Source organism: Caretta caretta, chromosome 2 (genome assembly GCF_965140235.1).
Source record: "Caretta caretta isolate rCarCar2 chromosome 2, rCarCar1.hap1, whole genome shotgun sequence".
NCBI classification, from domain to species: domain Eukaryota; kingdom Metazoa; phylum Chordata; order Testudines; family Cheloniidae; genus Caretta; species Caretta caretta.
The window spans coordinates 137,184,193-137,245,140 of record NC_134207.1 but is presented as its reverse complement, the minus strand read 5'-3'; the positions used below and the strand labels follow the sequence as shown (position 1 = coordinate 137,245,140).

Genomic DNA, 60,948 nt, shown 5'->3' with positions numbered 1-60,948 from the left:
TTGTGGAAATGTTATCTGTACAGGAAAAGATTGTATTTCCTTCCCTACCAATCAGTCACCACATTTAAAAAGTTATACTCGTGTTTTGTGTTAGACTGGCACATGAGGTGCCGTGGAGCCAAGACTGATTCTAAGAGCCCAATAACAGCTCCTGTGTCTTATCTAGACAAACATATGTACACCAGCACAAGAAACAAAATTCTGCTACTGCGGCTACAGCTACACTACAGCCAGGATCGACGCTCTGAGATCAATCCACCGGCGGTCGACTTAGCGGGTCTCGTGAAGACCCACCAAATCAACAGCAGATCGCTCTCCAGTCGATCCCTGTACTCTACCCCCAACAAGAAGAGTAAGGTAAGTCAACGGGAGAGTTTCTCCTGTCAACCCCCCGGGGTAACTTAACCTAAGGGAGGTTGACTCCAGCTACTTTATTCATGCAGCTGGAGTTGCGTAGCATATGTCGACTTACCGTGGTAGTGTAGACATAGCCTCAGTGTTTCAGCTGTCAGGGGCAGTTCATGGCACAGTGACCCCAGTAGCAACAACATCAGCAGTGCACAGAGCAGTAGCCACATGTGCAGCAACAAATCCAGCAGTGCTGCGAAGGAAGTTCCAACATATTTGGGAATAACTGGTGGTATCTGTGGCTGTAGTCTATGATAATTTATACTAAAGGGAGTGGTTGGCAGGAACTCCTTGCAGCCCCAACTTTTTGAATGTTTAAGAATGTGAAGCGTATTTAGCATTTCAGCAACAGGAGAGACCCTACCATGAATCTTCATCACTGTTTTAAAGCTGAGCATCTAAATTTCACAGATGTGATAGTTGTCACTCAGTTCCTCATTCGTTTCCTGCTGTGTCTCCAACGTGTGTCGAAGACTTCCTTCCCCCACAAAAAAGTAGGCTGCAACGGACAGTCTCTTGTCGGTTTCTCCTACATCTTTTCTCCACCGATTCCTACCATGCAGTTGCGTCGTCAATACTAAAAGCTGCAGAACATTGAAATCTGCAAATGTGGGGATTGTGTCATTTTTAAAAATGTCAAAAACAAACAGCACAAGGCGTAGCTGACTGATTGCATCATTCATTTTCAAAATTATTTTAATAAATGCCTCCATAATGGGATTTACTTGAAGCAGTTGTTGAATCTCCAGGTGCTGCACTGGAGTGCCACAGAGACCAGGTATCTTGCAGAATCAATCCCACTTGCTTGGAGTGCACAGGGCCTTGATTATGACTCTTAAGGGTCTTGAGTAGGATACCCCTTGTGAAGTCTCAGAAGTGTAGTATAGCGATAGTGAAAGCAGAGATGGCCCCAGACTGGATTCCCCCCTTCTCCTGAACTTTGGGGAAAGCTTTGATCTGCCCTAAAAATTCACAGCTTGGGTCTCAGACTAAAAGGGGCTGAAGAACACCAAAGGGTGCTGAGGGTACTCTTCAGTACACCATAGGAGATGATTGGCGTTTTGGCCCTATTTATTATTACCCCCCTTTGTTTGCCTGTGGTAAAGTGTGAATCATCAAGGTCACACAGGAAATATGTTGCAGAGCCCGGAACATAGAACCTAGCTCTGCTGAGTCCCATTACAGTGCCTTAATCACAGAATCATTCTTCCTATCTCTGTTCCTACATACACAGACAGTTCATAGCTTAGCTCATCTTGCTGAGCTAGTAGAGGATTTTAATTTCGACCTGCAGAGTAGACAGCAAAGTCTGCTAAGAGATGGGAAAAAATGATTAAAAAGGCCTAAAACACTTACCTCTGCAACTCAGAATAAGAGACCACTAATTGTACATGAGGAGACTTACAGGGAGAAAAATATTCCTACAGACTTGCTAATTAACTTCTCTGATCAGTCATTCAGCTGGACTTCCAGTGAATTCTTAAGTGGGGCATATGCATTCTGGGGCACATGGCTATTTGCTGACTCATTCTCTCAATGCTGCTTCTTTCAGTGCTGTCCGATACTAATATTTTCTTCTGGCCAAGTGTTCATCGTTTATGTCTTCCCCGTGGCCCCCAGTTCTTAGCATAAAGACATCCATTTTCATTCGTATATTTCTTTTGTGGTTGTTGTTCATGTGAGTCCCTCATCTGAGACGCATGAAACCATTTCTTGCTGAATGAGATTTGCTCTTCTAATGGAAAAGCAGCTGCTTTTTATTTCTCTATGTACTGTCATTATTGCTGACAGCAGAAGTGTGCATCGTTCTGGGGAGTGTTTCTTGAAGAGGTGAGAGAAAGGGATTTTCTCTTTTTGCCTGACTAGGAAACAGAGATCCAGAAACTCCTGCATTCTAAACTTTGATTTGACACTGTGGCTCACAGCAAATCAGCTGGAGCTACTCTCTCTGCTTCATCAGGTGTTTTTGATGATTCATGTTAAACAGTTCTAAATATTTAACTGTAGCTGCCAACAGTCAAGCATTCACATTGTTTCTCTAGTGTCTCTCACCATGTTGGCTAATGGGATTCTTTTAAAAAATCCCTTAGTGATAGCATAAGTTGCTGATTGTGCGTTTTGGTCTCCTGAGTAAATTTCTCACTAGTTTCTAAGATTATTAAAATGTGCTAGATATTGGCACTGCATGGGTTAACTCTTGCCCATTTAAAGGGACAAAAATTGCAAGAACTTGCCAAAGCAAAGAGAGAGATGAGCTCATTCCTGCTTTCACTGAAATCCATGGCAAACCTTGTATCGGGGCAGGAGCAGACACTTATATACATAAAATTGCTATTTAATGCTATTTAATGCACTACTGCTACCCTTGCCCCTCTTTGTTAGCTTAATACCGTACAAGCTGGCACATGTACTAGGAAGTGCCCAAATCACAGGAAATAGTGCTTCATATTGTTGCCCCTTCTTCCAACACCAGTGTCCCACTGCTGACACTGGGACCAGCCCTTTGTGAGCAATAGCAAGGCTTTGATGACCACTTCGCAGTGGTGGAGAAATCAATTACTTGAAGTTTGGGTCTATTCTAAATGTAAATTGCTTCATTTACACTCCACAGCCACCCCTCCCCCCGACACACACACACACCAACCCTACCACACAGCCAGTCACAAACAGCCTGGGTACAATTTCCTCTTTCAGTAATCTCAGGGCTTGTCTACACTTAATATGCTACAGCTGCACAACTGTAGCACTTCCTGGTAGACACTACCTCTGCTGATGGGAGGGATTTTCCCATTACTGTCATTAATCCACTTCCCTGAGAGGCAGTAGCTAGGTTTACGGAAGTATTCTTCTGTCAACATATTCTCTATATGGGAACTTAGGCTGGCTTAACTACTCCACTTGGGTGTGGATTTCTCACACCCTTGAGCAACATAGTTATGCCAACCTAATTTTCCATTGTAGACCAGGCCACACACCAATGCTAAATTCCCAGGAAACTACCCTTCACTAAGAACTTTCCTACTGTGTGCAACAGTTTCCTCTCCACAGAACTTTCTTGCAATAATACAACCTTTCTTCAGAGACTAAAAACTTGCTGGCCCACACAGAAAGAGTTTGTAAGACTATGTATAACTGCACCATCTGGTGACTCCTACCATAACAGTATCATTGCAAAAAACAAACACACAAAAATACTGCAACCCTATCAAATGCCCCAAACAATTATCCTGTTTTACATTGTACCTGTGCCTGAGTGTTGGAAGTTTTGTAAACTGAATGAATTATGCTCATCCTACAATTCTGTTCACCCATATCAAGCAGTTCACAACATTGTGCAAAGCTCAAGTCAGCTTTGGAATTAAAAAAATAGGAAACTTGTCAAAGCAAAGATTCGAAAATACTTTGTAACAAGTACAGTTAAGGAGTACTTTCACGGTTTATTAACTGGTTTGGAATGTAGTATCCAAAACAGAGATAAGAATAGTACAGAATAAAACAAGTCAAAGAATTCAGAGTAGTCAAAGAATTGTTACAAACTGTTAGGTTGGATTTTAGTGATATGTAAAGAGTTTTGTAACTTGTGTGACAAAGCTCTGTCCTTGCCTCTGTGGATCCCGCGTTTCCTGGCGGATTTCACTAGCCTCAGAGGCTCACTGTGACCCTCCACGTAACCCTTCTTTCTCTAGAGACAAGGGTCACAGTCTACTGAGGCATTTTCATCATAAGCCAGCGAGGGAGGTGAGGAGACTTTATCCTTCCTTGCACAGTTTCTGTTGTCTCCCAGTCTCAGTGATTAATCAGGGGGCAAAGGTGGAGAGGGGGGGAGCCCGGGCCCGCCCTCTACTCCGGGCTCCAGCCCAGGGACCCTAATAGTATCAGCTATGGTAGCTGACCTTTTAGAAACATGACATGTGCAATTCCCTGGGCTACTTCCCCCACAGCAGCCCTCACTTCCTCAAGCTTCACTTCACCCTTACCTCAGGGCCTCCTTCCTTGTGCCTGATATGGTGTGTACTACTCAGCCTCTCCAACAGCGCAACTTCCTCCCACAGCTCCTGACATGCACACCCACCTGACTAACTGGGAGGCTTTTAACTAGTTTCAGCCAGCCCCTGATTGGCTTCAGGTGTCCCAATCAACCTAGCATTCTCCCGGCCTTCTGGAAAATTAATTGGCCCCAGGTGTCTTAACTGACCTGGAGCAGCTTCCATTTCACTTAACCTGGTACCAGGGATTTGTTTAGCCTGGAGCTAATATATCTATCTCCCACTACTTTTCCATAGCCATCTGGCCTTGCCCCGTCACACTTGTAAAATCATACTATAAATGCTACTAGCTGAAATGCATATCTTTGAAACAAATGATCCGTTTAAGGTGAGCACACTGTAAATTTCTTTCCCAGAAGTAGGGTATGTATGTCTCCTTTTCATATTGTACTTTTTTTGCCTTTAGACAATAAATTTAGCTCTTTGGTCTCTTGAACATTTTTAAGAACAAGCCACATGTGTACTCAAACAATTGGCTACACGTTTTAGCATATGTTTAAATGCCAAAAGAAGGGAGTGGGGAAAAACACCACTGTAGTGAATCTCAGAGCCGGCATTTTCTGCCCTTTTTTTCCAGTTCAACCAGTCTTCAGTTCTGCATAGTCAACTGCCAAGAGCTAACTTCTAAATATAGTTTTGTCAACTATTCCAAGTTTGTGAAATTCATGGACAAATTCCCGCAGGAGTACAGAGCATAATTCCAGACTGACTGAGAAAGATAAACTTATAGCGAGATTATCCCTACAAGCCTCAGCTGATGCAGCGGACACAGCCTCTCATTTGACGTTGACAGCTGTTGTCATTAGCTGAGCATCGTGGCTTCATTCTTTAGAATTCCCTAGGGAAATTCATTCCACAATGGAGAATGTGCCCTTTGAAGTGAATAATCTTTTCGGTGAGAAAACAAATGAATCATTACACCAATTGAAAAATTCTAAGGCATCCCTCCACTCACTGGAGAGCTACACTCCAGTACTGAGAAAGAAGTTTGATAGACCAAAGAGGCTACGAACCACTGTGGAAGCAACAGAAGCTGCAATGGAGCAAGCATATAATGCTCCTCCTCCTTCCAACCTCAACCTCCCGCTAAGAATTCTTTTTGACAGGACTTTGGAGAGCTATGAACCACAGTAGATGCCACATCCATCAACCCTGAGACCCAAAAGCCAATCTGGAGGCTATCTAGCGTGCTTTGCCCCAAGCCTGGCAGATAACAACAGAAAGATGAGGTCTTAACATAATTCATTCTGGCTACACTATAGAATTAATCTCCCCACAACCTCTGGAACCCTCTTCCCATCCCTCTTCAGGGACCACTCTGTTAAGAGTTAGCTCATTCAAGAGGTGAATTCCCTCCTTCTTGAGAGAGCCATAGAGCTGGTACTTCCTCAACTGTGGGGCGGGGAGGGATTTTACTCAAATTAGTTCATCACACCCAAGAGAAGAGAAGGTGGAGACTCTCTTGGACCTCAGACAACTCAATGCCTTTATCAACAAATTGTGTTTCAGAATGGTCACCCTGGCATCAATAATTCCATCGCTGAACAGAAACCAGTAGTTCACAGCTCACAATATGAAGGATGCCTACTTCCATCTAGATGTCCAACCCCCTCACACACAGAAGGTTCTTCAGGTTCACTGTGGGCCTGAAACACTATCAATACAAGGTGCTCCCCTTCAGCCTTGCAGTAATACCAAGGGTATTACAAAGATACTCTCAGAAGTGGTAGCTCACTTCTGGTGCTACCAGTCATAGGTTTTCCACTACCTCGATAACTGGCTGCTGACAATGAAGTCTTATCATGAGGTATTGGTTGGGGACATAATTGATGCTGATCCTCTACAATTGTTGGGGATCTGCATAAACACAGAAAAATCTGTTTAGATTCCAACACAATACATAGAGCTTATCAGGGTGACTCTGGACTTCATCAGGGCCAAGCATATCTTCACCAGGACAAATTCCAGTCCAGGAAGGAATTTGTCACTCAACTCAGACTGAGCCCACAAACGTTGACCCATTCATGTCTCATCCTTCTAGGTCAGAGGTGGGCAAACTACGGCCCGGGGGCCACATCTGGCCCTTCAGAGGTTTTAATCCAGCCCTTGAGCTCCAGCTGGGAAGCGGGGTCCGGGGCTTGCCCCACTCCATGTGTGCCATGGCTCTGCATGGCTCCCGGCAGAAGAGGCATGTCCCCAGTCCGGCTCCTACATGTAGGGCCAGCCAGGGGGCTCTACATATTGCCTCCGCCCCAAGTGCTGCCCCCAAAGCTCCCATTGGCCAGGAACAGCAGCCAATGGGAGATGCAGGGGCAGCACCTGTGGACAGGGCAGCATGCAGAGCTGCCTGGCTGCGCCTCCACACAGGAGCCAGAAGGGGGGACATGCCACTGCTTCTGGGAGCGCTTGAGGTAAGCACTGCCCAGAGCTTGCACCCCGACCCTCTCCTGCACCCCAACCCGCAGCCCTGATTCTCCTCTGAACCCTCGGTCCCAGCACAGAGCACCCTCCTGCACCCCCACCCCCTCATCCCCAAAGTCCACACCACCAGCTGGAGCCCCCACATGCCCCAACCTGCTGTCCCAGCCCAAAACCCCCCCTGCACCCTGAACTCCTCATTTCTGGCCCCACCCTAGAGCCTGCAACCCCAGCTGGAGCCCTCACCCCCTTCTGCACCCCAACCCCCAATTTCATAAGCGTTCATGGCCCACCATACAATTTCCATATCCAGATGTGACCCTCGGGCCAAAAAGCTTGCCTACCCCTGTTCTAGGTCATATGGATTCCTGCATGTATGTGACCTCCTTCGTGAGGTTTCAGCTTTGCTTCCTGCAGACTTGACTTCAGACAGTAGGAGCAAGCCAGTCTCTGGGGGGTGGGGGTAGGGTGGAGTCAAGGCTCAAGAGGAGATGCTCTTCTAGTTCATTGGTCGGGACATCTGATGTATGCCTTCACACCAATTCCTCTCTTACCTCAGCTTCTGAGGAATATCAGACAGGATGGAGCAGCAACAATTCTGATTGCTCCCAGATGGTCCAGGTAATTCTGGTTCACCTACTACAGGAGTGGGCAAACTTTTTGCTGCAAGGGCCACATCTGGGTATGGAAATTGTATGGTGGGCCATGAATGCTCATAAGATTGGGGTGTGGAAGGGGGTGCGGGCTGTGGGGTAGGGTTAGAAATGAGGAGTTCAAGGCTCAGGAGGGGGCTCCGGGCTGGGGGTGTGTGGGGACTCCAGCTGGGGGTGTGGGCTTGGGGCTGCAGGAGGGTGCTCTGTGCTGGGACCAAGGAGTTCAGGGGGGGATCAGGGCTGGGGATTGAGGTGCAGGCTCTGGTTGGCACTTATCTCAAGCAGCTCCTAGAAGCAGCGGAATGTCCCCCCTCTGGCTCCTATGCGGAGGCGCAGCCAGGCAGCTCTGCATGATGTCCCATCCACAGGCACTGCCCCTGCATTTCCCATTGGCTGCAGTTCCCAGCCCTTGGGAACTGCAGGGGTGGCACTTGGGGCAGAGGCAACATGTGGAGCCCCCTGGCTATCCCTACATGTAAGAGCTGGAGCGGGGACATGCCTCTGCTTCCGGGAGCCATGCCACATGTGGAGTGGGGCAAGCCCCGGACCCAGCTCCCCAGCGGGAGCTCGAGGGCCGGATTAAAACATCTGAAGGGTCAGATGTGGCCCCCAGGCCATAGTTTGCCCACCCCTGCCCTACCACCTTCATTTGTCACCATGACCAGTTGTCATCAGTTTACAGACCTTCCCAGACCTATTGATAAAGGCAGAGTCAAGCATTCCAATCCAGTTTCCTTCTACCTGTCAGCCTGGGTTTTAGAGGAGCATCGAACCTAGAAAATTCATGTTCAAAAGCAGTTTAGGCCATCCTTAACAATAGTAAGAAGGAGACCACTAGGAAATGCTATGTAGCTAAGTAGAAAGGGTGTCAGCCTGGTTGCATGGTCCTCAGCTAGAGGACTCCAATATCCCTACTATTTTGGAATATCTTCTCCCTTTAAGTACATCAGGTCTTTCCCTCAGCTTCCTATGGGTTCACTTCATGGCTGTGAGTGCCTACCACCCTCTGACGATATCCACTTAGTTTTCACCCATCCTGTGACAATATGTTTTCTAAAGAGAGTAGTTAGAACTTTTCCTCCTGTGGATAAGCCTCCCTGACATGGAACCTCATTCTTGTCTTCTCAGAATTAACAAGGACTCTGTCTGAGCTCAGGGATTCATGTTCATTAGCCTGCTTATCCACGAAAGTCACCTTTCTAATTGCCATCATCTCAGCAAGAAAGGTGGGTGAACTGTGATTTTATCCCTAAGGATACAATTTCTGAGGCTACACCCTAAATTTACCCCCAAAGTGAGCTTGGATTTCCTTCTGAATCAGACAATCCATCTGCACACCTTCTTCCTGAAATCCCACACCACCAGTGAAAACAAAAGGTTTCATGCCCTGGACATCTCTTGAGCCATGGTGTTCTACTTCCAAAGAACAAAGCTATTTAGGAAATCACTTAGATTTAGATCATTTGTAGAATGGAGGAGAGGGAAAGCAATCTTCTCCTAAAGGCTTTCAAAGTGGATTTCAGGATGCATTATGCTGTGATACAAGCTGATGAATATTACTCACCCCAGGGTGTTATAGATCAGTGTGCATGTGCTTTGTCTCTGAGATGTTCTTGTCAAAATCTGACAAGCAGCAATATGGGATGTGGTACATATCTTTTTAAGACATAATGCCTTCGTACAGGCTTCTGCACCTAATACATCTCTCGCTACCACTGACAGGAGCACTGCTGTATCTCAGAGGTCTTCACACATCCCTCCTTAATGAGTGCCTCTTGTCAATCAATCAACTACAGGGAAATACGTATAGGGACTATGTGATGTTCCCCTCTGGTGCTATCTGGACGGGTGATCTGCTAGGTCACTCCAATCCTTGACTCTGGGAGCCAGCCTTACCCTGCTCTGCTGTGAAAACCCCCCCTCTTGGGCTGTTTACACACAGCCTCTGGCATTAAGCTGCTCCTTGGACTGTGCCACTGAATGACACTAAACCAATATCTTCAGTCCCAGACACAACCCTAGGAACCTCCATCTTGCGCTGTCCAGTTATGCCTGCTGGATGCTGCAAGCTTATAGGAGTTTTTCAGTTTAACAGAGAAATTGAAATGTACCAGGCTTGTTATCCCAAGGGGTGCCTCTGATGTGTTTCAAACCAAATGCACTGCTTCAGGTAGAACAAACAAATTTATTAACTATAAAGATATGTTTTGACTTTTAATCACTCAAATAGTCAGACAGATTTGGTCAAATGAAATAAAAGCAAAACGCATTCTAATCTGATCTTAACACTTTCAGTGCCCTTACAAACTTAGATGCTTCTCACCACAGGCTGGCTGGCTGCCCTTCAGCCAGGCTCTCCCCTTTGATCAGTGCTTCAGTTGCTTGGTGTGGTGTCTGTAAATGGAGGTGGAAGAGCATGGCAAATGTCTGTCCCTTTTCTCATGTTGTTTCTTCCCGCTTGGCTTTGCGCCCCCCCCCCTTCAGAGTCAGGTGAGCATTATCTCATCACAGTCCCAAACTGACCAAAGTAAGTGGGGGGGGGGGGGAGGGACTCACTCAAGAGTCCAACAGATCCTTTTGTTGCTGCCTAGGCCAGCACCCTTTGTTCCTGTGAGGCTGGGCTGGGTTGTCCCATACATGCCCTGGTGAGGTGTGAAGTGCCTCTCTGCTCTTAGAGTTCTTGCCTATTTTGAGCCATGAAGACACATTTTCAGCCTAATAACTATATACATGAAATAACATTACTGTAACAACCATGCTCAGTGCATCATGAGCCTTCTGAAGACACCCGACATGACAAACTTTGATACCACACAATCATTTTACAAGGATGAACATGGGGGTGTTGGGTGTTCCCCTGAGCTATAGAGCATTACAGACTATCATTCAAAGAAGAAAGAAAAAGTTAATTACCTACTACAGTAATTGGAGTTCAAGATGTGTGGTCTCTAGCTATGTTCCACTGCATGGCCTCCTTGCCCTCTGCTTTGGATCTTGGATATATGATTTGCAATAGAGAAGGAACTGGAGAAGTGGTTGATCTACACTGCCCGTTATTGTCCTCTGTTTAGAGGATGAGGAGGAGAAGAGCACAGGCACAGACCAACAGCTACTGCTAGAAAAAAATATTCCTGTCAGTTGCATGGAGCACATGTGGAATACAGATAGACTATGCATCTTGAATAACTCCAGTTCTTGTACTAAGTAACTTCTCTTTCCACTGATTACAGTAATAACTTGGTCTACAGAATGTACTCTCTCCCAGATTGCAGGTTCAAGGATATGATAATAATGATGAGAAATGGACATGTTCTGATTAGTTTGCATCTGGATCCAAAGCTTGCATGTTCAGTTCCAGAGTTTTGGTCAATCCATGACAGACAGGGGGGCTCAACAGTAAAATTCAGAAATGGATTTGAACTCCCCTAAAGCTCAGGACTGTTAAGACTTGGGTCAGTTCCAGTCTAAGGCGTATGTGTGAAAGTATCAAGTTAAGCCTTCTTGATCCTGCTCTTTTGCATCCCAATAGGGATTCAAAGTTGTTGCTCTGTAGGATCAAAGGCAACTAGTTCCAATATCCTCTTTCAAAAGGACAACAAGGAAAGAAAGTTTCACTATCACGTGGTCAAACTCAGACCCCAACTGATGTAGCTTGTGGAACCGCAAGGGAATTGTCACGGGCGGCAGAAACATGCAGATAACAGCAGCCACAGGAGTGTGTGGGTGGACAGAGGATATTTCCTTTTTGGCTTGTGAATGAGATAAGAAGCTGGAGAACAAAATGAGCAAATATACAAATTCTGGCTGATCAGCAAGACAGACCTTTTTTTATTTTGTGCACCATAATAGCCCATCTCACCTGACAAGACAGGACTGAAGTGCCAGGTCTAGACAGCACAAACCTGTAAATTGTTCTGAAGGCCCCAGCCTTCTCTTTCACCAGCTCCCCAGGCCATCACCCAGGGGTCCTAACAGTGTTACTTCCCTTCTCCACCCTCAGGGAGAGGAGGAAGAGAGGTGAGTGAATCCAAGGACCAGTGGCTGAGAGGGAGTCCAACGAATCCATGAGAGTGTAGCTGAGAGAATGGGGAGGTATGAAGGGGTTGCAGCTAGAGAGGAAGGAAGAAAGGAGGTGGAAATTGAAGGAGAAAAGAGAGAAGAGGAATGTAGGGAGTGCAAAGTGAGAAACAGGAGAATGAGGGAATGAAGCAGCAAAAACAAGTGCTCAGGAAGGATGTAGAAATGAGGTAGGAGTCAAAAACAGAGGGAGACAGATATAATGAAATGTTTCTCAAAGAAGCCAAGAATGGGGTAAGAAATCCAATACAAGAGCTGTCGAAGACAGTATCGGGGAATGTAGCACAGTAAAGATGGCTTACTCCTACCTTGCCCTTTCATGTAATATCCAGATTTTTCTTTCAGAAAAGGGAGGTGGAAGAAAGGAAAGAAGATGATTGATCGAAAAAAAGAGGGTGAGTGCACTCTTTTCTCCCCTTTTCCCAGATATCAAATCCTTCCTACACGAACTTCCTGGACTTTCACCAGTGCCTCCCCCCCAATATAGGTATCCCAATTTCCCCCTTTGAGAAGCTGGTCATCTGACCCATTGGAATCAGAATACAGACAACAGATCTGAAAACAAAAAACACTGCAGCAGATAAGTGTTCAAAGCCAGCAGGTGAGCTTTGAAGGATACACAACTCTTTAGTGAAGGGGCACTGCTACCTTGTTAGATGAGACAGGAAGAAGCCTCAGTGGGCTTGCAGCCATAAGGCACAGCCTTATGATCAGGGCTGAGCGAGCAGATCTTTACCTTGGGTTCCTGAGGTGCAGAATCACAGGAAGAACAAAGTGTCATAAGTAAAAATTCTTTTTTATTAATTTCCATGCATGAAGCATTTCTTTAAAGGTAACAAACAAGCACAACTGATCCAAGCACATTGAAAGAAAAAGGAAGGTGCTCCTTTAAAAACAACTGCTTAACTTTATTAAAATCGTTAGTAGTTATAGAAGTATAATCAAATCTCACAGGAAAGGAGGGTGTAAGATGGTAACTGCAAGAGCCAGCATGATCCTGCTTATAGCACTGCTCAATTGGCCCCTGTATATCAATTACCTTGGGGTGATAGGGGTTCCCCATTCCTCTGAAACATTAGGTGTTTGTTACTTCCAGGAGCAGGAGACTGGACTTGATGACCAATGGGCTGAGTCCATATCGTAAATGATGTCTTCCTACTGGCCATTAAAAAAATAAATGGTTTAGTTTTTTTGTGAAACCACTGGCTGATTTAACTTAGAAAACCTGGGGAGGAAATGAACATGAACCTCACAAGAGGTTAATTTTCTCATCCTTTTTTAAAATTCACCTTTTGTTAAGTGGGTTAATTGGCTTATATGTACCTGTAGTGACACAATGACTTACCGGTGCGGTGCCTCCTGATGGTTGTCTGGGAATTAGCTCTTTCCAGCCTTCAGAGCGCCCTTTGCAGGCCGGTGTCTTGCCTGCCGCTGGCCCTGTGTCACTCCCAGACCCAGTGCCCTTTACCTGGGGTTCTGCCACAGCAGTACCCCCACACCCTGGGTCTCCCCTCCCAGGGGAACCCCCAACCCTCTAAACTCACCTTGCCTCAGTGGCTACTGCAGTCATCATCTAGACCCCACTCACTGGGGCAGACTGAAGTCTGTAATAGCCACTCATCACAGGCAAGGGGGTAGGACCAGCTGCCTCTGCCTAACCCTGGGCTGCACCTCTGCAACCCCAGTACCTGTGAAGGCCTGCAAGCTTGGGGGTTTACCAGGCGGGAGCTCCCCTTGCCCTATCCGCAGCCCTGCTCCACTCAGGCACCTTCAGCTCTCTCCCAGGTAGGTAGGCAGGCCTTCTCCCTCCAGGGTTTGAGGGAGACTCCTGCTTCAGGCCCACAGCCCTCTTATAGGGCCAGCTGTGGCCTGATTGAGGTGTGGCCCCAGCTGTGGCCACTTCCCCCAATCAGCCTAGGTTTGCTGCTTTCACTCCTTTTCCCTAGCCCTCTCCAGGGCTGCTTTTACTATTGGCTCTCCAGGGCTCTCCAAGGGCTATTTTAACCCCTTCAGGGCTGGAGCGGGGTGACCACCCTGCTACAATACCCCATTTGCACCATATCTTAAAAGAGTGGTAGTTCTGTAAGCCACCTCCCTTCCCATTGACAAGCACATCAGGTTCCTGCAGAAACTAAAGCAATTTTTTGCATGGATAGATAATATTAAGGAAGTTTTTATATTTTTTTTTTAGCTTTTTGATGTGATTTAGAAGTTGGAAAGCAGGAGCAGCCAGTGCCATATGATTCTGTGAACTTCTGACACAACCCCTTTGGGCCACCAATGGACCACAATTCGAAAATCGCTGTCCTATAATCTCCAAGGAATATGGAAGATACACAGGGAGGTAACCAACGTGGCCTTTATAAATAGCTGAATTACGCTTCATTGTTTTTTTTCTTGTGGCTTATGCATGGAGAAGCATACGCTGCCTGTGAAACTTTGAAAAGCTTAACGGAAGTGAAACAGGAAGTCTGATCCTTTCACAGTTTGTTGATCTGTAAAGACGAGCTGAGTCTGTAAAGACTGGTTTTCTACAACTGACAAAACAACTTGGGGGAAAAAAATCTAGTTGGAAGGAGCCCCAAGAGAGGAGATGCTGAGACGCCTGGACAGAGGAGAGAGCAAGAATAGAGAGCAACTCACTGAACCCATAAAAAGCAACAGAGTTAACCAATCATCAAAAAAAAGCATTGGTGAGTTTGTGGAACTGAGTTCTAAGTGCTGGAGTCTCATCTAGACTCACTGTGAACAATTAGAGAAAGCTCTTGGTGTTGAGGATGATGTCCTCATAGGCACTGTTTATATGTATGGGTTTGATTACATGTTGCATTTCAAATGTAACCAACAATGACCAATAGGGAAAGCATTCCTTGGCTGTTAATGATGGACTGGAGAAACTGAAAGACCGAAGCAAAGTTTAAGATCCTTAAATCCAGCAGGTCATTAGTTGTTAGGAAATAGATGTTTCCCACTCTTTCCACAGAGCTGGCCACAGAGATGCCCATGTCTTTTTCTTGAGTTAATGCAGTTACAATGCTGGCTTTCCCACAGATGGGAGTGGGAAATATAATGAACAAAAATAGACAGCGAGATTAATTATTTTAAAAAGGACGCAGTATATCTATGGCAGTAACGACAATTAAAATACCTTGATACTTGTGTAATATAACTTCCCCTTTAAGCAGCTGCTGTAGTTGCCACGGGGATGTTGTGTGATCATGAATAAGAGAAGGTAATCCATGTGAAGGCTCTGCCAGGGTTTAATTGATTTCTTTATTAGGAGAGGAGGTGTCCTTGAGACACTTTCTATAACGATGTGGTTTACCCTATCCAAAAGTTTCTGTAAGTTTCCTCACAAGATAGAACATGCAATGTTTTCATGTAGTAGCATCCCACAATCTGTTTGTAGAGTTGTCTAAGTGTCCTAAACATGCTGATCTTGGTATAACTCAGTACATGTCCGGTCAAGGACTAGAGGCTCTGGATAGACACTAAGCTGAAATTTCAACTTGCTTACAAATGCCCACAATATCCTCTGGAAACCCCAGCAGCATGATGTTAGATCCTGTTTATTGGCAGCAAAGTCACTAAAATCCCAGAGAGTCTGTCAGTGTGGTACAGTGGCATGAAAAAAATATCTGCAATAGAAAATGTGGGAAACAGTGTCAAACTTTAGCCATTCTCAGGGGATAGCCTTTGCAGAATTTTCTTTGTGTCTTCATGGAAGTCACATGTATCTTTTAGGTCAGTGGTTCCCAAACTTGTTCCGCCACTTGTGCAGGGAAAGCCCCTGGCGGGCCGGGCCAGTTTGTTTACCTGCCGCGTCTGCAGGTTCGGCCGATCGCAGGTCCCAGTGGCCGCGGTTCGCTGCTCCAGGCCAATGGGAGCTGCTGGAAGCAGCGGCCAGTATGTCCCTCGGCCCGCGCCACTTCCAGCAGCTCCCATTGCCCTGGAGCAGCGAACCCCAGCTGCTGGGAGCCGCGATCGGCCGAACCTGCGGACGCAGCAGGTAAACATACCGGCCTGGCCCACCAGGGGCTTTCCCTGCACAAGCGGCAGAACAAGTTTGGGAACCACTGTTTTAGGTAAACATTAGTTAAAGTGAAAATATTTTGTAACTAGGGCCTGTGATGGAGCTTGGCTCTGCCAGGGTTTAATTGATTTCTTCATTGGTTCCCTCTGTAGTTTCCCAGGCTTGCTTTGAGATGAAATTACCTTTCAGACAAGTTTCCTTGCTAACAGCACAGTTCAGTGGGATGTTTCCACTCCCAACCCATCAATAGCAGAAAAATTATTCTCTGGTTGGGAAGAATCTGCTGTTTTTGTCTCAGGTGATCCTAGTTTTGATCTAGACTGCCTTCCTTTGATTAGCCCTACAATGGATATCTGAGGGTTTGGAGTAAAAGTTAATAATGAATTCTGTAACATCCTGAGCTTAGTGTATCAACAGGTCACAGGGTGGACTGGTCCTTTAAGGGAGCTGGGCTCAGCAAAAGGCTCTCCAAAAGGTGCCCAGTGAAAAAGCCTAGCGAGAGAGAACCTAGGGAGGGGCTGTGGAAAAGGCCTAGGCACAGACATAGGTAGGAAATGATCCCAGGAGGTGAAGCAAGAGGTCTGAATAGGTGGACTTGGGCTGCCTGCTACAGGGTCCCTGGATGGGAAACCAGAGTAAGGAAGGGTCTGGGTTCTTCTATAGGGCCACTGGCAAGGAGGTGGTATGAAAATCCCCTGCCACAAGAGGGAGGACAACAGCCTGGAGTCAGGATGAAGACCAGTGTGAGGTTTGCTGGATGCCCGTTTGTTTTGTTAGACTTTGTTTACCACCCAAAAAGGGAAGCAGAATTTGGCTGGAGGGCTAAATCATTAAAAAGCACTTGAATTGCCATATCCAAGAGTAGGAGATTGAAATGCCTGGAACTAGATGAGGGGAAATTGAAGCTCAGAGCATCAGGTACCATGGTGACCTTGTCTGCTGACCACTGTAGGATAGGACACTACCTTGTAGCTCCAGAACAAATCTCAGTGACATGAACATTAAAAAATGGATATCTAGTAAACGACCCCAGGAGCATCACATCTCACCTTTCCACATGTGTTCATTAACAATGTCCATCACAAATGGGATCTCCAATTTCAGAGCCATAGGCAACATGTGGGATTAGATGCTGTCCTCCACTAGTCACAGCACTGAAATATTTTAATTCAGATCTGATTTTTTTATTGGGTTTAAGGGATATTTGATGGCCTTTTTTAAACAAGAGATGTATTATCCTTGTTGTTTCCTTTGAAATTACTGAGAAACAAGATGCAAATTTACTGCCTATTGTATCAATTGGGACTACTCTGGATTCAAGGCTACATTTGACACTCATGTATTAGGGTTGGAACCCAGAATTCCCATATTTTAATCTATCGCATCAATTTCTTCCTTTGTTTCTTAACATTTTGAAAAGAAGAGGGAGGGTAACAGTGTGCCATTGTTGCCAAGAAGGCCAATGGCATTTTGGGATGTATAAGTAGGGGCATTGCCAGCAGATCGAGGGACGTGATCGTTGCCCTCTATTCGACATTGGTGAGGCCTCATCTGGAGTACTGTGTCCAGTTTTGGGCCCCACACTACAAGAAGGATGTGGAAAAATTGGAAAGAGTCCAGTGGAGGGCAACAAAAATGATTAGGGGACTGGAACACATGACTTGTGACGAGAGGCTGAGGGAACTCGGATTGCTTAGTCTGCGGAAGAGAAGAATGAGGGGGGATTTGATAGCTGCTTTCAACTGTCTGAAAGGGGGTTCCAAAGAGGATGGATCTAGACTGTTCTCAGTGGTAGCAGATGACAGAACAAGGAGTAATGGTCTCTAGTTGCAGTGGGGGAGGTTTAGGTTGGATATTAGGAAAAACTTTTTCACTAGGAGGGTGGTGAAACACTGGAATGCGTTACTTAGGGAGATGGTGGAATCTTCTCCCATAGAAGTTTTTAAGGTCAGGCTTGACAAAGCCTTGGCTGGGATGATTTAGTTGGGGATTGGTCCTGCTTTGAGCAGGGGGTTGGACTAGATGACCTCCTGAGGTCCCTTCCAACCCTGATATTCTATGATTCTATAAGGAGAGTGCATAGTGCTGAAGTATATCAGCAGGCGTTTGCTGATGGTAAGCTGAAGAAGTCACATGCTGATGTTTTAGACTAACATCCTGTTGGCATTTTATAACATTTTAAAAATAAAAACTGATAAATTGGCCCCATCCAGAGGATGAAGCAAACTAATTGTTCCCAACTGTATCACTTTCATAGTGTAGACAGGTCCTTAAAATTAACTTCTCTCTAGTTGCTAACCCTTTGGGGGTGGGAGAAAAAACACCTATGCCACTGAGTAGAAGCAGGTGAAATATCACTTACTTGCTCCTGAAAGGGTAACCAACTTTAAATTTGCACTTCTAACTGCAAATGTTTTACCCACTACTGTGACAAATAACACCTACGTTTGCAGTGACTGAAAGTGATAGGCAGGGTGGGATTCTCTTTCTCAGTTTGACTGTTCAGTATGTGATCAGTTTCTCTCTCTTGTTTTTTGTAGTGAGTTAAAGAGAATTAAAACCACTTTAAAACAATAGGATAAGTGTGACCATAAAATAACAAATTAGCAGGAGGATTCAGGGGAATGTGTAGGATGCCTTTAACTCAATTTTTTAAAACTGACAGGTTGGCAGTACAATATCTCCTTAAAAATCCCAGCATGTTTGCTACTAGGTGGTTGGTTTTTGTTTTTGTTTTGGTCTTCCTTATGTTTCAGACAGTTACCTGCAGGGGTTAGGAAAAATCTCCCTCCCCCATGTTTCTGGGTTTTTTTAGGGTGTGTGTGGGGGGGAGATCCTTCCTCTGAAGCATCTGAGATGGCCATACCTGAAGATAAGGACACTAGACAGGGTGGGCCAGAGTGACATTGAGCACTCTCTTTCTCATGTGCTTAGCTGGCTGGTTCTTGCTCACATGCTCAGGGTCTGATCACCAAATGCGGGGGTGGGGAAGGAATTTCCTCCCTGGTCAGATTGGCAGTGACCTTTGGGGTTGGTTTTCTTTGTCTTTCTCTGAAGTATGGAGTGTGGGTCACTTGCTGGGATTAACTGGCTATATGTCACTTGATCAGTTCCCTGCCATTGTGGGTGGTTCTTCCTATTCTCTGCCTGTGGCACATAATAGTTTAGTCTCCTGTGGACTGTAATAGTTTGGACTAATTTCAATTTTTTTTTGGGGGGGGGAGGTGTAGTGTTGGTGGGCTGGGGTATGCAGGGCAGACTGGATGATCTGCTCATCCTTTCTGGTCCTAAATCATAGGAGTCTTCAGATTTTAAGGGAAATGCTGGTTTAAAACAATAAAGAAAAGGTCTCAGAGTGCCCTCCTGCATGGAATATGTTTAAAATAGTTTATTTTTCTATTTGGTTAATAGGGGCGGCAGATGGATTGGTGGGGAAAATAGAGGGAGCACTTTTTCCGAATTTGGGTCAAACCTTCATATCATGTTGTGATGCATCAAAAGCTATGAGACAAGTGCTAGTCTCCCCATCAAGCCATTTTAGGGGCCTGTTACTTTCCCACCATGTTAATTGGATCTGCATATTAAGAGTGAGGCACGCCTCGGAAATCTTAGGGCTTCTCTGCGCACACCAGCTGCACCATTAGGGGACTGGCCAGCGCAGTGCACCTGCCGAAACTCCTTATGGGGAGTGCGTCCACACGGGCGCCTCTGGCAGGGGCGCATGTCCCAACAGCTGTGTCCACAGGGCAGCACGGGCCTGGCTAAAAGCGGGGGGTGCTGTGCTGCTACCCCAAAGTCCCCCACCCTGCCTGCAGTGCCTGCCCGCCCCTCTGGGGGCGCCCTTCCCACCCCCCGCAGAGAGCGGGCGGCGCCCCTCAGAGGCGCAGGCGGCGGAGCCTGAGGGAGCGCGGCCCCCGAGCCGGGGGTGGGAGTGGCAGCGCCGGCAGCTCCTCCCCAGCGGCGCGGCGCCGCCTGTCCCCAGGGCCCCGGGCGCGGCACTCCCGGCAGCGGCGGCGCCGGCGGCCCCGCAGGTGAGAGGCTCTCCCGGGACCGCTCGCGCGTGGCGGCTCCGGCGTTTGGGGCTCCTGGCAGGTGCCGCCCCGGGGATCCCTGCCCCTGCCCCTGCCCCTGCCCCTCCGCGCTCGCCCGCGCCCCGCCCGGCGGCTGCTGCCGCTGCCCGCGCTGCACCGGCCGCCCCCTGTCTCTGCCCGGCGCTAGCGTGTGGCAGGCGCCAGAGGATGCCCCCTCCCCCGCCCCCCTTTGGCTGCGTCCTGGGGTGGGCGGCTGGGGCGTGAGGGGGTGTCAAGGCGAGCCCGGGCTCATGGCGAGGGACGACAGCGGGGCTGGGCTCTGGCCGGGCGTGGTGTTTCCCCTCCCTCTCTCGCAGGATCGGTGGCTGCCCCGGGGGCGGCTGGTTTTCTAGCATGGTTTGGACGGGGCGGGAAACAGGGATGTGGAGAGCGCCTGGGGGTGCGGAGAGTGGACCCTGCAGGGCTCGGGGAGAGGGATCGGGTCCTTCCCCTTTCAGTCATTCTTGGCACAAGCCGGGGGTGGCATTTGGCTTCCAGGCCAAGGGGCGTTTTCTGTAAGCCTCACCTACCTACTGTTATGGCAGGTGCCAGAGGGTGATGCCCCAGGAAAAAAAGATAAGGGCAAAGAGCTTTCTTTACATTAGTCCTCCCACTGTGGTTTTTAAAAAAGAAAACAGTTTGGCCCATGCATTTGTTCTAATGTCCTGACTCCCCCTTTACTACCAACAGCTTGGGGAACTGTTGATAGGGAATTATATTCATAGGTCTTTTTATGCTCTGTTATTTGAAGGCTCCTTGGCAAGGAGTATAAATACTTGAAGTGTCTACAGAGATTTAAGAGAGACTTAATGATGCTCAGCTTTCTTCCAATTGTGCTCTCTGTTTAAGAAACAAAAAACACACAATACTGCTGGAACCTTTTAATAGAGACAGCAGTGGATTTGACTGAGGCCAGAGATTTGGGGGAAAACAGTGCCTTGTAAATATTGCAAGGTTCCAAGGGGATGTTTGTACATGTTGTTTAAGGCGGGGAGGAATTCCAGGAAGGGATTATATTTTGTGAAAATGGAAATTCTTCATTTTAAACCTTTAATGTTACATTTTGAACACTCTGAGGTTGTTGGCTTGTAGATGCACAGATAAGCGTCCAAACTTGCATGGTGTTGAGTGCCCTCAACTCCCATCACAGCGGGAAAGGAGGAGGAGGGAGTGCTCGACTTCCAAAGTCACGCTGAGGGGGACATCACCAGAGCAGTCAAAAGATGGATGTGTTCCCCTTAGTCTCCTCCCAGGTGATTGCAGCTACATCTCATAGTCACAGTGAAGTCAGTGCTTACTACCTTACAGCCTTGTGCCTGTATTTGCCTGATCTCTTATGTTCCAGAAACCATAAATTTTCACTTTGTCTTTCTGCTGTAGCAGTCCAGCTTTAGAGTAAATTACTGCCGGTCCATCTGTCTTATTACATACTCTGACTGAGTCTGGACTCTTTCTCTCTTGCTGACCAACTAATCATTTGCTCACTGATTGAAATGTGAAAATTGCTCCTACCTCGCTTTCAGTTTTAACTTCTGAAAGTTAAAGGGAAGAAATTTGCAAGCTATTCAATCAGACAGTACCATTGTGGTTATTGTGATTCTCTCAATTGCTGATACTTGAAGATATAATTACTATTTTACCTTAGCCCTAGGAACAGCTGTTTTCACATTTCTCAGTATATTGAAGCTGGAATAATGTGTGTGAACTATTAAAATTGGTCATTTCTATACTTGGGCTCTAAAAACTGTGTTTAAATCTCTGGAGCTTGTCTCTCAGGACCTAAGTTGAGATCTGTAATTAACAACAGCTAATGTTTAGACAGAGAATTTAAACGTGCATTAAAATAGAGATGTACAGTGGGACAACAGATGCTTGTATTTTAGAGGCACCACAAAGAAGCCAATTTGCATAACCAACATGCAAAATATTGCTAGACCCACTCTCCCCACTTCTCTTCCCCCTCCCCCTCCCTGGGAATCCACTGTACGTAAGAGGGTATGTGAATTTATTTTTTGTTTTTGTTTTCTTGTTGGGGGAGGAGAGGGAAAACGCTAGAAATTATGCTCAACATTTTCAAAGTTGCATGCCTAAAACTAGGCAACTAATTCCTTAATTAAGCAAATAAATGATTGGTCTGATTTTTCAGAGATTTTGAACACCCAAATATTCCATACACTTCAATGACAAATCTGCATGATCAGCACCTCTAAAAGTCAGGCCTCTGTATAATTGCCTTAAAATGGATTTGGGTGCCTAACTTTAGGTCAGTGGTCACCAATCGGTCGATTACGATTGACTGGTCTGTCCTAGAGTATCTCCCAGTCGATCGCGATCTCCAGTGTTGCAGTGTGGCTGCCGCTAAGGCATCCTCCCTGCTCTGCTTCTGCCTGCAAGCACTGCCCCCACAGCTCCCATTGGCTGGGAGAGCTGCGGGGGCGGTGCTTGCAGAGAGGGGCAGTGCACGGAGCCACATGCTCCCCAGCCCCCCCCACAGGGGCGCATTGGCCCCTTCCGGGAGTGGTATAGGGCCAGGGTAGGCCGAGAGCCTGTCTTAACCTTGCTGCGCCTGCTGCCGACCAGGAACCACTGGAGGTAGGTGCTGCCTGGTGGGAGGCCGCTCCCCATCTCTGAGCTGCCTCTCGGAGTCAGCACCCCATATCCCCTCTTGCATCCCAACACTCTGCCCCAGCTTGGAGCCCCCTCCTCCTCCCAAACTCTCTCCTAGAGCTTGCACCCCTCACCCCTTCCTGTACCCCAACCCTCTGCCCCAGGCTCAGCCCAGAGCCCCCTCCCACACTGCAAACCCCTCGGCCCAAGTCCAGAGCCTGCACCCCCCTCCTGAGCCCCAACCCCCTAACCCAGCCTGGTGAAAGTGGGTGAGGGTGGGGAAGTGTGGGCAATGGAGAGAGGGGTGATGGAGTGAGCGGGGCTTTGGGGAAGGGGTGGGGTAGATCCTGGGTTGCCCTTAGATTCAAAAAGTGACCACTGCTTTAGGCATTGTAAATTTAAACAACTGTAACAAGTGTTTTTACTACAAACAGGCCCTAGGTTAAGTCTTCAGTAGCAGGGCCCTCCTCTTGGGGAGAAGAAGAATTGCAGGGTCTTTTGAAATTCATTGTGTATCGGCACCTGCCTCCTGCCCGCAAATGCATCTTTAGTGGCATTATTTTTAACATTCCAAATCTCTGAGCTGTTTCAAACCACTCTTATTTTTATTTTACCCACTATGTAACCCTTGAAATATGATTTTCTTTCAACTTGGTGGATGAGCTTCCCTGGCCATGCAAAATGTGTAACCCATGCTAATAGAATGGCTCCTTGTCCCCCTCTAGTGGCTAGATCAGAGATCTTGGTCTGCTGCTGCCCTGAGCTAATGGACCTGGTCCATTTTAGAGGGTGCACAAAATAATGCGGGGGTGGCCAGTCCAAAGTTGAGTGAGAGCTGTTGCGAAGTGGTGCACAGGGTCACACAGCACACCTTGGGTTTGGTGCCTGCAATCAGTAGTACGGAGAGCGACTTGCTCCCTCTGGCTGAGTCCAAATTCCACTATGGCTGCCCTTGGCATCATTGCACCAGGACCCAGGAGTCTCGCTGAGCTGTGAATACAGAGGCAGATGTGGGGACTAGGGGCTGGGGATACCACTCCCACCATCAGCGGGGCTGAAGTACAAGGAGAGGCGGACTGGGGGCACACTTCCTGCCCCTCCTGGACACAAGCAGGGCAGAGTCCCCTCATCTCTGTGGGGAGGGTAGCAACTGCACAGGCCTGGATCATCTCTGACCCCCCCATCCTTCCCCTCTTCTTAAACTCTTCTATCTCCATGGTACTTTTTTTTGGGGGGGGGGAGGAAGGATGTATGTGTGTGGGGGTCTCTATTTCAGATTTTTGCCCCACACCCTCCCCCGCAAACCTCTGTTCGGTTCTGAGCAAAGGTTCAGGATTTTTAGAGTGAGGCCTCAGGTTCAGTTCCCAAAGATTATCGGCCAGGGATGCCACTATAAACAGAAAAGGGAGACTTGCAGCTTTCTGATGGAACCATCACTTGCTTGTAGGCCTGGTAGGTTCCAAAATATTTGGTCTTAAATTGTCTGAAATATAGTTTAGATGTCCCCTTGCTCTTAGCCCTGAGCGACTGGACCCACAGTACTAATTTAGCTTTCAGGAGGAGAGAATACAAAAGATGATGCCAATACATTTTTGTTGAAAACAGAAAAACCTCTCAAAGAATTGAAAAGAAGTTCATTTGGTAAAATAGGTAGCATGATCATGTGATTTGGCAATTGTGAGTAATGTGGCCATTCAAACTTCTTATTGCACCACACCGTCATGTATACAATATACACATTCTGTTGTGTGTTGTCAGTGACTAATGTAATTTTATTGGTAGGTGAATTGTGGGAGTGGGCTGTGCAAATGATATTATGCAATGACACAAATGTTCTACATTAACAATCATGGTAAAATATCAGGTATGTTGGGACTTGAGAGATCTGCTAGCCTTGAGCAAAGGTTACAACTATATATAGTCATTTTATTTTTTAAATACATTATTTTTCAGAAGTCTGTATTTCTTGGGTTTACAGCTTTAAACCATGTCTGGTTATAATTCCTTAGCTCTGAAAGCACTGTGAGAAGGTGCAGTAGCAAAGTGATTTTGTAGTTTGGCTACACACAACAGTTGTACAGATTTAAATGTATAGTTAAATGGTACAAGCCCCGTAGTGTGGATGCAGTTGTACTGGTATAAAGATATTTTCATAAAGTGCTTTAACTAGACACATTAATTGTGGAGCTTCTTTAAAACCTTTATAACTGTTCCTGAAGACCATAATCTGAATTCTAACTGAGCTATAATAAGCTAATAAAACAAAACATTAATCTGAGATACTGTCTGACACCTTTTCCAGCACTGTCTTGGCAATCTGCATCTCTCTTTTGGCTTTGTCGTTTACTTGATATACAGTGGAGTAATTGTACTCCAATGCTGATGAAGCTGCTTTCATCCATGTATGGAATAATAAGGACCTTTGCTCACAAATATCGTTGCTGGGATTCCATGCTTGGCAAATACAGATTTTATGTGCATTATTCCAACACTTGATGTCAGACTTGACAACATGGCACTTTACAGAAAGATACCATAATAAGGCATTATTAACTAATTCTTTAATTAATTTCATTACAATGAATCCCAGTTTATATTTTCCCATGGCTAAGAACAAAGAGTTTAAATCTGGTGCAAGATGGCTATAGATTGTCTTTTGGTCTCCTTCCCCCACCATCCTTCATGGGTTTCTGAGAGTAAGTTCACGCTACTGTTTATTTTTATGTATACATATTTACACATTTACTTACAATTGGGCAGAATACCTTTTGTTAAAGCAGTGTTAAGATAAAATCAGTTAAAATCACACAAAATCATGCAGTGCAGAAATAATAACCAATGGGAAACAAATTAGATGTAGACAAGGGAGAAAAGAGATGGCTTTTGCTGAGATTTGAAAACAAGTGGCAAATCTAAGGGGTGAAGGGGCTGTGGGGCAGTAGGAGGAGAGAGAGGCTGTTCCGAATAGCAGGGGAGTCCAGTCCATGGAGGGTACTAAAGACGGGGGATTTTTAAAACTAGATGCTGAAATGAACGAGGAGCTGTGGCGATTTATGTAGTATTTCTTAACCAAAGGGGCATATGATATTTTATAATCTGTTTCATATGACTCTGCCTGAATGTTGGGAATTAAATCAAAGGAGGCTGTAAAGGGGGAAACCCACAGGAAACGAAACAATGGCAGTTATCAGATGGGGAGTACCCCCTGTCTGTCACTCTCTGGGCTAGAATAGTTTACTGTTCCCAAGGCAGACCATAGGATCAAAGGGATTAGAAACCTCAGAGATCCTATAAAAGGTAAGTAGGGGTGGAGTGAGTGGCCACTGACTGCCCCAAGGTATCAGCAAAAGCTAACAGGCTGGCAAGAAACACAGATGCTGTGAGCAGGTTAATGTGCTTCTCCCAGCCAGAGATGGTGATAGCTGGACTGAGGGAAAGTTACAACAGCTGGCATGGAAATTTTAAGGTTTAAGCAAGCCCATGCATGTAGGGACCTTTTATTGTTATTCCCGTTTGCTGTGTGCTTTGTTTAATGTCCTTTAGTTCTGTTTTCATTTCTTGTCACTTCCTGTTTTTCTTTTAATTCCTTTTAGCTGTGGCATGTTCCTCAAAGCTTGGGTTTTCAAAAATAGTTAACTCCAGATACAGCTTTAAAGTGCAGATCAGTTCTGAAAAATTATTCTGTAAATACTGCATTGCAGTACTCCAATATTATTCACTCTCAGTAATTTCCATATTAAATATCCTTAGTTTACAAGTAAAAAGACACCCCCCGTTCCCCAAACTGCCAGCCCTGTAAAATCAGCTTGGTATCCAGAGTCAAACTTAATTAGAATCCATTGCTAGATGGAACTGCAAGATTCATTTCTTTTTCCAGGCCTTCCCAGCTGATTAAGTCTTGGTTTCTAAGCTGATTGGTAAAGCTGCAGAGGCAGCAGGGGACCATGGTCTTTTGGCTTCTTTTTATGGAGATCTTGAATGTCTCTATTTAATCCTTGTAAGGTGTCCAGATACCAACGGTGATGCCAGATATATACTAGAAATAATAATAAATTCCATTGTACAAAGTATTTCAATCAGAAGTTAAAGGAACACCATCAACTTAAATCACAAAGGTGAAATATTTATACTTTCAGTAGTTTTTGGCATTACAAGAGTGACTAAGAGAATGGAAATAAAACATTTATTTGTTTATTTTGTGCATCAGACAGTGCTTTGTTTATAATCAATTTCAGTATCTCTGATATTGTCAAGTCAGTTCACCTTTTTATTTGTGTGGATCTTTCACATGACTGGGAGAGAAAAACAGAAAAATGTAATTGGAGCACACCAAAAACTGGGAGAAGAACTCATGTGGAGGTGCTGTATCTGCCACTACTTTTAACTATTTTTTAAATTGTCTAGATTTCAAGTTAATGATGTCCCTTTAGGGTTGAAGAGACCACACTAATCAAATCTGGCTGCCTCACTGATATTTTTTCCCCTCTGGGATGCTAACCAGAGTAAAAAATTTAAGCTTGCTTTTCTCAGTCATCAAAATAGCTAGACTATCAAATGAATTGATTTCCTACACTGGCACAGGCAAAGGTGAGTGCTTCCTTGTACTAGCAGCTGAAGACAAAAACAACCAGAATTGTATTGATATCACTAATTATGTAAAAACTGATGGGCTTTCAGAACAAATTGCTGTCAGTAGGTGCCAGGTAGTCAGCATGCCGTTTCTCAGAAGCTTGTAGGTATGGATAGGAAGCAGGCTTGGTTCGGTATAATGCTGTTTCTGTCATTGGTTAGGTTAGGGTTGAGGTTCCTGACTGTCTGAGTAATCTTTTATTTATTGGATGTGTGGGGTGTGCTGAGCTTGTGAATATATGAATATTGCCCTGAAGCTAATAGTCTGCTTGCTAGACAGCAGTTTTTGTTGTGTTGTGTCCTTTCAGCTGCCACACTTCAACTGTAAGGCTCTGGGTCCTAAAGCCTACAAATGGTTGTTTACAAATGGATAAACTGATGAGTAACACTGAGATTAGGTGACTTGCCCAAAACCATACAAGGCCTGCTCTGATTTCTTTCTCCTGAGAGAGCTGATGGGGTACTCTGACAGATGGTTTATTTTCTCATACAGGTCACAATCAGTTCTATTGTATGTGTCTTTATTTTCTGTTCTGATTGCTCAGTGACTGAGTCCTTTGAATACATCCCTTATTTGACACTAAACTGGGAGGAGTGGTAGATACACTGGAGGGTAGGGATAGGATACAGAGGGACCTAGACAAATTGGAGGATTGGACCAAAATAAATCTGATGAGGTTCAACAAGGACAAGTGCAGAGTCCTGCACTTAGGACAAAAGAATCCCATGCACTGCTACAGACTAGGGACCGAATGGCTCAGCAGCAGTTCTGCAGAAAAGGACCTAGGGGTACAGTGGACGAGAAGTTGGATATGAGTCAACAGTGTGCCCTTGTTGCCAAGAAGGCCAATGGCATTTTGGGATGTATAAGTAGGGGCATTGCCAGCAGATCGAGGGACGTGATCGTTCCCTTCTATTCGACATTGGTGAGGCCTCATCTGGAGTACTGTGTCCAGTTTTGGGCCCCACACTACAAGAAGGATGTGGAAAAATTGGAAAGAGTCCAGCGGAGGGCAACAAAAATGATTAGGGGACTGGAACACATGACTTATGAGGAGAGGCTGAGGGAACTGGGGATGTTTAGTCTTTAGAAGAGAAGAATGAGGGGGGATTTGATAGCTGCTTTCAACTACCTGAAAGGGGGTTCCAAAGAGGATGGTTCTAGACTGTTCTCTATGGTAGCAGATGACAGAACGAGGAGTAATGGTCTCAAGTTGCAGTGGGGGAGATTTAGGTTGGATATTAGGAAAAACTTTTTCACTAGGAGGGTGGTGAAACACTGGAATGCGTTACCTAGGGAGGTGGTAGAATCTCCTTCCCTAGAAGTTTTTAAGGTCAGGCTTGACAAAGCCCTGGCTGGGATGATTTAGTCGGGGATCGGTCCTGCTTTGAGCAGGGGGTTGGAGTAGATGACCTCCTGAGGTCCCTTCCAACCCTGATATTCTATTCTATGATTCTATGATTTGGTTTACAAGTACTCACATTTTATTGTACATCTTGACCTTCTGACGCTCATGTCCATGATTATAATTTTTATGATGATAATGCCTGTGGACCCCAGTCATGTAGCAGGAGCAGAGCCGTCCCTAGGGTATGGCGAATCAGGGTGACTGCTCCTGGCCCCGCGGGCTGGCATGGTTGGCCGGCGCGCATGGGCACTGTGTTACCCGCTGGCTGGGGGAGGCTAGCCCCCAACCTTGCCCCTTCCACCCGAGGGACAGTGCTTGGTGGCGCTGCTGCAGCCTCCCCAGTCCCGGGAAGGCAGGCAGTGTGGCCCCAGCCCCCTGAAGCCCAGCGGCAGCACCCGGGGGGAGGGGGGGGTTGGGGGGCGGAGTGTGGGTGGGGCCACACCTGGCTGTTTGGGGAGGCACCACCTCTCCTGCCCTGCCTGGTCAGTCCTGGAAGTGACGAATTCGTCACTTCTGCCCCGGGCCCCACACACCCTGAGGGACGGCCCTGAGCAGGAGGACTCCTTTGTGTTAGGAATTGTACAAATAAACATGAGAAAAGGTGTTTCCTGTCCTAGTTATGTTGTATGTATATTGCTCTTGTTGTAACACTCTGCCCACCTGAGAAGAGATCAGGACACAGGCAACTACCTGTGATTCTCTAGACACTCAAATTTATTTACTAAGAAGCACCACCCACAGCCCTTTGCCCCTGGCTGGAGACAGAGGCCATAATATGTCTGCCAGCCTGTTCCTGCAGTGTCTCAGAGGACTGGGACAGTGTCAGTTTTACCAGGACTCCCCAGTGGCAGCAGCATTTGCTGCAGAATGCAATACAGTTCACACTCTAGACCAGTGCTACTCAAAGTGGTGGGCTACGGACCAGTGTCGGTCCACGAGCCATTGGCTGCTGGTTTGCACGCACATTGGAAAAAAAAATTGCCAATCCCCCACATCAGATGTCTAGAGCAGTGCTTCTCAAGCTTACGTGTACATCTACACTGCAATGAAAGACCCCTGGCGCAGTCACAGGTATCCTGGGTAAGCTGAATCAGGCTCACAGGGCTAAAAATTGCCGTGTAGATGTTCGGGCTTGGGCTGGAGCCCAGGCTCAGAAACCCAGCAAGTGGGGGCGTGTCTCAGACCCTGGGTTCCAGCCCGAGCCCGAACGTCAACACTTCAGTTTTATAATCCTGCAGCCTGAGCCTGAGTCAGCTGGCATGGGCCAGGCACAGCTATTGTACTGCAGTGCAGGCATACCCTTAGTGTCAGAATGGCTGACAGCTTGGGAGATACTGGTGAGGACCTTTCGTCTAAGATTAAGTGTGGGAAGGCATTCAGGGTTAAAATATAGGTTCAATAGTCCTTTACTCTGCCAATTTGGATTTAGCACACCACTCTCAAAAGTTGTATGTTTTGGAAAGCAGAGACTGGACAAAACAAACCTGAGCAGCGTCAGGCTGACTCATCATAAACCTCAGCAACTGATAGATCCTCTATAAATAATAACCTTCCTTGATATAATAGCTTTATAGGAGTTTACATAAATCCAATTTCTTTGCATATGATTGGAGTGTAACATCTCTGAATGCGGAAGGAGACTTATCCTAATGAATTACAGTAGAACCTCAGAGTTTCGCACACCTCAGGAATGGAGGTTGTCCGTAACTCTGAACAAGACAGACATTACCGATGTCAGCCATGGGGATGAGGGGCGGGGAAGAGGGTTGCAGCTGCAGGGAGGGGCAGGGCTGCAGGTGGGGGCGGGGGAATCAGGGCTTCTGACCCTACGGGCATAGGGCTCTGGGTGAGGGGCTTCGGGCTTCTGCCCCGCAGGAGCACCAGGGCTCAGGACTTTAGACCTGGGGGGAGTGTTGGGGCTCGGGTCTGCAGCCCCGTGGCTCTATTCCCAGCTTCAGCCCTGCAGGGTTGCTGGGCCTTGGGTCTCCATCGTGGCTCCATTCCCAGTTTCAGCTGGAGGAGAGGCACTGCGGCTCGGGGCTTTAGCTACGAGGCGAGTGCTGGGGCTGAAATCGGCTGATTGGTCACTTCTGGTTCCACAAGGTGTCCAGTTGACCAGTAAGTCCATAATTCTGGTGATTATATCTTTGAGCTTCTACTGTAATATAAAATAATAATGGCAATGACCAAAATTTCAGGAAGGTTTTCTGTTTGTTTTAAAAAGGAATGTATTTATAATATTTGCTAAGGGTAAGTGCTTAGAGAAGGTTTACGTTTTCTGTGGTACATAATGATATTCACTTACTAGTGTCTGAAGCTTTCTCTTGTGTTTTTTCCTTGCTTGATTGGAAGTGGATTTGAGCCTGTTATTGGTCCTTGCTGGAATACCATTCTGCAAGGAGACTAGATTAGGAATGGATTCATGAACTGAAATTTACCCTCATTTGTACGAATCCCTAGAAGAAAAATATAATTATGTACATTTTCCTTTTTGCAATCAAGCAGGGGGAAAATCTCAAAAATATACTTTAAATTCTCAGCAAACAGGGTCCTGGGTATAGATATGGTGGTAGTATGTCAAACAGCAGCTGAAGTGTACCAAACACTACAATTTTGGACAGCTTGGGAGACTGGGGTATTTTTATAACGAAAAGGCTACTCTGCTACCTCACAATTTTATTTTTTCTGAAAGGCCTCTGGACACCAGAAGGAAAGACATTTTTGACTCCTATAAGGCAGCTGAGTAGCAAAGGATTTCCTGAAAGTATTGGGCCAAAATACTGCAGAAACTGTTGTATATTGTGTGACCTTTTGACTCTAGTCTCAGTCTCAATATGTATGCCCATTTCCATATAAAAGCCAAGACTTGAACAATTTAAACTGAACGCTACTTTTACCATATGGTGAATACAGTTATTGATACCATCCTGTCCCATACCCATCACCATTACCTTCGGATACTGAGGAAGCAATTAGCACTTATGGTGTTTCTGATAGAAGAAGGGGAGAAAGCTTTGTTAGTATGGCTATTTCCTGTTAGTTCTAAGGGAACTGAAGCTACAAACTGCATTCAGGTACTATGGCCCCCATTTCACTGGAGTCTTTGCTATCATAGCTCTCTCAACCTTCAAACCTGCCAATGTGTGACACAATTCATCCAAGTGACTGAAAAATGACTAAAAGATGGAATACTTGTGTTTCATTGCATGTCAGATTGACATGTCATTGACAGAGAAATAGTTTTATACTATAAAACCTTTGTTCAAGGAAATTTTGAGGGGTTCTTTTTAAAACGTTTATTCAATTCACCTGGAAAAAGAGGAGGTATGCACTGTACCCAAACCCACTGTTCCCAAACAAACATTGGTGGTCAGCAAAGTTTGAACTCTGGATCCTCAGATCCTGAGCCCAGAATTCTATGATGTGATGTAAAGGAGTAACTGTGCTCTCCGTAGCAGCCACGAGAAGGGATCTGACGTACATTGTGTAGTATCTAAATATATAGACCTCGTCACTTTCTGATCAAAATACAAACTTGGTTTTCTGAACTTGTTTGCCTGTGTGTGCCATAAAGCCTTTTTGTTTTTTAAATGCCAAAAAAGTACACACACCCACACCTGTGTGAGGGAATGGAGAAAAAAAGTGTACTCAGTCATACATCACCCAGTCTACTTTTAATTTTGGAAGGTGCTTGGTTATCACAGTGATGCGTGTGGTATAAAAAGCTGAACAGAAGAGCAAGAAGGCTGTGTCCTTGGAGAAGACACTACCTAATATTTTTTGTGGCTGATCTGAGGAGGACTTTGACAAGAATCCATTTCTCACTATCCACCAGCAATAAAACACAGTTGCAGGCACACTCCTCTTTATGTTCTTGGGGTGGGGGGGTGGGGAGGATTTTTTCCTGGTATTTTTCAGTGCCTAATAGAAAGAACCCAATAGTCTGTAGATTTTTCTAGTGCTAGCAGAGTTGATTGTAAAGATGATGATTTAGCACAAGATGATGGCCACTGTGGGGAGTTCTGACACAAGTTTTATGGCAGTTTTCTTTGTATTCCCTTTCTGGCTGTATGAGGGGTCAAGGCCTCCAGATGCTCCCTTGCACTAGGAATGTGCCACTGCAGGTCCCACCAATCACTCCACAAATACTCAGTGAGAAGCCACTCTTGTTGAGGGCTCCTTTATTTATACACAGGTTTCAAACCTGCTCAGTGGACAGTCTTATAGAAAAGTCCATATGTCATAATTTAAAAGTTCTCGCATTACTTGCCATTTGCTGTCTGCCCAGATGTGTCTCATGCAGCTCACCTGTCTGGGTGGAGGATCATCAGGTTTCCTTGGGCATCCCAAAGCCTCATGAGTGTTTTGTTAGAAGCCTGAGAGTTGCACCTATTTCCATAGATTGCAGAAGAATCAGCCCTCACCTTGACTGTAGTGATGTCTTCTCTCAGGTGTGGAGAAGAGATTTGGTGTGAGCACTGGGTGCAAGGAACTGCTAAGCTCTAACCCTGCCTTGGAGGCAGAATCCCATATATAGTATGTGTTGGAAAGTTTGGTATTGGTGGGTTATTCCAGTTTACAATTGGTTCCAAAAACAACAACTCTGTTTCCAATAGCCATTTATTTAAATAATTTCAGTCTAAGATGTAAATGGACAAGTGATGTTCTAATCAGAATAAGGGCTAGTCAAGATGAGCAGTGAGTGTGCAGCAAACTGGGGTGTAAATCTACAGCACACTAGTATGTTGCACACTAACTGTCTGTATGAACCTTGCTACTGCAGTCTAAAAGTTCCCTTGTGTGCTTCGAAACAGGAGTAGGTCAGTATGCATTAGGGAACTTCTAATGCATGGTAGCAAGGTCTGTAAGTACCATAAGTGCACAGCATATTAATGCACTGTAGAATTTCACCCCATCTTGCTGTTCGTCTAGACAATCCCATAGTCATTCCTGTGGTAGTAGACTACTGGTGCACTTCTCTGCTCCTATGGGAATTCTTTGCCAAAAAAATAAAAATTCTGTGCTTAAAAATTCTGAGCACAATATTTTAAAATTCTGTAAAATTCTGCATATTTTATTTGTCAAAATAACACAATAGAATCATGCCAGTTTCAAAATGTCTGTAACAAAAGAGATTCAGGAAATGTTTTTTGACAAATAGATTCCTTACTAGGCATATTAATACAGAACTCTGAGTAATAATTCATTTAAACTACAATACAGAAATGTATTTCCAGCACCCCTCAGAAGCAGTGCAAAGGCTTGCAGGCTGAGGGAGAGGAACGGAGGGGCTGAGGGAGAGGAAAATAATTGCTGGGAATGCAGGAGTGAACCTGTAGGGTGGTTGGGTGTGAGTTGGAGAAGTATGGAACAGGTTTTTTTGGTTGGGGGATTGTTAGGGAGTTGGGGAGCCTCTCCCATTCAGTCAGGCACATCTACCCCTGTCCTCATGTGTCCCTGCATCCCCACTCAGCCACCCCTCCTACTCATCTCCATGTGGCATTGCACCCCCACTCCTATTCATCCCCGCCCCAGTCTGTCCATCCACTAGCCCTTCTGAGCCCCAGTCTATGTGACCCACCCAGCAGCCATGTGTGCCCTACTTTGTCCTCCACCATATCATATGTCTCCTCACCTGGCCCCACAGACAGGGCACTGTGAGAAACGCAGCCACTCCTCCTCTCTATCAGCTGCTGATTGATTGATATGACCAGTGAGCTGTCTGCCCTTTGTTCTGTGCCACAGCAGTCCCTGGTGGGTGAAAGGCGTAACTGCAGTGCTTCTCCAGCAGAATGTATTTTCTGCTGAGAAAAGAAAATCTATGGGGGACATGAATTCTGCATGTGCACAGTGGTGCAGAATTTAACTTCTCTTATTGAAGGCACACAGCCTTGTGCCTCCCAACCTGCCATAGGAAAGCATCAATATCTTACTTAGCCCATGTCTGCAATTCAAAATTATGTCAACCTAACTTCAGCATAGAGTCAGTGCAGTTATTAAATCACTTGTGCGTGTGCACACTTGGCTCTTTGTGTGAGCATTGCGCCTCCTCACCGGGAGTGCTTGTATCACTTGTATTGTTAGTGTGGGGCATTGTGGGACAGCTCCTGAAAGCCAATAACAGTCAACATAAGCATAACTACATCAGCATTGACTCTGTGCCCCTAGGGGAGGTGGTGTTACTAAATTGGCATAGAGAGGCACTTAAGGTGGTGGGAGCCAAATTTAAGTGAAGACATTTCCACAGCTAGGTTGATGCAAGACAGCTTACATCGACTTAACCTTGTAGTGTAGACCAGGCCGAAAGAACATCCGAGTTACTTATTGCTATGTTATTACACACATACCAAGAGAGGAGTTTCCCTGGATTTCAAAAGAGGCTCTACTGCTTTTTTGCTGAATCTCTTAATACAGTGTCAGGCTATTGAGAAATTCTGTTTTATGTCTAAATTAAAGGACTTTTTCAACACTAGCAAAGTTCATGTGAGCCTCCCTGTAAAATATGGAACTGGAACAGAAACCTTAGGTGTCAGGAATTTGCTCAAATGTATTTCTACTATTCTACAAAACACGTTACTTTGGGAAAAATACCGGTTCAGTCCTTTTAATAGTCCCATTCTGCACAATCAAAATCAAATGAGGGTACTGTATATATATGGCCACCATAAATAATGCAAAAAAAGACCTGACAAGTTGTTTTTTTCGTTTGCATCTTCACTTGTTTTTGTTTCAATATGTTTGATTAATTTGCTGTGGATATTTTAAGCTGGATCAGCACTGGGTTTGCTTCGTATCATGGTGGGAAAACTTAGATAACTGAATGTGCCAGGTAATGAACAAGAGTTGTAAACTGTTACAAGGGGCTAGTATAGTTAACAGAAGCTTATATTGTAAACTTGCTGATTTTTTTTAAAATCATGCCTTCACCACAGAAATAGAGGAAGGATAAAATAAATCACTGTAACTCTGTTAATCTCCCAGGACTTTTCCCCTCAAACAATGTGTAAACCTCATACAATTAGTCATAATTTAGCTGCTTTGAAATTGTTTATTAAAAGTATCCCTGTTTGTTTCCGTAGATAATCAGTGCATATGCTATGAATAGAGATGCCATAGAATATTCCTCAACTATCAAAATCTCTGGACCTTACCAAAAGAACTAATGTTTTGTTATAGTTGTAGTCAGTGATAAGCTGCAGCTCCTGGAAGACAATGTGTTTTGAAATGTCATACTGAATTTTGGATCTATTTTACTATGTATGGAGTGAATATTATAAAATTGTTCTTTATCCCTTCAAAAGCAGCACTTCCAGGAGTAACCTCCTTTCATGTCAGGTGAGCAGGTATTTACTATAGCACTGTGAATAAAAGGTAATAGGCTATTTGTCTGTCTTTATGTATTAAGCATATGCACAAGGCCAAAGTGTGTTGCTGCGTGTACCCTGTATGTGCTAAATCACTGAAGTGAAATGAAAGAGTTCATTGGCAAATTTCTTTGATCTAGTACTATTAAGTTAATACAAATCAAGGTTGCTCACCTAATTGAGTGGTGGCTTCTATTGGTCCCCTCTCTCACTCCCCATGCTATCTGAGTTTGGGGTGCTAGCATACTCAGCCCAAGCAGGATTAGCAGAAGAAGGAGTACTTTAAATCATTCAACAAACCCTTTAAAACTCATTAGCTTCTTTTTCTTCACAACTATTGGAAGAAAACATTGCAGTGTGTGATTCTAGACATGATCCTTGATTCCACACAGCCTAAAAGTTATATCCTGTCACAAAGCTTTTGAATGATAGCATAACACTAATATTCTTTGTGTGCAATAGCTCACCTAAGAACTTGTGCACGATTGTGCATGTAATTACCAGGACTACATGGGCATACATCTGAATGATTCACGCACTCACGGTAGCTGTAAGTGAATGGGCAAATTGAATTTGAACTCCATACATATTTTGGAAAAATCGGTCCCTAAAGATTAAGTAAACTCACAATTAAAGGCAGAGGGACTGAACCTCAGCTGATGTAAATTAGCATAGATCCATTGAAGTCAAGGAAGCTACACTGATTTACATTGTTTGAGGATCTGGCCCACAATTCATATTGCACGGGCAAGGCACTGACCACAGGTGGTGCCTATAGAAAGAAAGCAATCAGCTCAGGGACTCAACAGCTCAGGGGCCATCCTCATGATTAAGAGAAGCCTTTTTTAAAGTCAGATGATGCTTAAAATATTGTACTAAATGAAAATGCAAGAAAGTTATGTCCTGTTGCTTTTTTTTTGGTTGGTTAATGTTCATTATTACAGATCTGTTGATCCTTTGGTGCAAATGGGTTAATACTTGAAGCAGTTATTGGTAGAGCAATAGTTAATCATAAATTATAGGAATGCATTAAGCCTAAACCAGTGGCAAATTCACCAGTCAAGGAAGGTAGAGTAAAGCTCTCTACAGCCACTCAGTTCATGTCCGTTTCTTCAGGGTGGGTTTTATTAACAAAAGATTAAAAAAACCTCAAAATAATACAGAGTGTTAGAGCTGTCTTGCTTTCTCCCAGCTGGGAAATAAGGGTGAATGCCTTTCCTGGCTGGCTAATCCCTAGACCTCCTGCTAGATCTTCAAGGCGGAACTTTCTTCAGGGTCGTAAATTAACCTTCATCTTCCCCATATTGACCCAGGATTATTCCTTTATGTGGTTTCCAGTCACATGATGCTAAATTGATCATTCTCCATCTTGTGCTCCATCTGGAGAATACAACTCCCTTAGTCTTAAAGGGCCAGGCCTCAGAACAAAACATTGCAATGAGTGCACGTGCCCAAGAACCAGCAATCAGTTTTCAAAACATCTTGGTTTCCCTATTGCTGATCTCCAGTGTTGTCAACTCTCACAATTTGATTGTGAGTCTCGCAATATTTGTTTTTTTTCTTAAAACACCATCTCCCGGATTCAAGTGATTAGATGAGAATCTCAGCTTTCATTAAAAAAGTAAGTTTCTAGCCTTCATTGTTGCAGAGAAAAGTTTGAAAGCATGACTCAGATGCAGCCAAAAGGTTCAGAAAGCAGAGGATAACTAAATGAGCCCCCAAATTTATCATTTCTAAAAATCTCATAGGTTTTAAGCCAATCTCATGGTTTTTGAGGACTGACTCATTTTGAATGCTTGGCAACATAAAGTCAGTAGTACTAGGGGTGTATACAGATATTGTGAAACAGTGAGATATTGATCACTTTTTAATTTTTGTTTCAGGAAGGAATGAAATGCAATCCTGGATGACCACTATCAACCAATTCTTACATATTGTGTGGCAAAAAATAGAGAGACAACTAATATTAGTCATGTCTTTTCTCCTTGCTGCTCTCTGGTATTGTAGAAGGCTCTATGCATACTTAGCACAGCTGTTGAAATGGTATGTTTTTACTACAATGCCTTTCGTTTTCAATTGTATCTTTGTTCTTTCATTAAATATTTACTTGCTGCAAATTCTTTTTGACAGTTGTTTTATCATTTGGATTTCAGGTGGAGCAGATATCTGCAGAGAAAATTTAAAAGTAAACTTTTTTGTTACCAATCTGCATTATAACTTTCCTTCTTTTTAAATGCAAAAAAGTAGATGTTTAACTAATCTGTGAATTAAATTTGGTTTAGAGAACCTCAGTGTACTGGCAGAAGTTGATCTGCTTGGTTATTGTGCAAGAGAATGGAAAGGAGAAACCAAGCAGGCCAAGCAGATGAAGGCGGTAAGAGTTTCTAAAGTTAAATCTAGATATAAAAAGTTTGAAAAAAAATACTGAGCTTGAAAAAAAGAATAAATTCCATCCAGTGTTGATGTAAGCATGTGTTATGAGCTGTGTGAGATCAAATGAATTTCAAAAAGGGAAGGCGGCAAGCTCTCCTTAGATACACAGTTCTATATATAGACAGGAGGTATAATTTCCAGCTAGGGTAGATGTGTACACACTAGCTTTGATTGAGTGAGCACGTGTACATCTACCTGAGCTGGATGTTACACCTCCAGCTGCAGTGCAGATGTACCCTTACAGGCAAGAATTACTCAGAAATGGACCAGATCCTCAGCACTGATGCATCCTCTTTGCACTGCTCTACCAGCACAAACGAGCCAACGAGCTAGCCTAACTGGGCAGCTGGAGATTCCCTTGTCATGGAGGAATTCATGGCTGCCATAGAGCTAGAAGAGCTGGCCACCCTTTGGTGTATGGCTGTGTTGGAAGGCATACTCAGAGCAGAACTGCACTGTGGTTCTCAGGCCAGCTGGTTGAAGTTAAAGTAGCCCTGAGCAGATTTAATTTGTCCTGGGCACCAAACTAATTCTCCAAAAGCTCTGGGGGAACACAAAGGTGGCATATAACTACTGTTGTTTTCCCCAACTTTGGGTCCTGATCTTGAGCGCAGGTTGGCCAGACGAGACTTGTCTTTAGCCCTCGAAGCAATGGATCTGATTCACTAGCACACACCCCTTTGTAGGAGGAATAGTAGTTACAGAACTGCTAATTTCTAACTGCAAAGAAACTAAACTAAGTTAATACAAAAGCTGAATTGATGGTTTCGATGAAACAAAAACAAAACGCAACCAAGTATATACTCAAACACCTAAGCTCACCACAACTGTCCTCGCAGCACATGATGGGGCAAAGTAATCTCCGCAATACTGTAGCGGGACTCACGCAATGTGGGCAGCAAGTGCCGACATGCTGAATTACCCCCAAAACCAAACTGAGCCTGATGCTACAAATCCAAAAAGAAAGAGGCACCAGTTCTCTTTTGTCCTTTCTTCCGACTGAACCACGGATCAAGGAAGAGAGGCAATGATATTTTACTGTTGGTCCACAATGACTCCTTCTATACTTGGTTTTATTTTATTGTAAAAAGTGAAAATGAGAGTTTTTGTAGCCTAGAATAACATGTACACAAGCTACCTGCTATAAATTTCAGATAATCATCTTATTACATAGCCAAATTTCTGGATTACACCCCAAGTACATTGGCATAATGCTATTACAATTTGTTTTAGTAATCCATATATTAAAACCTCTTTGAAAATGTACTAGTCTGAAGAACTGGAATCAGTTTAATGACAAGTGATTATTTTTAGTGGTATCTTGTAGGAAGAAAAAAGGATATTAAACACAAAACGCCAAGATAATGTGACTTTTAGTATAGTTAAAACCAAACACCACAGCATTGTGACTTCTCACCCAATCCTTAACTCACTCTGCAAAGGTTTGGGTGTGGAGTTTACTTACTGTCATGAATTGTTTCATGCCTTAACTCTGACTTTTCTCAGGAAATGTGTGGGTTTGAGCTAGGCACTTCCTATAATTTCAGCAAGACTATGTTTAATATTTAATGAAGTGATACTGAGGGAAAACTTGTGCGGCTTGATCTTTTGCACAAGTGTATCTGGGAATGTGACTATTAATAGCATTATTTTTGGAAATGTAGCAATGACCCTCTCATCCCACTGTTTGGAAAATAGGTGTTGGTGGGGGCAACAGCCTAGCAACTAACAACCTGGCAATGCTGGCATGCTCCCAGTTCTCAGGACTGCTGCTGATTCAGTTTGGAGGGGGAGGGAGTCTTTGTTTTAAATGCATAGCTGTGCTTTCTAGAATGCTGTAGCATAAAATAGGCATTTGGGGTTTAAAACGTTTATTCTTGATATCGGCCCATTATTTTTCTGGCAGCCAAAGAATGAGGCCAGAAATTTCAGTGGTCTCATCCTGGCCTGTAGTTTGCTGGCATAGTCAGTTACAGGTTTACATAATACAGTGAAGATGCCAAACAACATGTTTTATGGGCACAAAAGCTTTTAGAAATTAGAAGCCATATTTGGCCATCACAGTAGGTCATGGGGATTTAGCCTAGTAATTGCCACGGATGTGAAGAGTTGTGATTATATCCCAGTTCCCTGTCTTTTTAAAATAGACTAGACGCGATGTGTTGGATTAGTTTGCTCCGCTGCAAACTGCTTGTCAGTAGTTATGCTATTGTTGCATGCACCAATTCTTAATAAAATCTTCAGAAAACGAATAGTGAATGAATAAATAGTATCAGTAATGGCTGAAGAGACACAAGAAAGCATTTCCCAGAGATCACAGAGGGCGAAATAAATATTCGGGTTATCATTCAGCATTAAAGCATTTTGTGCCAACTATCTTCAGATTGAGAATCAATTTAGTAATCCAGTGGCATAATTTTTGCAATGGAAGGGCTCCATCTGCTGTACATTGCTAGATACACAATTTTAGAAGAGAAAACAATGTGGTATGAACCTAACATCTGGATCCAAATTTTCTTTTTGAAATATTGGCATTGTCATATGAAGTTCTGCACACAAAAGTTGTGATCTTTTTCTCAGTCACCTTGATAACAAATTCCTAGCACCTCTGAGTGCCTAGGAAGCAGATGTTCATCAAAGATTAGGACTGTTAGTATTAGACTGACAGCACCAGTGACTCCATAAAAATTCCCCACATCAAACCTTTTTGGCCATAGCAGTTTGCTATCTTCTGTTCACAACACATAAACTGCTAAACATCAATTTCAAGTTCAAGAGAGAGAATAAAAAATTATTTAAATATGCATTGAATTATACACACAAACAGATGATCATAAAGATCATTATGGAAATTGGAGAAGTACAATGTCCAGACCATGTATAAACATGTTGAAACTGGTAGAAAGTGTATACATCTATAGTGAAATCAAATGTCTTCTGCTTTCCCTTGTACTAGTGTTCATCAGCAGTAACTCCACTGAGGTCAGTAGTATTACTCCACTGAAAACAGAATTTGTATAGACCCTTAAGAACATGTTGAAATTAGCCTCAAAGCTAACTTGTCTCACTGTTTCATTCTAGGATTTAAGATACACGTTGTTCACTGTTGTTTTGGCCTTTTTTTAGGCTTATAAAGAACTATTTTGGAGATACCATATTAAATATATACGACAAGTCAGAAGAGATAACTACTGTGCATTAAGAGCTGTGCTGTTTCAGGTATTCAGCCAGGGCATTTATTTTCCATCATGGATGAAGGAGAGAGACATTTTAAAGGTATGTTTCAGTTGCTGAAGCAAATAAAATTTACATGTCCTTATATTATAAAAGGCGGATTTGATCCAGCAACAACTTCTCTAAAACTGCTGTACTCCATTGCAAGCGTGAGTAGAGCGTACAGGGGGGAGCAAGACAGATTAAGCACTATGCAAAAGTGGAAGCAAGTATCAAGTCCATTGTGTTCCCTTATTGTTAAGAGTACAAGAATAAATGAAGGGGGATGGGTGGGTATACTATAGTATCATGTCTGAGGGGGCATGGGTATAAGGGCTATTTCTATCATGCTAATAAAGCATAATAATAATCTATGTGGTCCCATTTTAAGACTTATGCCTGCCACTGGACAGGGATTATTATTTACTATTTGTATTGGGGGTGCTTTGACATCCCGGTCTGGGATGAGGGTCCCATTGTGCTCTTTATTGGCTGGTTATCTATTGAAAAGGCTATAAAAGCTCTTATGAAGCTGAGAGTCAACAGAGCTTTACCATTAGTTACAGTGGTAGATGACTGGGGGTTTCTTTTTGAGTGCTTTTCTTTTTTTGTAGTGCACTTCAGGTTGTATATGCGCTCCATGAGCCTGGGACCAGAGGCTTCTTCCTAGCAGTGTCTGTTCAGTCCATTCATGTGCTCTGCACCGAGGGGAAGAAGGGGCTGCCAGACCACGGCCCTCTCAGTTCCTTCTCACTGCTTGGGGTCTGGGATGGAGCCTCAGGTCACTGCATCCTTTCAGCCTTTACCTGTAAATAGTTTAGCTTACTATATTTTGTGCTGTCATTGAACACCCCTTGTGTAGGGCAGTGATCCTCCCTTCTTCACCTCCTCATTCCTTCTCTCCCCCCCGCTCCTCAGCTTCACTCTGGGGCAGGGTGAATATGCCATAGGCTCCCGGCTTCAAGAGCTTTGTGGACTGCCAGGGGGACTTCCAGGTAAACGACAGTAATGACTCTTTTTGTACCACCTGTAGGAAGCCCTTATCCCTACCAAGTGCAGTACTTGTAGGTCATTTCTACGCAGGATGAGGCAGTCAAGGGAGATCCGTCTCATGACGTTTCTCATGGATAGGTCCATGAGGGCAGCTCCAGATTCTGCCCCCTGTATGTCGGCCTGAGGAAGGTAGGAGTGTGGCTTTAGCTGGTTCCAGGCCTCTCCTCCCAATCCCCCATCGGCTCCAAAAGACTTGGGTGAGAAGACCTGGGATTAAAACAGAGGAAAGGAGACACAAATGCTCTCATAAAAATGAGGGGAAGTTGCTTTTCCAACTCCTCTAAAAAGAGACAGAAGTCCTCTTCCCTCTCCGAGGTGGGGGAAGCCTCGTGCTCTCGCTTAGCAGCATTTGGCACTGTGAAAGATCAGCCTAGGGCATCGACTAAGGGCAAGACCCTGTTTGGGACCTGAACTTTGGCACCTCCAGCGCCCACATCCAGACTGGCATCCTCGGCTCCCTTGACGATGGCACCAACCGCCCTCGTGGTGGAGAAGGAGGTGGGCCTCTCAGCTTCAGCTCACTGTTTGGCACTGGATGACTTTCTGATCCGCTAGGAACCAGAGTCACTATTGCTGTCCAGAGACCTGCACCCAGTTATACCAACATGCCAGTTGATACCAGCCTGTATCCCATCACTGAGCTAGGGTCAAGCCAGGCTTTCGCCAGTACTGTTGACTAATAGAGACAGGGCATCGCCACCTCCTGGTACTGAGAGATCCCCATTGGACTCAGATTCAAAATCTTTTGACTCTTGAGGTACCAGGAACAGGAGGCCTGTTCCCATACTACTCCCCAAGGTGACTTTTGTGAGGGTTAAGCCCAGATAGGGCATCGGGCATCCCTGAGTGTCACAGTACTCCCGTCCCAGGGAATATTCACCCTATTTGTATTGGTACCCATCATCTTGGGGATGCTATGATGGGGTATGAGGCTCTACAGTGGCAATAGTGGGGCCCGGAAGATCCACAGACCCACTGCGTTTTGTACCCACACTGAGGGACTTGGGAGCTCAGGGAGATAAATCTCTCCTGTGAGAGGAAGAATCTCCACAGGCTCCCTGGAACAGTGACACCCTCAGAAGATGAGGACCAGCCTGGGCAGGAGGAGAGTGCATCGGTGAGCTTATCCGTATTATTTCCAGAGGAAGCAGTAATACCAGCTTCTCCACAGTGCCTGGTTGACCCTAAGGTCTTCCAGGGCTTGCTTAAGAGGGTGTTGAGGCCCTGCACATCTCCCTGGAAGAGGTCCTGGGGACTCTGCATAGACTGCTGGACATTCTGCACAGCTTGGGACCAAGCAGGGTGGAGCTGACAATTAACAAGGCCATCCTTGAGCAAACTAAGACACTTTGGCAGATGCCGGCCACCATTACTGTGGTGTCCAGGCGGGCACAGGAGGGAGATTTCACGCCCACAAAGGGGTCAGAATACCTTTTTTTCCCACCTGACCCCCAGTTTGCTGATGGTGACAGTAGCAACGGAGTGCAGTAGGCAACAGCTGCCAGATCCATGCCTCACGAAAAGGCGGCTAAGAGAATTTTGGGAGGGAAGAGTACTCTTCGCCTTCTCTACAGTTTTGGATTTTGAACTGCCAGGTGCTGATGGCCAAGTATGACTTTAACATCTAAAATAGGCTCATCAAATTCATCAAGATGATACCTCAGGACAATAGGGAGCAGTTTCAGGCCCTAATCAGTGAGGGAAAGCTAGTGTCCAGATCCACCCTCCTGACAGCCCTAAATGTGGCAGACACTGTGGCACGGTCCATGTCTATGGCAGTGGCAATGAGACATTAGTTGTAGCTGTCTTCATCAGGGATCCAAAAGGACATGCAATTAATGATGGAGGACCTTCCATTCGAGTGTAACAAACTGTTCAGCATGAGGATGGATGAATCCCACCATTCGCTAAAGGACTCCTGAGCCATGCTCAGTTTGGTTGGCAATTACACACCTGTGATGAAGCGCAAGTCCATCAAGCCACAGTTCAGGCAGAGGCCCACCCAAGCCAGTGTTGTCACCCGTGGCAGCACCACAAGTGCCAGAGGAAGCAGAGGAGGAGTGCCCAGGAGCAATCATCCTTCATATCCATCAGACTCACAAATGAGCATTTTGTTGGGACTCTTGAGAACCAGGCACGAGCCAGACCAGTGGATTTAGGCTCCTCCCCCGTTTCTTCAACTTTTGAAGTGTGGCTGCCCCGGTACCTCCCCATCTGGAGAGAGACACGACAGACAAGTGGGTACTAGAGGTCATCTTGGGATATACCGTCCAGCTTTTGTCCCTCCCCAACCCCAAACCCCCTTCTCCATTCTCTTTCATGGACAACTTTCACAAGCGGGTTCTTCAGCAGGAGGTGGAGGCTGTCCTGCAATGAGGGGCGATAAAATCAATGCCCCTGGCAGCAAAGGGAAAGAGTTTCTATTTGAGGTATTTCCTCGTCCCCAAAAAGATGGGGTCATAGGGGAATGGAGACCTACTTTGGGCCTCAGGGAGCTGAACAAGTTTATCTGCAGCCTGAAGTTGAGGGTGATCACCCTGGTTTCAGTTTTTCCCTCACTAGATCTTGGCGATTGGTTCATGGCTTTCGATCTCTATTTCCACATAAACGTCCACCCGCGCCACAGGAGACTCCTGAGATTTGCCGCTGGGCAGCAGCACTACCAGTACTCAGGACTTCCTTTCAGACTTTCAGTGGCGCTGAGGGTATTCACCACAGCACGGCCGGTGGTAGCAGCGCATTATCCCCAGTAGGGGCCATTAGCGTACCCCCACTTGGACGATTGGCTCCTCAAGAGGCGACCTTGCCAGGAGGCGCAGGTGTCTGGTCACACTCCTGGGCCTGGTCAAAAAGACTGCGTCTCAGGGTGAACTTGGACAAGTTCACTGTGGAATTGACACAGGCTATAGAGGTCATTGGGGTACGGCTGGACCCAGTGTCATATTTGCCAGACAATCACTTTGTGCCTGCAGGCGTGGCTACGGATGGTGTCCACACAGTTTCAACTTGCTAGTCTCTGTTCCCTGAAGGGTTGTAGACTGCTTTGGCCAGTGTGAAGACAGGAGAAAGGTGTGTGCCTGGATGTCCTGTTCTGTTACCTGCTATTGGCTAGGACTATGACCACAGACACCTCTTTGTCAGGCGGAGGAAGTCACATGGAGGGGCCGATGGACCAAGGGATGTGGTCCCCTCAGGAGTGAATTTTCCACATCACTGTGCTGGAGGGTGAGGGTGGTTTGGCTGACCTGCAGGCATTTCCCCCCTTGCATTTGGGGCCAGTTGGTCCAGGTGCTGTTGGAAACATAACAGTGCTCTGTTACATCAACAAGCAAGGAGGTGCACGGTCCTCACATCTCTGCATGGAGACCATCCATGTCTGGAATGGGTGCATACCTCTGAACATTGCCCTGAGCAGTCCATCTGCCAGAGTTTCAGAACACCCTGGCTGACTCCTTTAGCAGACACTTGTGCGGTGAGAATGAGTGGGAGTTTCGTGGCCTGACTCTGCAGGTGGTGTTTCCAGAATGGGCTCACCTAATCACAGACTTAAATGTGTCAGATCAGAACAAGAAGTGCAGGGAGTTCCCCTCCACAGAGGGGTTGCAGCTCAGGCTCTCTGGGTGACATTTTCCTCGTGTGATGCTTGGAGGCTCTGAGGTTTGTATTTCACCCGATCCCTCTGTGACCACAGGTACTTAAGAAAGATCACGCAGAACAAGGTGCGAGCCATTCTTATGGCATTGGGGAGGCCTTGTCAGTTCTTGTATCCTATACTCTGTTGCACTTGTTTGCTTGGGGTCCTCTCCACTTCCCGTGGTGTGAGACCTCTTGACGCAGGATGAGGGGAGGACTCGCCAACCCATCCATGCTGCACCTGAGGGTGTGGTATTTGGATGGATGTTGACCCTAAAGAGTGTTTGTTTGGCTGACATGCAGACCTTACAGAGTAGCTGTAGGAAAACTCTACCAGGAGGTGCTACACTATAAAATGGAAGAGATTTGTGATGTAGTATGATCAACTGGGAATTTCCCCCTTGCATTCAGGGGTGCCTTACATGTTGGACTACCTGTTACCTTCTAAATCCTCAGGGCTGTCCCTCAGCTCTCTGAGGGTCCACTTGGCAGCCATCCGTGCATTCCACCCGACAGTGGTTAGCTACACTGTTCTCTCTCACCCGTTTACATCCCAGTTCCTGCAGGTTTTAGTTAGGGACTTCCCTCCAGTGATGAAGCCTGTGGCAGCCTGGGACTTAAACTTAGTCTTATTCAGTCTGAGGCGGTTGCCGTTTGAGCCGTTGGCATCGTGCTCCCTACAGCTCGTTTCTGTGAAGGTAGAGTTTCTGGTCACTGTCATGTCAGTCAGGAAGGGGCACTAGGGGTGCTCATGGCAGATCCCCCCACGCAGTATAACACAAGGACAAGGTGTCCATGAGACTGCATGTGAGGTTTGACTTTCACATCAACCAAAGCATCCAGTCACCTGTGTTCTCCCCCAAGCCGCACGCCACAAGGGAAGAGGCAAAGTGTCACTCCTGGGATGCGCATAGAGCTCTCGCTTTTACTGTAGAGGTCAAAGCAATTCTAGAAGTCACCTAGACTCTTTGTCTCATTTGCAGAGAGGATGATGGGAGAGGCCCTTTCCACCGGAGGCTGCCAAAATGGATCTCAAGCTGCACGGTACTCTGCTACAAGCTGAATGAGATCCTTCTTGGGAGTGGTGTAAGAACACATTAGATGAGAGTCCAGGCAGCTTGGATAGCCTCACTCAAGGATCATTGACATCTACAGAGCAGCAGCCTGGGGCTTGGTACACACCTCTGTGAGGCACCATGCTCTGGTCCAAGCATCTGACTTGGATGCCTCCTGGGCTAGGTCAGTCCTGCATTCTGTAGTGGTGCAAGGCTGCAGGCATCCACCTCCTTGGGAGGGACTCTGGTTGTAAATCATCTGAGGTGCACCACACAAAATGACGAGTACTCAAAGAAGGAAAGATTACTCACCTTGTAGTAACTGGAGTTCTTTGAAATGCTCTTATGTGTCATGCACCACTTACCCTCTATTCCCACTGCCTCGAATCCCATTGTGGAACCTTGTGGTGGAGAAGGACCTGAGAAGGGGGTGGTCCAGCAGCCCATTTTATACCCTTGGTGAGGGGCATAAGGAGCGCGTGGGCACATACGCGGACCGAGCAGACACCGCTAGGAAGAATTCTCTGGTTCTGGGCGGATGGAGTTCATGAGCACCTGAAGTGCACTACCGATCAATACATTTCATAGAATCTCCAGTTATCACAAGGTAAGTAACCTCCCCTTTTTTTAAAGCTGTAGGCTCAGGGTTTTAATCTTATTCAGAATGTGGTTTATCATTTAAAACGTATCTTTTCTATACCTAAATTATTTACAATAGTATATTCTGCTTGTTGTTACAGTAGTGATCTCTCCCCTATTATATTTTTGCAGCTCCCTGAAAAGCTTCTGTATTCACAAGGCTGCAACTGGATTCAGCAATATAGTTTTGGACCAGAAAGATACACAGGCGCCAACGTATTTGGAAAATTACGTAAATGTATTGAAACATTAAAGACACAGGTGACTATTTAGGAAATGGAAAAAAAATGTTAGAAGGGGGGAATGAGACTGAAAAGGGAAATCATTTACTGTCACAGAAGTATCGGCTTTCCGCTCAAAACATTGCTCCTGTGCAATCTGTCAGATGTTACTGGTATTTACTGGATTTACGTATGGGCATAAGTATGTCCCTGTAACTATTGGTCATCACTATTTTGGTCTTTACATGTTCATTTTTAATTCTACTGTATATCTTTTTGTCTTGGTTTACCAGCAAATGATCTTATATCTTTTGAGACCCTGTTGTCACTTGTTACAGGGATGACTACACCTCTGCCCCCGTTCAGGTCTCTCAGAGAGCATCCACATCAGGCCTTTTTGGTCTCTTTGCCTTTCTCTGTCTTGGGGCAGCAGCTTGTGATTTTGGGTCCTTATTACACTACTTCATGTATGCCAAGCACTTATCATAGAATCATAGAAGTGTTGGGCTGGAAGGGACCTCAGTAGGTCATCTAGTCCAGTGCCCTGCACTCAAGGCAGGATTACCTAATAACTAGACCATTCCTGACAGGTGTTTGTCTAACCTGTTCTTAAAAACCTCCAATGATGGAGATTTCACAATCTCCCTAGGCAATTTGTTCCAGGGCTTAACAACCCTGACAGGAATTTTTTCTTAATATCCAACCTAAATTTCCCTTGCTGCCATTTAAGCCCATTGCTTCTTGTCCTATCCACCGAGGTTAAGGAGAATAATTTTTTCACCCTCCTAATAACCTTTTATGTACTTGAAAACTGGTATCATGTCTCCCTTCAGCCTTCTCTTCTCCAGACTAAACAAACCCAATTTTTCCTCATAGGCCATGTTTTCTAGACCTTTAATCGGTTTTGTTGTTCTCCTCTGTACTGTCTCCAATTTGTCCACATCTTTCCTGAAATGTGGTGCCCAGAATTGGACACAATACTCCAGCTGAGGCCTTATCAGCAGGGAGTGGAGTAGAAGAATTACTTCTTGTGTCTTGCTTACAGTGCTCCAGCCATTTCCACATTTTCTGTTATTGTCTTTCCCTCCTCATTTAGTAATGGGATTATCCTGTCCTTGGTTTTCATCTTGCTTCTAATGTATTTGTAGAATGTTTTCTTGTTACCCTTTATGTCTTTAGCTAGTTTAATCTCATTTTGTGCTTGGCCTTTCTAACTTTGTCCCTACATACTTGTGTTGTTTGTTTATATTTGTCCTTTGTAATTTGACCTAGTTTCTACTTTTTATAGGACTCTTTTTTTGAGTTACAGATCATTGAAGGTTTCCTGGCTAAGCCAGGGTGGTCTCTTCCTATACTTCCTATCTTTCCTACGCAGTGGGATATTTTGCTCTTGTGCCCTTAAAAAGGTATCTTTGAAAAACTGCCAGCTCTTTTGAACTGTTTTTCTCAGGCCTGGTCTACACTGGGGGGGAGGAGAGGGATCGATCTAAGGTACGCAACTTCAGCTACGCTATTCTCATAGCTGAAGTCAACGTATCTTAGATCGACTTAGAATCACTTACTTCACATCCTCGCGGCACGGGATCGTCTGCCACCGCTCCCCCGTAAACTCTGCTTCTGCCTCTCGCCATGGTGGAGTTCCGGAGTTGACGGCAGAGCGATCGGGGATCGATTTATCGTGTCTACACTAGACACGATAAATTGATCCCTGATATGTTGATCACTACTCGCTGATCCGGCGGGTAGTGTAGACATGGCCAAAGAGACTTGCTTCCCATGGGATCTTAGCTACCAATTAATTGCCTCAGTTTGCTAAAATCTGCCTTCTTGAAATTCATTATCTTTATTGTGCTGTTTTATAGAATCATAGAATCATAGAATATCAGGGTTGGAAGGGACCCCTGAAGGTCATCTAGTCCAACCCCCTGCTCGAAGCAGGACCAATTCCCAGTTAAATCATCCCAGCCAGGGCTTTGTCAAGCCTGACCTTAAAAACCTCTAAGGAAGGAGATTCTACCACCTCCCTAGGTAACGCATTACAGTGTTTCACAACCCTCTTAGTGAAAAAGTTTTTCCTAATATCCAATCTAAACCTCCCCCACTGCAACTTGAGACCATTACTCCTCGTTCTGTCATCTGCTACCATTGAGAACAGTCTAGAGCCATCCTCTTTGGAACCCCCTTTCAGGTAGTTGAAAGCAGCTATCAAATCCCCCCTCATTCTTCTCTTCTGCAGGCTAAACAATCCCAGCTCCCTCAGCCTCTCCTCATAAGTCATGTGTTCTAGACCCCTAATCATTTTTGTTGCCCTTCGCTGGACTCTCTCCAGTTTATCCACATCCTTCTTGTAGTGTGGGGCCCAAAACTGGACACAGTACTCCAGATGAGGCCTCACCAATGTCGAATAGAGGGGAACGATCACGTCCCTTGATCTGCTCGCTATGCCCCTACTTATACATCCCAAAATGCCATTGGCCTTCTTGGCAACAAGGGCACACTGCTGACTCATATCCAGCTTCTCGTCCACTGTCACCCCTAGGTCCTTTTCCGCAGAACTGCTGCCTAGCCATTCGGTCCCTAGTCTGGGGACTAGGTCGGTCCCTAGTCTGGGGACTAGGTCGGTCCCTAGTCTGGGGACTAGGTCGGTCCCTAGTTTTCCCTCCGAACATTCCTTAGAATCATGAACTCTATCATTTCATGATCACTTTCACCGAAGCTGCCTTCCACCTTCAAATTTTCAGCTGGTTCCTTCATATTTGTCCAAATCAAATCTAAAACAGCCTCTCCCATAGTAGCATTATCCATCTTCTGAAATAAAAAAATTGTCTCCAATGCATTCAAAGAACTTGTGGGTAATCTATTCTCTGTTTTGTTATTTCCCCAACAGATGTTGGCCTATAGTAGACCCCCATCATGACATCAAGCTTGTTTTTTACCCCTTTTATCCTTACCCAGAGACTTTCCACAAGTCTGTCTCTTATCTCCATCTCAACCTCAGTCCAAGTGTGTACATCTTTGATACAGAAGGCAACACCTCCTCCCTTTTTTCCCTGCAGTTCCAGCTGGGTCTCAGACACTTGTGTTTCTTCCCTTTTGGGAATCTGTGATCAATGATACAGTGACCAACAGACCTTTAAAAACAAAGTATACAACTAGAATAAAGCATTAGAGGTGGCGGGGAGGAGTTTAAAACAACAAACAGCCTGTCTTACCCAACTTGCTACAATTCCATAATGGCAATTGAGGCACATCTATTTTCAGGCATGCCCACTGGTCCCTGTGAATGTTTTTTTCGGTCTGGTTTCCAAAGAGAGTGTCCTTTTAAATGCTGACAGAGTTCTTTATTAATCAGTTTTGGTCTTTTGACCTTCCTGATCAAATCAGTTTCATAGACTCAGTGAGGGATTGAGCCTCAGAACTAATAGTTCTGGTACTGTCCCTTTATTTTTTGTAACTAACAACCTCGGGTGCTTCAAAATGGTGACATATACATAAAAGGCTTTGAGTTCCATTGCCATTCTCTAAAAGCCATTCAGTTCTTCCACTTATTTTTACTTTAGTTATGATAATGGTTATTGAGTCCCAGTGATTATTCTTTTTTTAATCCTTATAAAAAATAGTTACCATTAAAAAAAAATAGCACACAAAACATTTATTAGTCATGAGTTAAGCGGCTGATTTGAATTTCTTGTGTATGCTTTGTAGTGGACTGAAATAAGTGGTGTTAAAGACCATGACGAAAGAGGAAACATGTGCAATATCCTTTTCTCTGATGAAAGCAAGGAATATAAGCTGTATGAGGCTATAAAATTCATCATGCTTTACCAAGTTGTGGAAGCCTATGAACAGATGAAGAATGAGCAGAAACATGTCCCCATCCTTTTTAGCCTCCTTTTTGCTCGTGATACGTCATCTGACCCTTTGAGTTTCATGATGAATCATCTGAATTCCATAGGGGACACGGGTAGTCTGGAGCAGGTAATGATGTGAATAAAAAATGAGTTCTAGCAGTCTGTGTTTTCTGAAGGATTAGGGATTGGGAATACTTTTGAGTTCTTATTCATTGACTTGATGTTCCTAGTATACTTCAATACTAGGACTGGGTGAAAAATGCATTGTTTTTAGCACACCTAAACTGTTTGCAAATTCAGGTAGGATTTAGCGAATAGTTTCAACCAGAAAGAAACTGGAAGACAAAGTTTGGAAATATCAGATCATTTTGTTTCGATCTTTTTAAAATGAACCGTTTTGACATTTTCTGAACAAAATATCATTTCTAATCAAAATTTTCTAAACGGTTTGACCCGAAATAATTTTTCTTTTTCTTTTCAGTGAGAAAAAACAAAAAAACTTAGTTTTGTTTTGAAACTGATGTTTTTTTTCAGTTCAGCCACTGAGTCAAAAAATCAGCTATTTGCTCAGCTCTATTTAATACATCATCCATGATAGAATTATTTTATTTGGAAGGGTAAAAAGCAAATTTTTCCAAGAGGAAAAAGCAGTTAAAAAGTGTGTGTGTGTGTGGGGGGGGATTTTAAAGTGTCTCCAAAATAAGTGTCTCCAAATCTTTATACAAATTATTAAAAGCAGTGATATCACTGATATGTAAAATAACATGGTGTTTAGATGACAGTATCCTGCATGTTTGACCTATTTCACCTTTTGCACCTGTTTTTCGTGTGGGGGTTTTTTTTTGTTTTTTTTTTAATAGAAGCTTTCCAGATAGGCCACTTTAGAAAGTATATTTGCCCTTTTGACACAGATCTCCTTTGGCTGCTTATCATCTTTGGTTGGTTGTGGGAAATTCCTGCTGTTGTAATTCCTAGTCCACTCTTCTTATTACACAAGTAAACAAGTTAAATGACTTACACTAAACATCAGAGCATGATTAAAGTGTGGGATGTTTTCCCCCCCCAGTTTCCTTCTTATAAATCTATAAACAAATGTTTACATCTTTTTTTTTCCCCCTTAGGTTGAAATGTTTCTTCTTGGATATTTACTTGAAGTAAAGATAAGAGTTTACAGATTGTATAAATTTAACACTGAAGAGTTTCAAGTAAACTATCCAGAGGAGTATCACAGAGACTGGCAGGAAGTCTCTCTTCTGACTGAGGATGACCATCACTATCACATCCCCATTATTAGAATATAAGACTGATTTCTAACCATGAAGTACAAGAAGTGACCATCTCCAGTAAATTATCACCTTTAAGCCAAGTCCTTTGCCGGCAACAGTAGGATTTCAAGTAACATAAAATTATGACTGCAGGACACACAGGTTTATTATGTTAACATCTTGCTTGCTTGTACTGACCCATATCACCTGTGATCTGCCTCAGAAAAACAAAAAATACATAATTATACAATCAGGACAAACTGACACATTAGGGTCCTCAAATTAAAAAAAATAGGGTAAATCACCTGCGAGAAAACATTTTCACTAGATAGTTGATAGTCACTTGTTGAGCTAAGTCCAAAAGATGTGTTGTGTATAAACTTACAATGCCAAATGATACCTATTGTTTGTTTAAGAAGGGTGCTTCAGCCACTGACTTGGGAGAGAAACAAAGGCAATAATAAAAAGAAATAACTTGCAGTATAGCTTTACTCAATATATACTCTTCCCCCTGCCCTCCCCCTATCCCTTCTTTTTGGAAGGGTCAAATTTAATGTTACCTATCACAAGTATGTAAAGGATTTTCTTTGCAATTGGTTTGAGAAGGCTTTGCACTTCAGTGCATTTACAAATACTGGCTTTTCACAAAAATGTTAACTCTCTGTACATTATATACATTTAGCAGGACTCACATTTCCTAAGCTTTTTTTGTATATACGATTTAATACCTTTGAGTTACTTTCCTTAATCTTGACATCAAGGTTACTTCTAGTTTTTGAGGGTCTTAAGAAGAGTCCAGTATAACAAGCAAATTGTCTTAGTGTGTTGAAATAGCAGCAAAATTAGGAAGAAAAGGAGTACTTGTGGCACCTTGGTTAGTCTCTAAGGTGCCACAAGTACTCCTTTTCTTTTTGCGAATACAGACTAACACGGCTGTTCCTCTGAAACCTGTCAAAATTAGGAAGCTTAACTTTAATGAAAATTAAAGTGATAACAGTTTAGCAATATGTTTATTTGTGGCACATGAACATTATCACAAGTAAGGCTGCAAGTTTGTCATGGAGGTCACAGATTCCATGACTTTGCGGGACCTCCATGACTTTTGCAGCTTTACCAGCCACTGCTGGGGCAGTCTTGGGCCACCGCACCCCCTACGCCAGCAGCAGCAGGAGTTTGGATGTGGGAAGGGGCTCAGGGCTGGGGGTTGGGGCACGGGAGCTGGTGAGGGCTCTGGGTGGCGCTTTCCTCAGGGGGACTCCCCAGAAGCAGCGACATCCCTCAGCTCCTAGGCGGAGGCGTGGCCAGGCAGCTCTGTGCACTGCCTCTGCCTGCAGACACCACCCCTGCAGCTCCCATTGGCCGCAGTTCCTGGCCAATGGGAGCTGCGGAGCCAGCACTCGGGGAGGAGGCAGCATGCAGAGCTGCCTGGCCATGCCTCTGCCTAGGAGCTGGGGGAATGTCGCCACTTCCAAGGAGGCGCGGAGCCAGGTAGGGAGCCTTCCAGCCCTGCCAATCCAGTATCTGCAGGGGTCCCGTGCTGCACGCTGCTGCCTCTCACCCCAGCACTAATGGTGGCCCCCGGGATGCCCCCCGCAGCACCGCCGGGCCACCCCCACCCCCCCAATATTTAGTCCGGGGCATATAGTACAAGTCATGGACAGGTCACGGGCTGTGAATTTTTATTTACTGTCCGTGACCTGTCTATGACTTTTACTAAAAATACCCATGCCTAAAACATAGCCTTAATCATAAGCTTAAAATTATTTGAGTCACTTCTCTAATAAGATTATATATAAAGAGAAGAGTTTTTAATAAGAAACAAACAATTTTCCTTTAAATAATATTGAAATCATCTCCAAAGATGCATGTAGTGTTTCTCTTGCTCTCACAGGAGATAATTTACCAGAATGAAGTGGTGAATTAGGTCCTCAGGAGTTAAACCAATTATATATGCTTCGAGTACATAGAGACTGAGCTATTCCTTTCTGTAATGAAAAGCAACTTTTTCCTCTTATATTTCTTTGCATATATGTATATATATTTATAAAGCAAACATGGTTTTGGTGAGTACTGTAATTGTTTTGTTTCCTGAAAATTTTATTGGATTGTGGATGGTTTGTTCAATAATTTGTAGTCTTTAATTAAAACTGTTGGATACATAATTTTTTCCCTCTTACCAAAACCACATTTCTGATTATATTTTATTTATTAAAAAAACCTTTTTTCCTGAATTCAACATGTTGCTCTTTGTTTTGGTTCTGTTCTATGTGGAAGTTTAAAAATTGTTTATAGTAGCATACTGCTGTTATTTACAGAATACCAACAATGTACTCATTGCTTTACTGATGTAAACAGACATGGCTCATACCCCAGTAAGATTATAATATAGTTTCCATGCAGACAGATATGTGTGCACAAAGTGCAATTCTGCAGAAGTATTTGCTATACTTTTATGAGTACTTAAAAAGTTTATTATCTGTCTGTAGTATCTAGCCACGGTAATTATCATGACTAGCAATATACAAGTACTATAACTGAAAAAATGAATTATGTAAAAAATACATTCCTTTTGTTTTATTTATTTTGAATACAAGTTTTTCCAAGAATGTTGTTAAAAAAAATCCTCTTAGGCTAAAGTGCTTGGGAGCCCCTGTTGAACAGTTTAGAAAACAATGTGGGATAAAAATAAAATCAGTTAAAATATAGCTATAATGCTGGCAATTCCTTAGTACTATAGAACCTGTGGAATAGTCTTCAATATTTTTATTAAAACAGAGATTAATGGCTAATATGCAAATATCCAGTTACCCACTGACTTAAAGCAAGCTGGCTGTACCATTAAGAGCTGGCTTGAGCGGGAGTGCAGATGCTGGGAAGGATAATAAGCAGGAAGAAAGTCTTTCAGATAGTTGGATCCAAGTCTGTAAGAAGTCTGTGATGCAAAAGTAGCGGGGTGTTCTCCATTGCCATGCCAACCTGTGGACTTGGGGGCTGCCTTTCACTCTTTTGGATACTTGGTGCGGCACCTGGAATACTTCACTAATTCCTCCATCTTTCTTATGAAATTCAGAAATTCCAGCATTTTTGCCGGAGGAGCTGGCAGCTTCCAGGAGCAGAATTCATTTGACTTGTGCAACTAAACTTCACTACAGGTGTTCATCGTGTCACTTCCTTGAATCCTAGTTTAACAGGGCAGTGGCCCTGGGGTGCACGCACATGTCCTAGTCCACATCTTGCAGTCTTTCAAAACTTAGAGCTGTAGGTGTAGGTCATATACCTGCTACTAGTCATGTGCTCTATATGGGAAATTGGATATAAGGCTTTCTGCCTCTTAGGGCAGCCGCTACGCATGTCCAGGTGAGCCCAAACTACCTGTTGTTCACACTGAAACCCCTGAACCGCCTGTCTCAAGGCAAGTAGATCTCAAGATGGCTAGCTATAGAAGAAGATTGAGAGGTGACTTGATTATGGCCTATAAATACCTTCATGGAGAGAAGATAATGAGAAGTAATAAAGTGCTCTTTATTCTAGCTAAGAAAAGGCACAACAAGAACCAGCGGCTACCAGCTGAAGCCAGAGAAATTCAAATGAGAAGTAAGGCATACATTTTAACAGTGAGGGTGATTAATCACTGGAACAAATTACAGATGAAAGAGGTGAATTCTCTGTTTCCTGATGGTCTCACATCACACCTGGTTGTCTTTCTTGAAGGTGTGTTTTAGTGAAACACAGGCTATTGGGCTTAATATGGGGGTAAGTGTGTGACATTTCATGGCCTGTGAAATAGAGGCCTGATTAGGAGATCTAAGGGCCTCACAATCTATGAATCTATGAAAAACTTGGGGGTGAGTAACAGACTCTGATGTTTTACTGGGAAGCCTCCTTGCTCCCCAGAATCAATAGTGAGCAGGGAGGTGATCGGGGGAGCAGCTCAGATATCGAACCGGACTGTCCAGGGGCAGACATCAGCCCTGCAAGGGAGAGGTGGGTGTGGCAGTGACTTCACAAGGGCCTTTGGCAGGAACTCAGCCTATTGGGAAAAGGTGGTGAGGAGGCTGTGACTTCACAGAGCTCCCTTGACATCAGCCAGGCAGGATAGGGGCGCAGGGCAGTGGGAACTTTGGAGACCCCTGTAGTCCTGTTGCAGCAAGCCTCCTTCTCGCGGTCTCCCCTTCAGGACTAAGAGAGGATTTGTGGTCACGCACCTGAGTGCTAAGGAGGAGCTTCTTTGGGAGTTTTCTTCTTTCCGTGTTGATTTTGGAGAAAGCAGATATCCCCTGTGTAGAAGGTAAGATTCTCTGTGAGGGCTGGAACCTGTTCAGTCTGATCCAGACGTTGCCAGCCGAGCTCTAGGCTTGGAAAATACAGGTTAAGTTGGCAGAAAAATGTCCCGCCGAGGACTCCGCCCCCTTAGTAACTGGCTCAAAATGTAATTGTAAATAAGGAATCATTATCGAGCGGGTGTCTTTCTAGTAGGGTCCTGCAGGGATCAGTTCTTGGAGCTAACCCTGGGCCCCTCCCTTTGTGCCTGAGGACCCTCCCCTCCCCTTCTGCCTTCCCATCCCCCACAGGAGCCCAAAGCATCCCCACCATGGCCCCCCGAGCGCCGGGCGGAGGGGCGAGGCCCCAGCGAGCCGCAGCCTCAGCTCCCACAGCCCCTGGGCAGCGCAGCCCCGCGCCCCCCAGCCTCAGAGCTCCAGGCGGCTGGGCAGCACGGTCGCCGTGCCCCCAGCTCCAAGTGGCCAGGCAGCGCAGTCGCTGCTCTCATAGCCTCAGGGCTCTAGGCAGCCCTCAGTCCCGGTGCTCGGGCAGCCAGCGCCAGGCAGGCAGCATGGCCCAGCACCAGCCGCCCTGGGCGGCTCTGAATTCCTGCAGGAGCCAAGAGGCACGCTGGTCTGGGGGCAGGGCCACAGTAGGCTGTTTTTGGGGAGGCAAAGCCTCCCCTTGCCTAAAATACCCACTGCCCATGACCTACGCTATTTAACATTTTGATCAGTGACTTGGAAGCAAATATACAATCATCACTGATAAAATCTGCAGATGACGGAAAGATTGGGGAAGTGGTAAATAACGAAGAGGACATGTCACTCATACAGAGCCATCTGGATTGCTTAGTTACCTGAGCACAAGCAAATAACATGCATTTTAGTATGTCCAAATGTAAAGTTATACCTCTAGCAACAAAAAATATAGGTGATTATTATTCATGGTGAATAATCAGCTGACCATGAGCTCCCAGTGGGACACTGTGGCCAAAAGGGCAAATATGATCTTTGGACCCATACATAGCAGAATCTCAGGTGGAAGTAGAGAGGTTCTATATCTCTGTACTGGGTACTGGTGTGAACACTACTGGAATATTGTGTCCAGTTCTGGTGTCCACAATTTGGGACAGATGCTGACAAATTGCAGAGGGTTCAGAGAAGAGCCACAAGAATGACTAAAGGGTTGGAAAACATGCCTTATAATGACAGACTCCAGGATCTCAATCTATTTATCTTAACAAAGCGAAGGTTAAGGGATTAACATAAGGGAACAAATATTTGCTAATGGGCTCTTCACTTGAGCGGACAAAGGGTATAACAAGATCCAATGGCTGCAAGTTGAAGCTAGATGAATTCAGACTGGAAATAAGGCGAACATTTTTTACAGTCAGGGTTTGGAGCAATTTATCCAGGGTCGTGATGGATCCTCCACAACTGGTATTTTTTAAAATAACGATTGGGTGTTTTTCTAAAAAATCTGCTCTAATTCCTATACAAATTATTTTTGAGGGAAGTTTTATGGCCCATATTTACACAGAAGGTGAGAACTGAGAGTACAAGGAGATCTACCACACGTGTGCAGGTCAACTGATGCTGTCTGTTAGAATTTCCAGACTCAGGTGCATGGCGTGCATATGTGCCTATGTGTGGACTACAGATAAGGATCGCACATCTTGAAGGACTTCCAATTACAGATAGATAAACTCCATTTCAAAGTTGTTTCAGGTGAAATGTAGAAGGGATAAAAATGAAATATAGGTCTGTCTAGTAATTTTATTATGCAAGTATTTTTATGTATCTTGAGTACTTAAATTGGTGTCTATTGAAAAAGTATTATGACTAGATGATCAGAGTGGTTCCTTCTGGCCTTGGGATTTATAAATCTGTGACGTGCGGGGGGCATTCGGAATTTGTCCTTTTTGTTTCCCTTTTCCTCCTCCTCTCTTATTCTCTTTTTTCTTGTTCCATTTCCCTCTGCTGCTCTTCTTCCTGAGGAGGGTGGGGCTGTTCTCCAGCTGTCATTGTAGGAGGCCCTCACAAAGACGTGGGGCTGGAATAGTGCGCTGACAGAGATCTCCACCAGAGTGATCTCTTGTCTTCTCTCATGACTAGTGCTGTGTTTTGGCCACCTGTTGAGAATGCTCAGCCTCCAGTCCCTGAGAGTCTCCATGCTGATTGGGTGAGCTGGGGGTTATTACTGAGTTAAAAGGGAGTTAAAGTCATTGTTGGCTGAGTGCAGTGAGGCCTAATGCTCAATTCAATGGCATTTCTTTGTCTGTCTGTAATGCGATAATTTTTGAAGACTAAGTCCGATTGATTCCAAAATTTCAGGGAATTTCTAGGCATGCATCAGTGGGAAGAATCTTCTTGATTTTGGTGACAACTGGAAAACAACAACACCGCAAAAGCCTGGTTTCCACACTGTGCCCCTTAAATTGGTGCTGTAAGTGGAAGGGCATTGTGACTTTGGAGTCAACTCAGCCAGTCAGTGCTAACTCTCTGCAGGTGATTTGCATAGTTCAACCCCATTGGTTAAAAGGAGTCAGCAAATGAACCTGCAGGTTTCAATGGGAGAGATGACCAAGTCAGGCAGCAGGCTTAGGGTTTATGCTCAGGGTTATTGGAGTGAGTGAGTGATGGGTGGCTGAGTTACCACTGATGTCACAATGTTACTGCTCAGGCTCCTCTGCTTGCAGCACCACATGGGCAGTGACTGACTGTCAGGGGAAAGCTTTCGTTGTTCTGAAACTTGTAAAACAAGAAGAGCAGAAGAGGAATGGCTTAGATGATTTGTTTATAAAATGTAGGTGTTGTGGCAGTATCCTCTGCAATTGCTACTAGTTCAGGGACAGACACAGCATTCCTGCCCCTCCCCACACCTGTTAGCTGGGCCTGCATAAACAAACAAGTGTCTGACCCTCTAGTTAGTCTTTTTAAGACTGAGCAAATAATATACAACACATGATCGATATGATGACTTTTGCTGCCTGCTCTCCTTTAATGGAATATGAGCAGTTTATGATTCTCGTGAATGAAGTAGTTCTTCTAAAATCAAGGTGAATAAAAATCAATGGTTGTTTCAAACCCAAAACCCCCAAAGGGGGATTTTTAAAATATTTAAATAGGATTTTTTAAGTGTAAATTAAAAGCAGGTTTATTTTTTGAAAAACAAACCTATTGGGGATTAAATGTGAAAGTATGACAACCTATATTAAGGCCTAAAGTTGCTTTAAACTAATTTAAATTAAATAAAAATGTTAAGAAGTCCATGTTTGCTGCCAAGTTTCAAAGGCAGTCAAACCACTGAACAGTTGGAAGTCATTGGCTAAGGACCTGAAACTGAAATTTGATGAAATGCTAAACCAGATTTTGGCAGCAATAGCCTCTTCTGCAGGTGCAGAAAGAATATTTTCTTCATTCAGTTGATGCAGCTAGTTCAGTTCAATGACTAGTTCATTCAAATTTAAAAAACTGACTGGGAGTAGAATAAAAAGAATAAATACTAGCTAGGAGAGGAAGTGAGCTACTCGACATTATGACCGTGAATAATCAGTTCAATTCACTAACTAGAGATACTTGCTTACATCAGTTAGTTTTCAATTAAAA

At 44.7% G+C, this 60,948-nt stretch overlaps 1 protein-coding gene across 16 annotated transcripts; it reads left to right on the top strand.

The window, feature by feature from the left end:
• Nucleotides 1-224: 224 nt before the first annotated feature.
• On the top strand, nucleotides 225-55,638 carry OTULINL (OTU deubiquitinase with linear linkage specificity like). Of its 16 annotated transcripts, XM_048839615.2 has the most exons (12): nucleotides 225-357; nucleotides 11,948-11,997; nucleotides 13,794-13,946; nucleotides 14,089-14,295; nucleotides 35,652-35,685; nucleotides 37,602-37,757; nucleotides 37,868-37,899; nucleotides 37,997-38,088; nucleotides 41,274-41,423; nucleotides 47,873-48,001; nucleotides 51,667-51,939; nucleotides 52,934-55,638. In XM_048839615.2, the coding sequence occupies exons 4-12, from the start codon at nucleotides 14,196-14,198 to the stop codon at nucleotides 53,111-53,113; spliced, it is 1,146 nt and encodes a 381-aa protein (XP_048695572.2). In that variant the 5' UTR covers nucleotides 225-357; nucleotides 11,948-11,997; nucleotides 13,794-13,946; nucleotides 14,089-14,195; the 3' UTR covers nucleotides 53,114-55,638. The 16 variants fall into 16 exon arrangements, with proteins under 16 accessions (XP_048695572.2, XP_074981542.1, XP_048695570.2 ...); XM_075125441.1 differs by having other exon boundaries at nucleotides 13,794-14,295; nucleotides 35,655-35,685; XM_048839613.2 differs by having other exon boundaries at nucleotides 13,794-14,295.
• Nucleotides 55,639-60,948: the final 5,310 nt, after the last annotated feature.

Excerpts from the sequence above, each read along its gene's own strand:
- OTULINL (XM_048839615.2), top strand. The coding sequence starts at position 14,196 with ATGCTGAGACGCCTGGACAGAGGAGAGAGCAAGAATAGAGAGCAACTC. Across the intron at positions 38,089-41,273 it reads AGGCCAAGCAGATGAAGGCG|GCTTATAAAGAACTATTTTG; the intron begins GTAAGAGTTTCT and ends GCCTTTTTTTAG. Across the intron at positions 41,424-47,872 it reads AGGAGAGAGACATTTTAAAG|CTCCCTGAAAAGCTTCTGTA; the intron begins GTATGTTTCAGT and ends ATATTTTTGCAG.